Source organism: Prosopis cineraria, unplaced genomic scaffold (genome assembly GCF_029017545.1).
Source record: "Prosopis cineraria cultivar Desert tree isolate PC_DT_omini unplaced genomic scaffold, ASM2901754v1 PC6, whole genome shotgun sequence".
In the NCBI taxonomy this organism is placed as follows: domain Eukaryota; kingdom Viridiplantae; phylum Streptophyta; class Magnoliopsida; order Fabales; family Fabaceae; genus Prosopis; species Prosopis cineraria.
The window spans coordinates 37,062,519-37,134,607 of NW_026555337.1; the positions used below are offsets into that span (position 1 = coordinate 37,062,519).

General features: G+C 31.0%; 3 protein-coding genes across 3 annotated transcripts; 1 reads left to right on the top strand and 2 right to left on the bottom strand.

Moving 5' to 3' along the window:
* The first annotated feature begins 3,813 nt into the window (after positions 1–3,813).
* Positions 3,814–8,977, top strand: LOC129312462 (50S ribosomal protein L1, chloroplastic-like). The gene is made up of 7 exons (XM_054955095.1): positions 3,814–4,221; positions 5,105–5,281; positions 5,379–5,433; positions 6,784–6,911; positions 7,385–7,468; positions 8,242–8,367; positions 8,452–8,977. The coding sequence occupies exons 1-7, from the start codon at positions 4,180–4,182 to the stop codon at positions 8,596–8,598; spliced, it is 759 nt and encodes a 252-aa protein (XP_054811070.1). The 5' UTR covers positions 3,814–4,179; the 3' UTR covers positions 8,599–8,977.
* An 8,491-nt stretch (positions 8,978–17,468) lies between these two features.
* Positions 17,469–38,393, bottom strand: LOC129314313 (structural maintenance of chromosomes protein 5). The gene is given in 31 exon segments (XM_054957717.1): positions 17,469–17,779; positions 18,453–18,556; positions 18,982–19,054; positions 19,138–19,225; positions 19,312–19,360; positions 20,069–20,123; positions 20,202–20,301; positions 20,921–20,998; positions 21,086–21,202; positions 23,863–23,966; positions 24,080–24,152; positions 26,982–27,059; positions 27,220–27,344; positions 28,652–28,715; positions 28,853–28,998; positions 29,100–29,265; positions 29,376–29,474; positions 29,559–29,687; positions 30,286–30,351; positions 30,434–30,578; positions 30,660–30,670; positions 30,672–30,782; positions 31,653–31,808; positions 32,215–32,326; positions 34,453–34,598; positions 34,689–34,793; positions 35,317–35,466; positions 36,501–36,574; positions 37,053–37,206; positions 37,295–37,472; positions 38,105–38,393. Coding segments are annotated over 31 exon segments (3,156 nt in total). The 5' UTR covers positions 38,143–38,393; the 3' UTR covers positions 17,469–17,717.
* A 3,522-nt stretch (positions 38,394–41,915) lies between these two features.
* On the bottom strand, positions 41,916–51,218 carry LOC129314316 (polyamine oxidase 1-like). Its single transcript, XM_054957721.1, has 10 exons — positions 51,086–51,218; positions 50,744–50,993; positions 50,350–50,478; positions 50,209–50,270; positions 49,749–49,903; positions 46,640–46,783; positions 45,315–45,464; positions 43,763–44,017; positions 42,905–42,986; positions 41,916–42,791 (listed from the first exon to the last, which is right to left on the bottom strand). Exons 1-10 carry the CDS (start codon positions 51,135–51,137, stop codon positions 42,580–42,582), a joined length of 1,491 nt encoding a protein of 496 aa, XP_054813696.1. The 5' UTR covers positions 51,138–51,218; the 3' UTR covers positions 41,916–42,579.
* Between the last annotated feature and the right edge of the window lie 20,871 nt (positions 51,219–72,089).

Below are 72,089 nucleotides of genomic sequence, written 5' to 3' on the forward strand. Positions count from 1 at the left end.
AATAAAACACATATATCATATGTGGCTCTAAATATAAATTGATTTTGCAATTGATGATGATAAAGAGAAAAGACAAGAAATAAAAAAAAACTTATTTCAAAATGAAAGTTACTAGAAGTAATAACATTATATTTTATTTGATTGAAATGATGTAATTTTATTGTGTAATCTATAAATGAGGTGGTGTACTCGTCCATGCAAGAATTTCTCTCTTATTAGTTGGATCTAATGAAATTATGGAAGTTGATTAGTATCCATGGCAAGCAGAGATACGGTTCGTGTGTTGTATATGATACATATATGATATGTTGATACTTTTATTTTTTTAAAAAAAATATAGGATGCAATACATCTATGATATGTGTGTTTGTATTTATAAAAAGCTTACAAAACACCCTAAAAATATAATAATATATTTGAATCTAATTATATTTTTAAATATATTTTTTCCACATCATAGAAGATTTTAAAATAAAATAAAAATACAGAATAATTTACAATCTAAAATAAAAGTAATTAAAATTGAATAGTAAAGTATATTAAAAATAAATAAATAAGATATTTTTTGAAGACATAAGAAATTTATTTTATAAGAAATTTGAATATTTAATTTTTAAATTATAAAAAATATTAATACAAAAATATTAATAAAAATTTATTTTTTAAAAAATTCCTTGAAGTTTGCCTTGGAGTATCAATTATGAAGTAACTGACTTGTAATTTAAAAATTTGTATATTGAAAATTTAAAATAGTTTGTAATTAAAAATAATATTCTATACTTTATTGTCTATAGATAGGTGCCGCATGCAGTATTAAAGAAGCTTCAACTAGCATTGATATTAAATATGATAAGTGACATAAATACGTCGAGCAATTTAAAATATCGATTCCTAATAAATTAGTATATTCATTTTTTTAGAATAATGAATTAGTCTATGAGAGAATAATAGAAAAGTGAGGAGGAGGACTAAATAAAAAGAAGAGAGGTTAAGAAAAATATGTATCTTATTTGTTAACCATTCAGAGGTCTAATAAATGAGAAGTGGTTAAAAAGATGAGTAAAATACTTTGGTCTTACCTTTATTTTATCTTAATTAAATATATCTCTATTTTATTTTGAGTAAAATTCTCCAACCTCTCCTCAATTTTACTTTAGTTATAGATACATCCCTTCTACTTTTAAAACATTTATAAACTTTTTCTAGTATAAATATTTACAAAACACAAACATTCCCTCTATTTTTAATATTTTATTTCTATCCACTTAATTGTTAGTTGACTATTAAATTACATCTGTTGAATTAAAATATTCCTTTCTTCAAATATAAATATTATCTAAAAAATTTCAAATTATAAAAAAAGTAATACCTACATTTTTTTTACTTTTCATTTATATTTTAATTTTTATTTATATAAACTTATTTTTTTAGTAACATTTTCTAAAATTTTAATACATAAATTTGAAAAAATAATATTTTAAAGACATAGTTAAGAAACTTAATAAAATAATAATATTTAATATAATAAATTACTCAATATAATCTTTATATTTCTTAATTTTATTAATTTAACAGAAAATTTATAATTATTTATTTAAATATTGACATAATTATTTACATTTTTAAATTGGGGGAGAGAAAGAATATACAACTAAATTATAAGGGTTAAAAAATTTTCAACATAATTATAAATAAAAAAATTAAGCATTTGAATATTCTTAATAGTATTAACAAGTGGAATGAAATGTATGTTTTGAAAATAGAGAGAATATCTCTGTAATTTAAGAAAAATAGAAAGAGGTCACTATATTTTAATTTTTTACTTTTGAAACCTAAATAGTTATAAAATACAAGAATTCTCTCTATTTTTTAAAATTTTAGTCCTTTAATTTCACACAAAAATTTTATTTTAGTCCCTTAATTTTATAAAATATATTTTAAATCTTTTAATCCTAACATGGTTAGCTTCATCACAAAATTTTTTTACATTTAAATTTTGATAAAATATTTTCAAAATTTTGACATATAAAGTTTATTTTTTTTAAAATAACAATAATTGACATAAAAATAATCATTTGATAGTGTTAGGGTTAAAAATTGAAAAAAAACTTTTTAAAATTAAGAGGGAAAATTAAAAATTTATATAAAATTGAAGGGAAAAAAACACTATTAACTTTTTTTTTGGAGAATAATGGTAAGATATCACGTAGATATATTATATTTAGTTATAATTACTATGATATTTGTTATTTTGTTTGGGAAAAAGGATATCTTTTGAATTTGATTAAAATTATCTTAATTTTTTGTTCTATATTTGTCATATTTTAAAGATATCAAACTTATTCTAATATAAACTTTACATTTATATATTAATAATAATAGATAATAGATAATAGATCAATATATTCTTCTTCATTCACAAGAAATAAATATAATTTTTTAAAATAAAAATATATATCTAATCAAGCAGACATGTCTATAACAATGCATTAATGTATAAAGATTAATGTATAAAGAAGAAAAAAATTGAGTTTTGAATAAGCATTTAAAAATAATCTAAAAATATTCATAATAAGAAACTGAAAAAGTAATTCTAATAAAAATATTCATAATGAGTTATTTTTCCTTTGACTTAAGTTGTTTTTTATAGCATTGAAGAGGATATATTTATTTATTTATTTTTCAAATATCCATGCAATATATCCCTTTAATCTCCCTATAAGTTATCTGTAACAAAATCTCGTAAACCAAGGAAGTTAGTTAAATTAGTTCATAGTTCGTTAACAGTATTCATACCAATAAATCATATCAAGTGCTTTATAATAAGATGCCAAAAAAAAAAAAAATTCTAAGAAAAATATTCCCAATAAGTATTTTTAAACTTTGCCTAGTTCCTAAGTTGTTTTTGATAGCATTTAAAAGGGTATATCTAATTTTTAAAACCCCCATTCAATATATTTTCTACATTCTATTTATAAGCTACCTCTGATAAAATCACATAAATCAAGAGGTTAATTAAAAATAACTCATAATTAGTCAATAGTTTTTGGAAAATCATATCAATTGCTTCATATAGATTTTCTAAAATAACTTATAGTAAATAATAATATAAAAATTTTTAAAAGATAATTTATAAATAGAAATGGACATGCTAGTAACTTATAGTATTTCACCTATATAATTAAACTCTTTTAAGAACGAAATGAATTAGTCTACGCAAGAGAAAGAGAATGGCAAGAGAGGAGATAAAAAGAGGGGAGGTTGAGAAAAATATGCATCTTACTTAATTTATTGAATCATTCAAAGGTCAAACAGACAAGAGGCAGTTAGGATTATTTATAAAAACCTATGTATATTTATTTAAAAAGAAAAAAATATAACATAATCCTTAAAACATAATGATAAGAAAATCACATTAAGCCGTTAGGATTTTTTTCTTATTATAAAAAATACATTAAATCTTAATTAACTAAAAATATATTCTAAATATATTTTATTACATTAATATTATAAATATTCATATGTAAATAAAAATATATAATTCTAATGAAATAACCATAAAAATATAAAAGAATCCTAATATTTTCATGAACTCATACTTTTTGAGTTTGTTGAGTCATTTCTGGTTTCATTTTAATTTTTTAGAGTTATTATGCATGATATATTTACTCCGTGAAAAGAGGATGGATGTGATTTTAATTTTAAATTATTGTGGCGATTAAATTTCACCTTTTTTATTTTTGTAAAATTTACTGAGAATATAAATAAATGAAGAACGCAGGACCATAGAAACTAGAACCCACGTCTTATTCTTCTTATCTCTCTTTTATATTGATAGCCAGTGAGCCGAAGCCTCGCTTCCAGAAAAGATCCTCGAATGGCTTCTTGTGCCACGCATTCGTCTCTTATGCTCACTCCTCCCACTTCCTCTGTACATGCCCAAGACCTCACTCCCTCGCTTTCCTCCTTCAATCCTCAACCCTTGTCTAGAAATTTCTCTCTTTTCCATTGCGTTTGAAGTCTAGAGCGAGGATCTCCTGCAAATGGATCGACGTAAAATTGCAGAAGGAAGCTGATTCTAGGGTTTCCCATGTCGTTTTGGCTTCTTTCGCGACGGAGGCCAAGGTTGCTGAGAGTGGTGGCCTGTCCGCCGCGAATGCTGTGACTAAACCCAAGACTATGAAAGGGATGGCTGCATTGCCAACTCACATAAGGCACAAGGTATGCATAAATTATTGGATTTTGCTTTGTATAGGTGTTTTTTTTGTTACTCAGGGATATCAGTTTCAGAATCTAGTGTCTCTTTATGAAGAAAATGCATGCCTAATGCCTTTTCCCCTTTATTATTCAATATGGCTTATTTCGTATTGCTTTCTTCTTTAATATTTGGATCCGAATTCCGTCGATTCATATTTATTCCCTTTTGTGGTAAATTATGATTATTGTTTCGTAATTTAACTGTAAAACTTGCTATCATGGAATCGGGATGAATATGCAATTTCAAAGCATCGTCATCACACATTCAGATAGCCAGTTGGTGCAGTTTAGTGTTGAGGGATCTGAGTAGTTTGTAGGTCTTAAACTTTCACCTCAGTACTGTCATTTATCATCTGCCGAAAGAAAAGTAGTACAGGGTCATGCGGTGCCTTCTTTATAGATTCTTACTTTCAGTTTCATTATTATTTACCCACAGTTTTGGTTTAATCTTATAGAATGTCATACGGCTGGGCTTTACTTATGTGCTATTCTCAATGAATCATGGGGGTTCAGAAGTTATTTATTCTCATGTTCTGTTTCCCCCTTTTAATTAAGGTCTAAGATTTATACCCATCTGTATTATGCAATGGTGATTGTACATGTTCACTTGTCAACTAGAAGTGGAAATAGACACTTGTATATTTTTTGGTGGTTCTTACGTTTATCTCAGAGTCACAGTCAATGCAAATATTTATTTTGATTTTTGTTTTTTTTGAAACTTACATACTTACTTGATTTCCGCTGGTTGCCAAAATGATCTAAATGTCGTTTATGTTCTCTTTTAAGTTCAGGTGTTTGTTGTTTCATTGAGTTTCAAAGGCTAAATGTTTTTTTGTTGTCTCACCAGCTGAGATTGAAGAGGTTCATAGAGATTCAAAGACAGAGGGATATGATGACGGAGTATGGTCTAAAATCAGCTATGTTTATGCTAACACCAGCAGATACAAAATTCTTAGGAAAAATAAAAGCCCATTTTCGTTTCAACATTGACCCTAAATATTATGATCAACAATTAACAGCAACAGTGAGTCTTCTGCTCTTTGCTTGATTTTGTTATTATAAACTTCTTATAAATACAGCAGTAACACATAAATTTTCTGACTTTTATCCGATCTTAATAGGTAAATTTACCCAAGGGAACTGGAAAGTCTGTCAAGGTGGCTGTTCTTGCTCAAGGTACTCATGCTGTGGATCATTTTTTCTTCTGATTAATTCAAATTTCCAATATCAAACAAAGACATATTTTATTTTACAAAGGCTATATAAAAAATAACCGTATTCATTATGTAAACTTATGTGAATGATGTTTTTTTGCCTATGTGGTGGACAATTTGTTGTCTTCTATGCTGTCTTTCCAAAAGGGGGAAAAATTATAAATGAGCATGTATGAAAGCCTCTTGTCACAATGTGCTTAAAGTTCATACTATTCTGGATATTTGGGAATTCTCTAAAACATTAAGCAGATAAAAGATACTGACATACTGCCTGCATATATATATATATATATATATTCGGGATGAAGCCTTTTACTAACTTACATAATTATTGTTAAATAATTACATTCTACTAAGACCTCTCCAATAGTTCGTTTTCTGGGAATTGTGTGCGTGTGCATTTCTAATCTTCTTTTTTTCCGTAGGGAACATTTGTGATACTTGTCTAATTGAAACCGAAGAGGGTTAACTTGCTTAGTTTTATAAGCCCTTGGATTAGTTATTATTATAATTTTGAATTTATGATAATTGTAAGCTAAGGAACTTAACAATAATTTAGATCAAGACCTTCTGATTCATATTTCTGAAACATTAAATAGTTGAATATTTCTACATACTTGTCGGTGATTTCATCCTGAATAGGCATTTTTCTTCTCTGACATTTTTCAGTGTGCATCACAGTACTGACTTGAGGTAACATAAACTGCTTAAATAAATGCGGTCCATTTAACTTATTCAAGAAAAAAATAAAGGTCAATTTGCCTATTTAGATAACGTAGACTGTAATGGGTGGTCATATTCTACCCATTTTCATTTTTTATTCATAGCATTTACCATAATGTTTTTTCTTCATTATGTAGGTTAATTTAAGTTACAGTTTTGTATTAAATCAATATGACTAGGTCTAACTTTTCTAGAAGTCTGGAGTGGGAAAATGAACAAGAAAATGGAAGTTATTGAAAAACAATTTCTTCATATAGATTAAAGTAAGTATTCCTGACCTGCTGTTCAGGATTCATGATTATCCCTGTTAAAACAAACATAGAATAGATTTTAATGCTTCTAATAATTTCTCAAAACATAATTGCAAATAGTGATCTCGATGCTACACATCTATCATGTATGGTATTATGGTAAAATGGGTTGTGTGAGCGTCAATATTAATAATTTGTTGATAAGGCCTGGGTTTTCTGTTTTAGCTATCGAATAAAAATGAAAAGGGAAAAGATCAATTATGCTACCGATCATAATATAATCCTATTATTTCCAACCAGCCTTATTGCCACTCATAATTTAAAGTTTATTGTTCTAGGTTTACAGTTGGATGAAGCAAAAAATGCAGGGGCAGATTTTGTAGGTGGAGAGGACCTTATAGAACAGATAAAAGGAGGATTCATGGAATTTGATAAATTAATTGCTTCTCCAGATATGATGCCTAAGGTGTTGCTTTTTCTTGCCAATGCTAAACTTTTACTTCAATTTTTGTTTTTTAAATTGTTTCCTGTTTATTGTCAGTATTCAAAGAACCCAGGAAATAATGTTGCCTTGAATTTTCAATAAGTAATCTGAATGGTTGCTAGCTGGTTGAATTATTAACAATTTTTGTTGAAATCCACTCATTTGGAGGTTAAAAATTCTTCTTCTGCTTGGTGACATGATATGAGATAAACCCAATTGACTCTTGTTTTCAATATAAAAAAGCTTGTGATGAGATGCTTATCTGCTTCAAACTATATTGTAATAACTAACAAGACCTTAGTATGGGGTTAAAGTTAATTTTGTAATGTAATATAAGCCGTTTTTCATTACATTTATAACATTTCTCCCTAGATTGAATGGTTGGTAATTCTGTATGCATTATTTAGAGGTGGTTTTTTTTTTCCCATTTAAATCTTCAATCATGCTTGTACCAGGTTGCTGATCTAGGGATGATCCTGAGGCCAAGGGACCTGATGCCTACTGTAAGAAATGGTACTGTGACAGCCAATATTCTTCAGGTATTTTTATCCACTTTTCTATGGTTTACAAGCACTTTCTATAAGAAACACATTTTCTATTTGAACTTGAAAAACTATTTGTAGCTTTTCAATTTCTCCCTGACCCCCTTCTTCCCCAAAACCAATGTCTACACAATTAAACATACTTGCCCCATCAAATTATATTTTCTGTCTGTTCTTTTAAATGGAGATGTGGGAGAGAAGTCTGGATTCTCTCTATTCTAGGTGGGAAAATGACTCATTTTGAAGTATTTCTTGCTGTCCAATTGATTAAACAGTCTAGATTTTTGTTGAAAATAAAAAACCATTCTTAACAGATGAGGATGGTACAATTTTAAATTAACTAATGTTGCTTTTGGATTTAGATTTGGATTTGGATCCTAAAAATATATAAATCTAAATCCAAATCCATATTTTATTGTATTATAATTCTCATGTAATTTTAAATCTTCCTTACACTTCCATTATCTGTACTAGTCACTTTAACTCTTGTTCTCTTCCTGTTTTCATTTCCCAAATCCCCTTTTTTCACTGCCTTTGAATTTAAAATTTTTTATATTATCTAAAATTTAAATTCAAAGCCACCAATCCAAACCCTTCCTAAAGGTTAGAATTTGTAGAAATGGTTGGCTTTTCCACTTAAAATGGAGAGTATCCTTGGGCATGGTAGAGAACTTTTGAGGGCTGAGAATTTTCTGCTCGTGACAAAGAAGCAAGTCCCTTTTATTTTCAAATGCATTTACTTAATCAGAGTTCCTTACTCCTTTTTTCAGGCTATAACAGAATTCAAGCTCGGAAGGATCGAATACAAGGCCGATAAAACTGGAACTCTGCATTTGCCTGTCGGAGGTGCTGACTTTTCGGAAGAGGACATATTCATGAAGTTCGCTGCTGCAGTAGTACGTTCTAACCTGAGCTGCTTGTGCCTATGCATTTACTCACAAATGTGGTTTTGAATTTGATTGATTGTCATAATATTTCAGGAATCAATGGAAGCAAACAAACCACCTGGTGTCCAAGGTGTGCACTGGAAAAGTGCACGTCTATGCGCATCACGAAGGGGACATTGTGTTTGGTTAATCATGGAAGAGTTGCTGGATTACAAGCTTCCATCTGATATCAAAAGTTAGGCCACCTGTAAATGCTCGCTTGCTTCGTTTTAATCAGTTCTCTGGGGTGTGGCCTCTGTTCGATCCTGCGCCAAATATCTAATTAGTCAAAAGATGGTTTGAAAAGTGACATAGAGCCCAGGGAAGGACAAGAAGACGACCTTTTGGTGGCTATATCTAGGCTGAAATCTGGCTCCAATAGTGTGCTGACCCCAGAGGAGAATAATCTTGTATTTAGTGAATTTTCTTTTTTATGGCATTTTTATGTTTTTAATCTTTCTATATATAGGTTTTGATCAGATGCTTCAGCTTCTATTTACTAGGCTATCCGAATGACTTATTATTATTATTATTTTCAAATAAAGCCTGAAAGCACAAGCTTGGTTTTTGTTGGTGGCAATTGAACGTTTCTGGATTGAACTATGCAATTTTTCTTCTGTTGAACTGTCGATATAATTTTGCTAATTTGCGGAAAATATGCATTTTTGATATATAACAAGTTTGAAACAGGAAAACAAGAACTGTAAATAATCCTGTTGGTTATATCCTCGAGTATTAACGCTTTGTAGATTAGCGTCCCTTCTCTCTATATGATGTACATGACTTGGATGAGGGATTGGCGGAAACTCCAATGGGAAATGCAATTTTTTAAAAATAAAACTGATATACTGTCTCTGTTTTATAATTTTGCTAAAACTTAATTTTAATCCTCTAATTTTATATAAAATTTTAATTTAATTACTTGATTTTATAAAATATGTTTTTAATTATTTAACTTTGACATCGTTAATTTCAAATGATTATTTTTTACACCACACATTGTTATTTTTAAAAAATTAAACTTAATAAGTTAACATTTGATAATATTTTGTCAATATTTAAAAATTTAATTTAAAATTTTTTTGTGATAAAATTAATAATGTTAAAATTAAAGAACTGAAGATGTACTTTATAAAATTAAATGACTGAAATGAGATATTGTATAAAATTAAAAGATTAAAAGTATACTTTAGCCAATATGACTGAAATGAGATATTGTATAAAATTAAAAGATTAAAAGTATACTTTAGCCAATATGTTAAGAAAAAGTAAAAAGGTGTTTTACAACAATGTAGGCCTTTGAGCCATGTCAACAACAACAACAACAACAACAAGCCTTTATCCCACTAGGTAGGGTCGGCTACATGGATTGCAAGACGCCATTGTGCTCTATCATTTATTAAGCTTTTAGAAATATTATTAATTAAGAGATCACGTTCAACAACTTCCAAGAGTGTTCTCTTAGGCCTTCCTCTACCTCTCTTAATCGGACTCAAAGTTATATGTTCCACTCTTCTCACTGGTGCCTCCCTTGGTCTTCTTTGTACATGCCCAAACCATCTCAACCGATTTTCTACCATTTTTTCCTCAATAGGTGCCACCCTCACTTTTTCACGTATGTGCTCATTTCGAATTTTATCTTTACGTGTATGTCCGCACATCCATCGTAACATTCTCATCTCTGCTACTCCAACTTTATGCTCTTGCTGTCCCGTTAGAGCCCAGCATTCACTACTATATAACATTGCCGGCTGATAGCAGTACGATAAAACTTTCCTTTAAGTTTATTAGGCACCTTACGGTCACAAATAACTCCTTTAGCTTTTCTCCAATTAAACCACCCAGCTTGAATTCTATGTGAAATATCTCCACTGATTTCGCCATCATTTTGAATAATGGCTCCCAAATATCTAAACTTTTCCACTTGAGGTATGATTTGATCTCCCAATTTCACTTCCAAATTATTTTCGAATAGTCCTTTGAGCCATGTCAAAATGAGAGTAATTAAATCTGAGATTCAACATTATAATTAAAAACATCCAAGATTAAAGATCTTTGTTGAAGAGTTCACAAAAATTTCTACTCATAGCAAACTATTAGAGGGTAGGATCTAGAGGAGCTTAACAAATTGTTCTTGATAATCCAAGAAAACATCAAATGCAGACAGGTAAGATTAAAAAGTCTTGGATCCATTACAGTTGACTGCTACTAGAGGAAAGATTGTATCTCTCGGGACTTTTGCCAAATGGAAACTTGGCAAAAGCTGAGTCTTTCACATTTTTCAAGCCAAATCTTTCATCCCTCACAATTAATAAGGGAGTGGAACACAGGAATGCGATCAAATTCAATTCTTGAAGACATTGAGTCTGCCCTATAGAAAAAGGCCATAGACAAATATTAGTGAAATGGTGAACAGTGCCAACAAAATCCTTGAATAACTTATCAGGATGGGAAATGACTACTTTGTGAAATGTTGCTTTCCTCTTTTGGCAGATTAAATTTAACAAAATAATGATTTGCAAAATGGTATCATTTCATCCTTCCTTGTTTAAAGAGGGTAGCGCAGAACACAACCAAGAAATCAAACCAACATGAGAAATATCCAAAGATCTAACGGACAGAGCTCCAAACCAAAGACTTCTAGTAAAAGGATGAGAACGGAAAACATGATCAAGAGATTCATCCCCATAGCAACCTAACACAGAGTCAGATGCAACATTGAGATGATGATTCTGCAGAACATTACCAGCAGGTAAGGCCAAATGAATTAATTTCCAAATGAATAATAAATACTTCAGAGGCAAGTGCAACTTCCGGATAAAAAAGAGACCATAAGGATATGGTAAATGAGTAACTCCAGAAGGTTCTAAACAACTACTGTAACCCAGCTTCACAGTATATAAACCATCAGGACTAGTAGACCATAGTAAGTGATCTGGTTTATCATAGAAGGAGACAGGAGTAGACAAAATTTTATCAACAATATTATGATCTTAGAGTTTCATGACTAGAGTAGTGTTCAACTCTAGAGGGTACCTGCAAGAAGGATTTTGAACAAGAAGGACAGAGACCTTGATGATAACTAAATGAGAAGCATTATCCCTGTGAAGCCATAATTGAAATAGCTGGCTATGTATTGCTATAGGGTTTGACCGATACTGATCCGGGTCATAGCAGAACATGAAAGGTTCTCAATCCTCTTTCATACTGAGATTAACAAGTCGGCAGTCTCTCAAGTTTGGCTATAGACCTTTAACAGAACCACTTTCTTCAGACCAGCACAGCACAGCCTTCCTTTATTTCCTACTGGAGGTGTAGCCATAGCAACACATAACCAGTAATTCCCTTTACAAAATCATTGCGGAAATTCAAAACTTTTGTTAAGCACCAGATAATAATCCCCCCTTAAGCCCTAAAAAGAAATTACTCAGCCATACCTTTTAATCTTCAATACTTGCTAATGTTGAAATATTCAAACAAATACTTTTATTGATAGTAAGAGGGAAAAGTTACAAGAGAGAATTGAAATTCAGAAAGGCAAGTGAATAAGCTTCTTTGAACACCCGTGTCTTTCTAAAGAGATTACAAGCCTTTATATAGGGTTGGCATTCCAACTTTGATTATATGACTATGGTTAATTGTTGATAAAAAGTAACCCTAATTATTACAAGAAAACAAAATTACTTTTGATAAAATGGAAAAGTAAGGAGACAATATAGCTTTAGACTACTTTTTAGCTTTAGGCTTTTTGACTTTGTCATGTACTTTGTCCGCTACTTTTTGTTTCCACCATTGACAATGACTAATTGAAATGTTTTTACTATACCCCACTTACCACTGTAATTGCCTAAAAATGATATCTTCTGCTTGCAATACACCCTTCCAAAACCAGGATCATATGGTTTTTTAATTTACAGCCACTAGCAGCATCAACAAATTTAAACTTCATTGTATTTCCAAATAAAGAATTTTGTTTTGCTTCAAGTACCCTCTAAATCTGTTTGCCAATAAGTGTTAGATCTACTTGATGAGTGGATTTGATTCCTAAACCACCTTGACAAATTGGTAGGAAAAGCAAGTCCTTACTAACTAAATGAATCTTCTTGTGATTACCATTAAATGATTTTAATGCAAGAAAGAACATAAATGTTGGAAGCTAAGAAACAAATTGAATTAAAGTTAGCTGTGAGGCTTGAGACAGAATCTTTCAATGGATTCCAGTAACTGGTCGTAAATAAGAGATTTGTTACAACCAATATCAACCCAAGCGCCAAGATACTTTGCTAGCAATGAAGCAAATTGAATGCCAAGAGTATTAATGAACTCATGCTGCAATACAATAGGGGTATTAGGACTAAAAACAATACTAGAGTTGTCCTTATCAATATCTAAACCCGACTAGCGACAAAATTTCCCAAGGATTTCTGAAACTGTCTGCAGACTTTCCGTTGAACATTTAAAGAACAACACAAAGTCATCAGCATATAAAAGATGAGAGACAGGATAGGGGTTAGTAGAAGAAATCTTGATCCCCTCCAAGCAACCTTGACTTTCCTTAGTGACTAACAAGCTAGAAAGAATATTTGTAGAAAGAATAAATAAAAATGGTGAAAGAGAATCTCCCTGCCTTATGCCATTAGAGGGTAGAATAGGAGGTGTCAACCTGCCATTGAAATTGATATGATATTGAACAGTGTAAGCACATTGCAAGATAAATTTAACCATTTTATCTAGAAAACTCATCTTTTGAAGAATAGCTTCAATAAAAGTCCACGAGATTCTGTCAACAGCCCTTGAAAAGTCAATTTTACTATTCTTGGAAATATGATTTTGGTGTATAAGATCAGCAGCCAACATAATGTTGTTTGAGATGAGACGACCTTTAAGATAAGCACTTTGAAAAGGTGAGATCAGCTTAGGCAGGACTGCTTTGAGATAATTATAGAGAACTTTGGAAAATGATTTTTTAAGAGACATTGCATAAACTTATTGGCCTTAAATCCTTCAAAGACTGAGGATTATTGCCTTATGGGATTAAGGGTAATATAAGTTTTATTCAGGGCTCTAAGAATGTTCCCTAATTGCCAAAAGTAGGAGACCATTGAGAGAATATAATGATGAACAATGTTCCAATTTTTCTAATAGAATAAGGCATGAAATCTAACAGGACTTAGAGTGCTATCCTTAGGAAGTTGAAAGACAGCATCTTTAACCTCAGAATTAGTAAGTGGAGAACGCAAGATATCAACATCTTGATAATTCAATCGGGAATTAAAATCTAATCTAACTCGGAAAGCAAGATTGAAATTGTAACATCCCGAAAATTATAATTGAGATTAGTCAAATTAATTAAAGGCAAGATACTAAATTCAATCCAATTCAGGTAATTCAAGATTATCATATGATTATCTATCTTATGGGACCTTAATTAAGATTTAGGATAAGGTTATATGTGTTGATGGGTAGAGTTGGTAATTAAAGCGAGGCGGGCTTATTTAGGTTAGGTTTAATTTGTGCCAAGCTTATTTGAATCAAACTTAAAATATCATACCATATTGAAAAAGTTTATATAGTCAAGTCCACCCAAATCCTCAAGATTCCAGGCTTATTTGGACGAGCCTAAATATCTGAATTATAAAATATTATTTTATTTTACTTTTTATTTTGTTATCTAATTTCAATTTTTATCTTTAAAAAATTAATATTTTCATTTTTATATTATTTTATTCATAATAAAAAAGGAAATTCTAGTATTTGGGCTAAGCCCATTTGGGTTTGAGCTTGGCCTAGATTTCTTTAGGTTTATTTAGGCTTCTCAAATAAGCTTGAAATAAAAAAAATCGTTTAAACTCTCAAGCCTAGCTTTAAAATTCTTTAGACTTATTCAGGCTGGGTTGTCTAGCTTGACTTAAATTAAAGCCTCTAATAGGCCATTTTAGGCACTATTGGATGGGTAAAAATTAGGCTTTACAGTATATAAACCATCAGGACTAATAGACCTATTGTACCATACATTGAAGTGGATGGCTCATGCATCACCATGGATCGAGCTAATTCTAGAATTTAAAGTTCACAATGAAACAATAAAAAACAAAATTGGGAGACAAGAGAACACCTAAGAGGCAACATTGCTTTGCTAGGGTTAGAGGTTTTCAACCCTTAGAAGCCCTTAAAATCCAAAAAACTCTTGGGTAGGCTCCAAAACTTCCTCCTCTACCTTTCTTCATAGTTTTCTCCATGGTTTTTGAGGTAAGGTCACTAGGGATCTAAAAATAGGGGAGGTTTCTCTTCGTTTTTGGCCTTAATAGGAATGATAATGCCTAACTAAGTATCCTAAACTTTGATTTAAGCCATTAACAGTGATTTAGGGTTTTAAAGTTGAATTTATAACAAACCCTAGTAATGGTTAGCCAAATTAATGATGATTTGAGGATTTAATGCCAATTGCTAGTTTAATAGGAGTTTAAATAAGACAATGGGACTCAAATAAGGGATTGAAGTGGTTCAAGACCTTAATGGGAGTTTTGGATTTAAGCCTTGATTTTGGGAATTAACCTCGATTAATGGTAATTAGCCATTAATGTTGATTAATGTGCTTCTTGTAGATTGTTACTACTTTGCAGTACTTGAGTGTGTTGGAAGCTCAATCGTCAATAAAGAATACTCTTGGTTTGGTAAACCAAGAATTGAGGTAATTAGGAGTAAAATTCTTGTGTATGTTTAATGTTTGCAATATTGAGTTGTGACGTTCTCATTAGATGTTAATATATGTATTAATTTGTATATGTTGGCTAAATTGTGTAGTCTTAAGTATGATCAATGTTATGGCTATGTTGAACATAAGTGTGTATATAAACACGTTATATGAACATGAGTTGAACTGCATGGTCATAGATGGGTAGGAGTTCATTGAAACAAGTATAAAGATTTGTGAAATCCACATGTTATTGCTTCCACCTAGATTTTGAGCATGGTGGTTGGCCATATTGATTACAGTGCTACTATTGTCATCATTTAATTGGAGATGGCATGGGTTGGGCCAATGCTTGGTATCACTGGTTTCCTGCGAGAGTGTGTGGGTCGAGCATTTATGATAACCCTAAGTTTTTAGGAAAAAGAGGGAATCCATAATTTAAGAATGAGTATGAAAATTTTTTGCTAGGTAACCCCTCACAATTAGAGGGCAGGGGCTAATGTGGTCATATGGATTAGTTCTATATGTTTAGTAGCCCATGGATTCCGTAAGAAAACATAAGGAGAGTAATAATGTTGGAGCATGATCATGTGTATTACACATCATTTTACTTGCATGCTTGAGTTTATTAAGATCATGGTTTATGAAATTCCCATTTTACTTGATCACATTTGCCACTCTTGCATGTGTTTGAATTTATGTGCTTTGATTATTGAAATTTTATATCTTACTCCTTATTGTCAAATACTTTCAGAGACGGTCAAGCTAAGGGCAAGAGGAAAGTATCATAAGCTAGAGACACTTAGTTCTCATTGTAATGTCTTTAGTTAAATTTATGTGTACTTTTGTTAACTTGGGGATCTTATTGTGTTGAACTATTTATTGTTGCATTGTAGCTGAATTGTTGACTGAGGCATTATAGGGTTTTGGCCCTATTAGGATTTGAGTTCTAAATTGAGTCTTTGGTATTTACAAGGGCATGTGTAATTGTAGTCACTAAATTTGTTTTGGGGCCTTAGAAACTATTATAGGCATGTTTGATAGGATTCAAAGTCATTCCACTTTGATTTATGCTGTTAAGTGGTGATTTTATGCATGCATGGTGTTTTAAATGCTTGAGACATGTTGAGCTTTAAATGTGTCCTTTGAGTATGTTATTAAGTCTTTGTGGGCCTAATGGCTAAGGAATAAGAGTTTGGACACTTGGAAAATTGGTTGGCATGGGGTGTTCCAAAATTCCCATATGTTATTGGATTTCTGTGAAACTGAAGCTGCTAGTTAGTTTGCATGATTATTTACATGTGAGCATTTAAATCATTTCAATCGAAGGTTTACGTGCATTGGAATTTGAATTTGCAATGCTATCATAACAAGAGCGCTATGGTAGAGGGCATTGTTAGCCACGATGCATGACATAGAGAGTGTCAACCACAACAAATGGTGACATTGGCAGCGATGAATGCTCTTTGTACCAAAAGCTGTGGAACATAAGCTATTGACCGTAGCAGATGGTGTATTTTTTGCCTAAAATGACTCATTTGATCCCATTTCAATTTAACTTCACTTCTAAATCATTTCCATGCTCCCTAAACTCATTTTATTCTAATTTTTAAAGTAATGGTCTTTCAAACTTAGTTTCAAATTTAAATTAATTTCTAGGATCCTAATTTCATAGCTTCCGTACTTGCCTTTTTAGGGTTGAAATAACCAAGGGTGATCCTACTATACCTGCTATACCATGGTATTTTTTATTACCATGGTAATTCTTAATTAAGATTAAGTATATGTTTAAGGTTATCGTTTAGTTGAGGGTGTTACAGAAACATCCATATTGGTTAAGCTAGTATAAATGTTACTAAATTGAGACCTAGTATTGAAGAGAAGTTCTCCTTGATCGTCCATCCAACTACCAAGTATGGAAGAGAAGGCCTTTGATTGTAATGATAAGTACCTGAAGATCTTTTTAAAATTATAGTTAATATTTTTAAACTCGTAAAAAAATATTGACTTTTCAATTTTGTCATTCATTTGTCTAAAAATTATGCGAGACAATATTGAGGGGGAAAAATCTATCTACTATATTTTTGTCTTATGTTTAAAATCAAGTAGGATGGTAAAATTTTACCTTATAATTTAGACCAGATGGAGTAATAAAATAATTAAGGGTTTTAAAAAATTTAAGTATCATTTTTAGAATCATTCAACTTAAATTTTTTAAATTGAAATCCTTACATGACTCCCAAAAATGTGACCAACAAAAATCATGCTATTTGGGCATTTATAGTCTAAAACTAGTTTTTGGCACGAGATATATTGAATTATATTATAAATTAAGATACTATAAGATAAACAAAAGTACATCAATGCAAGAAAAGCATTGCAGAATTCATCACAAACTTGAAATATTCCCCATAACATGTTAGCACTTAGATTACATTTGAAGTTCAATATTTACAAAGGATTGTGCCACTTGATCAAGAACGGAGGCCTCTTGAACAAAGAAAAATACATACAAAATTAAATTAAATATTCCTAATGGATCAATGCACGGTCGTTTGAATACAAAAGATTAAAATATTAAACACAGAAGCCATAACAATGAGAAATACACTTTATTTGACTTCTCTTATTGTTGATTCTCTACCATCAACTCTGCGATTTTCCCCCATCGATCACCTTCACCCCAAACTGATTAACAGAAGATAGAAAAATATCAAGTCAAGCGTATAACAAGAAAAAAAAAAAAATTCATACGCATGCAGATTTTTTTACTTCTAAAAGCATGTTTGGTTTCATGTAAAAAAACCACTAGAACCAAACATCCCTAAATAGTAGCTCATCTACGGATTTGGATGATCTCCTCATCCCCTCTTCTCCTTTTCTTCTCATCACATTCCCACCTTTAGATCAAAAATTAAATGGCTAAGATTTTATATTCTATAAAATTATTTTAATATAACAAAAATAAATAAATTTAAATTGTCAAAAACCGCGGACTAATTGTAGACTATTGTTAAACCATTCAATTTCTAATCATATCTGTCATATATGAGAATGAGATGAAGAGAAGAAAAGGAGAAAAAGGATGAGAAGGTCCATATCTGTCATTTACCATACACGTTTCGTGCTGGAGTCTCACGTTAAGTTCCTTTCAGCTTTAATATCTAAAAATAACACTAGGCATTTTTTCTATTACAATTTCAATTGTGATACTATCGATGAATTTTTTTTTTTTTTGGGGGTAAAGATGGAAATTTAAAATACCTTGGTAGTTACTATCCTACAACATAATTTCTACCACAATAATGTGAAATGTCTAAGAAGTAATTGTCAGAGAACCATCTAGCAGATGTAAATTTACCTTTTGAGACTTGCTCAATCCATGGCCCATTCATTACATTTAATATACTGCACACTTCGCTGTATTCCAGATCTGGTAGCAACTTTGGAGTGAGCAAGAAACATCTGCATCGCATTTATGGTACTCCATTAATTATACCAACACTGAAAGTAATCAGGTGAAGAAAACACAATCAAACTTTTTGTCACAAATATATTTATAAAAGAATAGTGTAACAAGACACGAGAGCTTCTATCCCCTTTTTGAAAGAGTCAAAGATGTGTGAATATATAAAAAAAAAAAGTTCACACATAATGTCTTCTATTGAAAAACGACCGTAGTTGCATTACTTGGACACGTCACAAATGCATCAGAAAAGGAAATTATGTGTAAGCACACAATATTCTTCATATGCAAAAAATTATTAATAACCCTTTTTAAGACATGTACTCTAGAACTTCAGTAACACAAGAAGAATGATGAATGATCTTAGCTTCTCACAGCCTTACAAAATGATTGAGGGAAGGAACTGAAAAGTGTTAAAACTTACTGCGGTGTATTTGGCTGGCTGGCGGCTCTCACCAGCTGTTGGAACATTTTTCTTTCGTTTATTGGGTCCATGCCTGATAAAAATAATTGTTAACAGAGGTCTCTTACATGCAGTAAAAAGTCAATCTACAAAGAAATTACTTCAAACAGTAAATACCCTGATTAATCTCATCAACCACTCTGAATGGGCAGTTGGTAAGATCTTGAAGAGAAACAAGATAAAGAATAGTAGAAACTGATCGCTCCTGAGAAAAGAAAACGTCTCATGGTACATTAAGAGAGCACATGTTTATAAAAGCGTCGATGTAATTAAAGTAAATCGTTGTTATACCCCTCCAGACTGATGATGGGCACTCAGAACTTGAAGCTGTCCTGTTGGTCTGATGATACCATCAAAATAAAAATAGGGTGTAAGAGACAGCAGCACAGGAATAGGGAAATAGGTAACTTTGGCAGCATAAACAAAGAGACAAAGCAATGGACAGGAGCAAAATCCTGTAGCAAATGGATACTCCCCCCCCCTCCGGGGGAAAAAAAAGGATGCGAATGACCAAAAGGTTACATTTGGATTTTATTGTAAAAATCTCAGAAGATAAAGGCAAAAATCAATTACTATAGAATTAATTTCTATATGCAAAGCTTACATCTTAGAAGGAAAAAAGGAAGCGTTCCTGCAGAACTAATGCAAACTATGGGACGAACTAATATCTTCCAATTTTTGTTCCAGCACATAATAAAGGCAAGTTTCAATTATCACACTCAAGCCTGATGGCTTTTATCCCCAAATCCCCATGGATGGTCGAACAGACAACCATCAATCCCAAGTTGAGAGGCTTGTGCAATATTGTGAGTTTGAGTTCAAGAAAAAAAGGAAAAAAAATTATTTGGGCCCGGCAACATATGGCCTACTGGAGTAAACAGGGATTAGTCTTTGACTAGACCTTACTGGTTGTTCATTCACCATAGTTCACCCAAAACCAAAAAAAAAAAAAAAAAAAACAAAAAAACAAAACCCAAAAAAAAAAAAGGACCTAATGACTGGATATGCACTACAAAAGTAAATAAGAAGGGCTCAGCACAGCAGTCACCTGAACTTCACTTTTATGAGTATCCCAAACTGATCAAAGTCCACATCACGCTCATCTGGGAAGAGGATAACCATTGAAGGAAAACTGAACTAAGAAAACTAGTAAGATCTGTTCAGATCAGCTATGTACATACCTAGCGAAACTTCTCCTGCAACAGCCATCTCTTGGAAATTACGGCTGAAAGTTTCATTTATCTGTGCCACGAGGTTCCTCAATGTTGGAAGCCATGTACCCTGCAAATAACAAAACTGTTGGAGCTTCTATCATGGCAATTATATCTAGTCAACACAAACAGGCAAACAGGCATATGAAACCAGATGAGTGAATCTCCAAGTCTATCATTACTTGGGCTTCCACATGGGGTGATTTGCCATCCTTTTATTTTTCCATGTTTGTATAAAGCATAATCGGTATTAAAACAAATCATCATAATGTCAAATAAAGATGCCAATGGAACCAGCAGCATTATTATGGTTTTAACTTTCAGTCTTCACTTTTTATAATGTTAAATCATTGTTAAATCTCCAAATAAATAAAGAAATACAGTCCAGAAGTAAGGTCCATTTGCCATAAGATACAATAAATGTTAATACATGAAAGGAAGAAGTTTAGTTGGCAGCGAATAAGATACCCACCAAAACTAATAAAAATGACCCAAATGGGCTAAAAAGATATAACAAAGTAAGTCAATTTATTGCATATGCTACCTTAAAAAGACAGTGGATGACCACCAATCAAAGGAATAAACAGGAAACCATAGTCTACTGATATACATTCATGAAATCATTGCTAAGGGAAGGAAACTAAGGTAAAAATCTCCAAATGCAAACTCATAAAATCCAAGCTACTCACCTTTAGAGTATCTACTTCAGCCAGACACCTACTTACTTCCTTCTTATCTTCTTCAAGTTTTGTGGCTAAAGCTCCTATCTGCACAGTGATTACAAATACAGACAATCATTTAAAATTGGGGGAGAAGCGGAAGAAGATGGACACAAAAAATGATAGTAATGACACCTGACGTTCACGGTTCTCATATTGTTCCAACACATTATGATTGACAAAAAGTATAGAATTGGCTTGAGAAGTGGTGTCTTGGATAGCAGCTTCCAAATCCTCAATAGTGGTGGGCATCTAAATAAATTATATCAGAGAAATATTAGCGTGCTTGTTGCCCTGAAATTCAGCATTATAAAAGAAACAAATTTCATGATTGAAACCAATGTGACAGGGAAAAATCAAATTTACGATTTGTTGTTCTTCTCATGGAAGATCATAGGCAACGCAATGATACAAGTATCTACTAAATACATTCAGTAGCCACCTTTGAAACAGACAGCTGGAATAGCTAAATACAATCAGAATCGGACACTCCTTAAATAAACCATGAGAAGAACATGAAAGGGAAGCCATAAACACAATCTTGGCTGTAACATATGAACCAGCAAATACATGGCCATTAAGACGCAGGAATTCTGATCTGAACATATACACCAAAGAACCAAATTTTCATCATCATTTCACTTTCCCCATACATAAAAAAGCATTATCTAATTTATTTTTACAATGGTAAAATATCTGCTTCTTACTTTTTCCCAAAAAACAGAGACAATAGCAGTAGAAATGACCTTGGTCCCATTAGAATGTCTTTTTCTCTCAAAATAAAAGTTTTTTTTTTTTTAGATAAGCACCCAACGTTAGCTTCTAAAACAAAAACCTTATATTTTGTACCTTTTCTAAAACTTAAAACTTCTAATTTTTCTCCAAATATGCCATGCATTCATGCCAAAGGAAATTTAGACCATGCAAAGAAATATATAAATATTTCCAAATAGCTTGTTCATTCCAAGCCAAAGCCAAGGAAATTATCTCTGCTTATATTACCTGTCTTTATTCTGCCATGTTTGCAATAGGTTACATTACGATTAAACAAAGTGATTGCCAAACCAAGACCTTCTAGATTGGATTTTGTTTAAATCCTTAAATCTCTCAACCTAATTTTAGATATATTTTCTAGACCATCCAATCAAATCTTTGTATACATGCATAAATATCATTTGTTACAGACAGGAGGGGGGCACCAGCTTGTCATAAATGCATAAATATCATTTTCCAGGATCCCTATCGAAATAATTTTACACTTTCCTGCAGTCCACTTAAAAAAGAAATAAAAATTTGAACACATCAACAATGAACACTCCCTTTCAAGTTGGAATATTCCATGCACAGTCCAGCTGTAATTGCTAACTTTAGATATTAACTGCTGTAAACTTCTGATTTTAGAAATGAGCTATCTTAATTCCTAAATTTTAGATATTAGTTTTTATTTATTTTTAAGTAGGTAGTTCCCTAGTATAACTTCTCTTTGATTAATACAATACAATTGACCTTCTCACATGGTATCATGGTCTTAGTTTATTATAGCACACATCATCTGCAGACTCCATAGCTGCTGCAACTTCTTTTTCTCTCACCAAGCAATAGTCCGGGAATCTGTTTTTTCTTCTACCAGATAGATTTCATCAAATCTTTTTCCTTGACCTTTCTTCTTCTAATTTGAAACCCAAGCCTTGTATGGATTCCAGTTCCATCCAAACCATGTCAACATCCACCAAAATCAGCGACACCTAAGAGACACCCTCGACCAACAATCCAGTCCATCATGATCAGACAAGACATGCAAAAGTTGATAGACACTTTATCAAAGAAAAAACTGAGGATGGTACGCTATGCATGACCTATGTATCCAAAGGAGATCAAGTCACAGATGTAATAACAAAAGCTCCGGCTAGCAAGACATTCAAAAGACATTGACAAGCTGCACATCTTCAATCATGATGATGCAGCAAGAGGGGAAGTGTTTAAAGTTTTACTGTTTTCTAGTTTTCTAAGCGATTTTCCTGTTATTTCTTTCTACTCAAGAGATAAGGAAGGTTGTATCCTATTATCCCTCTAGTTTTTTAAAACTACATATATCCCTCACTTCAAAGGGAGATGGTTTATAGTTGTGGGGGATCATTGACAGAGTTTTTTGTCAAGTTTCACTAAAAAGGTTAAGATATTTGTTTGCCTTCCACGTGACAAAATAAGATATAGGAAAATTCTATTATTCTACATTTCTTCAGGTGATTTTGCCTATCTCAAGTTGAAACCTCGTGAATTCAAATCTCTGATCGACAAAGTGAATGATAATCTCATCCGTGGTATTATATGGCCCTTAAACTATAATGGAAAGGGTGGAAAATGAGGCTTACAAACTGACTTTAACTCCCACGTTCCCTAAAAACTCACCACTCCACGTTTCTAAACTTTGAAATGTGTCAATGACAATAAACCTGATCACCAATTGCCTGGATTTCTCACTGAGGATACAATTTGATGGTTTTTCTGCCACATGTCAAGGCTGTTAGGCATGGTCATTACGGAGAATCAGATAATTTAATTCAGAGGCAGAATTTACCAATTTTTCAGAGTACTTTAGGTGCCCATTCAACTCATCAATAAGTAGTTTATAACCTTCCAACTTGAGGACAAGCTGCAATTGTTTTGGTATGGGAAGCCACAAATTAAACGCAGTGAATAGGCTGAGCAGCAAGACAACCTAATTGCCGCATAAGAATGTTCAATGCTTCAGTAAGAGAGGACCCGTGTAACTTTCCCTAAGTTACAAGCATAATTAAACGTTTAAACTGTTCATGGGCCTTTACTTAACATAGGGCTGCTATGTTAACATGCGTATTTAGCATTAGCATAACACCAACTAAACCATGCTGCAGATGAATCCCTAAACAAACCTCAAGAAATTCCTCCTCAAGATCTGGAGTGATGGGAGCAACTGATTCAGCACGCCTCAAACATTCGGAAAGTTGCTGTCGACAATTTTCAGTCTCCTTCTTACCTGAAAAAGTAACAAAAAGGTGATTGCAAGTCATGTGGTTTAAAAAATGATGTTAAAACAATTAATTTGAAACTTGGGAAAATCTAGAAGTTGAGGAAAAATCAGATATTCACAGGTTTCAAATTGTAATGATGCTTGCAAACCAAGCTTCTCATGCTGCTTCAAACAGGCCTCCAACTCTCTAATCTAAGACAAATGAAAAGGCAAAGATGTTAGATAGAGAAACTTTCTAATACTAACATTAGGGCAGCAAATATCCATAATTTGATATACCAAAATGTGATGGCTTCCTGTACTTATTACTTAAGTTAACCAAAACTTGTAATTTGATAATATAAATTTCAAAAATTGGGGAATTATTTTCATCTTTTCTCCTATTTACGGGGAACATTATCTTATATTGATAACCAATGCCAAATATCCAAGCCTACCATGGCGCACCTAGTATTTCAGATTTGATTTACAAGAATCTCTAGCTTTTTTAGAGTTTATTAGGTTTTCATGTATATAAGGCATTGGGTTTAGACAAACATCCTCCCAAGAAAACAAAATTGCACAAGAAAAAAAAGAGAGAGCTAATAAGCAACAATGTTGTTATGCATATGCAGCAGATACTTCAGCTAGAAAACCATGTGTCGAAGACCACAAAGATGCCGCAAACAAAATTTGTCTGTGGGTTATCTGGTCCAGAGATAATACACCAACCTAAAAATTCCACTATTCCACGTCTTCATCAAGTCCTATAAGCACATACATTCCAAAAAAAGTTGTTTTCATGTCCATATCTGACACACATGCATAAAGTCAAATCAGACATGATGTAATTCTTTAAATTACATCGTAACACTATGGATTTTGCATATCATATGTTAAAGCCCATGCTTCCTAGGTATTGTTTCAAGTTAAACCCAATGAACTTGCATGAGCATTAAAGTTTACTTTACACAATTCTTTTTTTTTTTTTTTTGAGGGGCTAGTTAGGTAAGTGTTGGAATAATCTTTCTGATGGCTATTTTAAAACAAGTTTAGACCAGTAGCAGTTAGTTCAAGTGGTTTGATGTCTATTCCCCTTAAGCAAGGTCCAGAGTTTGAGTCTTGTTATAAAGAAAATCGCCGTTGTGTGTTTCAACCCAACTTGATCTAGATTAGCTGGAATCCAATATGTTTCTGTGAAATTGGTTTGTATACTCCAAAAAAATAAATTTATTCAATAACAAGTTGGCTGAGCTTCTACTAGCTGTACTACCTTTGGGCTTGACCTAACTTAAAACTATAAATAGACAGAGCCTTGCCCAGAATGTCAGTGATCCCATTCAGGTTCCTCTTTCTTTCTTAATCTTTTAAAATGCTATTAGAGCTAGGTTTGAGGGACAAGAAGGGCATCAATAGCTCTACATGTTGGAGGTTAGTGTTCTAGCCAATTTTCCAAGGAAGCTCCAGCCCCTCATTTTTCTGACCTAGCTCCAATATCTTTTTTTCAATCCTTCTCCGATTGACAAATGATTTTTCTGGTCAGTTCCTTTTGTTGTGGATCTTAATATTTTAGCTCTACTCTAATTTTCTTATTTCTTTCATGACCTTAGGCATTTGCTACTTTTCTTAGTTTCCTTTTTTATTTTTAGCACTAGAATTGTCTTTCGTTTGCTGCTTTGTTCTGCAATCTAAGTATTAGAGACCATCTAAGATAGTTGAGGGGACTACTCATGAGAATTAGGCCAAAGACTTCTACAGTTGTGTTTGGTTTGAGGGTAAAGAGCCTGTGAAAAGGAAAAGGAAGAGGGCAAGCCAGATTTGACAGGTTTGGCAGGCAAAAAGTATCTTTCCTGGGAACTCATGCTTCCCTCATAATTTCCTAACCAAATGGTTCATCAGAACCAATATTTCTTGACCATTTTGCCCAGGCCAACAAAAGTTCCTAACCATTTTAATCTTCTTTGGTACCTCTCACCTATCTAGTCTTCATGCAACAGCATCATCTCCAACACAAGCCATTGTCTTCATCCTCTCATGACATTGGCGACAGCAATGTTTTGATCATGTTCTTCATATGTCTAGTTCTTCATCTCTGATGTTCTCCATATCACACATGATTTTTTGTAGATGGGTTGCAAATTCAATTCAATGTTGAACTTAACATTCACATATCTGTTTAACTTGAAGTCAGACTCGATGGATTTTAAAGTCCATAGTGACAGATTCTACAGTCACAGATCTGTTCAACAGAGAAGATAGGTTGCAAATCAATCGTCATCACCAGCAAGTATCCCCTCACCAATAGCAGCATTTGGCAACAGCGACAGCATATGGGTTCAGCATTGATGGCAACTAGGTTCAGCAGAAACAAGTTCAACAGCATCGTTGATTATGCAATGGTGTTTCCTTTTTCAATAAAAGGGAATTTATGTCATTTAATTGATTTTTCCCTTTTCTATCTTCAGACATTTTTAAATTTTCACCCACACCAAACACGCATTCTTCAAACATTTTAAATTTTTCATTCACACCAAGCATGCATTCAAATTAGAACATTTGGTCCCACAGAAGATTGGCTCCAATTTCCCTTCTCTTTCCCATTTCCATACCAAATAGGGCATAAGAGTTGTGCCAACTTCCAACACATTAGATTATGTGACTGAGGAGATTAGTTGGAAGAATATCAAACAGACGAGAAGAGGGTTGAAAATTCTGAGTTGTGGACAGCCATAGAGAGATAATTAGTTGATAAGTTCTTTAATTGATGATTCATGAAGCACGATCTAATGAGTGGTGGTTGTTATAGGTGTTATAATGTGCATTTTTATGTCTTAAGTTTTTATAATATAATTTTACTTTTACAAGTTGAAGTTTGCAAGCATTCAAATAGTGTAGAAGAGTGACAGCTAGCCTAAAGATCTTCTTCCTTGCTTCTAGCTGCATGTCTTCAAAAATTACCTCAAACTACCCAGGCCTTTTGCCTGAAATCTGTAGGAAGAATTGCTTTAAAAGCACAAATAAGCAGCCTAAGTAATTAATTACCTTTGCATCAAATTCAAGAGTAGCCATATGTTTTTCAGCAAAACTCTGTCTATAACCAATTGCCTCGAGAAGTAGGTTCTGTCAAAATCAAATGGAAGAATAAAGAAAGAAAATATTTTAGAGATATTTTAAAAAAGTAATTCAGAACAAGAATACTATCGATTCTAATTGCAATAACTCAGCATAAATCAGCACAAATGATATCGAGAAAGGAACAGAAGACCTTATCCTAAATCACCTTAATTTTGATTGCATTGCGGAATCGCTGAATATTACAATTTCTTGCTTCATCAGTCAGCTTAGCAATAGCCATGTCCACATCACCCTCCTCCTCCATTGTGTGTAATTTCCTCTTCCTTAAATCTAGGATCATAACAGAAGACTCCATCTATTAGATACGTAAAAAAATTTAGCAACAACAACAACAACAACAAGCCTTTATCCCACTAGGTGGGTCGGCTACATGGATTGCAAGACACCATTGTGCTCTATCATTTATTAAGCTTTTAGAAATATTATTAATTAAGAGATCACGTTCAACAACTTCCAAGAGTGTTCTCTTAGGCCTTCCTCTACCTCTCTTAATCGGACTCAAAGTTATATGTTCCACTCTTCTCACTGGTGCCTCCCTTGGTCTTCTTTGTACATGCCCAAACCATCTCAATCGATTTTCTACCATTTTTTCCTCAATAGGTGCCACCCTCACTTTTTCACGTATGTGCTCATTTCGAATTTTATCTTTACGTGTATGTCCGCACATCCATCGTAACATTCTCATCTCTGCTACTCCAACTTATGCTCTTGCTGTCCCGTTAGAGCCCAGCATTCACTACTATATAACATTGCCGGTCTGATAGCAGACGTAAAAAAATTTAGCAAACCAAACAATCAAGAATTCAATTCTGACAAGAGTATCGAGTAGCATGGGATAATGGGTGATGTGGGGTAGTTATAGAAATATTAGGAGTTATTATTATTTTCAAGTAATTTTAGATATTATCTTTTTAACAATATTTTTTAGATTATTTTTCTATTTTGTTGAGTGGTCCTTAGATTTAGGAGTAGTGGGTATTGTAGATTATGTTAGTTGTTTTATTTATTTATTTATTTTTTCTGGTAGTTATGCCCCATTATCTGAGTTATGGATTAATGGGAGTAATTTTAGGAATTATTAATTATTTTTCTGTCTATAAATACTAAGGCACAACATGTAGAAATCATTTGGAAATATAATCATTATTTTATTATATCAGTGGAGATTATCCATTGGCTTTATTAGCTGTATGAGTTTAAGATTCTTGCTCATCTTCTATTAAAGATTTTTCTTTATCTTTATTAATTTACAATGTTAGATTCTGATTTCATATTTTAATAAAGATTTATCTTCCTTATTTCTCCCTACCTATTTTGGATCCTATCAGATTCTCACTGGCCCCATTTCTTAGTAGTTAAATTAAACTTTACTAGAAAGTGTCTCTGATTTTTCTTTTTTTTGACAATAAGAGCCCAAAAGGCTTTTACATTCAGAGCATGCTAATGATATTAATAAAACCAATCATGGATCTTTAACTATCTGAAACTTTTGAGATGATGTGGTCCTTGATAAGATAGACACGGAAAGAAAATATAACACTCTGCTATATTGCAGCAGACCAGACTTAGTCGCTTACCAATAGTGCGCATGATGTCACGGCGCTTTTCCTTCTCTTTAAGCACAGTAGTGTTTATTTCATCCTGGAAAGATATAGTGCATTACATATTTGAGATCGGAGTGTGTCTTGCACACAGATTTTGCTTAACATCAAACATATTCTGTTGCACAAGCACTTAAAAGAAGGAAACCAGTAAAGAATGAATTTTCTCTTGCCTACCCGCTGTCTGCGAAGATTAGCTGATTCATTGCTTAGGTGTCTCTCCTCATCTTGTAACCTTTTAGAAGTCGCTTCTAAGGTTGCTATAGATTCTTCAAGGTCCATTCTGTGAGCTCTAAGCTTCTCAATTTCTCTAGCATCTATATCTGAAAAGAACAAAAGACAGGATGGTAAGGGCCAAAAAACTGGTAACTTAAACAACTCTGCAAAATCAATATATTTTGGAAAGGCAACTAAAAGAACCTACTGTATGAAAGAAGTCTTGAGCGTTGTACTTGTTCAACAATTCCTGATACATGATTTCCATATCTAGATTTAGACCAACGATAGTGATTATCTGGAGTCCAAAAGTCAAAAATGCCCAAATTTTGGACCCTATCCGCCTTCTGATCAGTGTCTCTGGTTCCAATATACTGAAGAGCAAATGAAAAAAAAAAAAAAAGCAATTGTATAACTTGTAGAGTCTGATTCAATAGACCCATAGGTTTATGCTTGTAAGCGATAACCATAAATAAATACGTACTGAATGATCCAGACCAAACTGTCCAATCAAAACCTCCTTAACAGCTGTAGGAGCATCAAAAACTTCATCAAGTCGGGAGTAGATGCCAAGAGCACGCATCTGTTGAAGTAACCAACTATTAGGGAGAAAAACAAAACAAATTTTTTTTGCGGAGCAAAAAGCTTAAGGCTTCAGAAAACATACATCTTCAGAAATTTGAAAAGGCTCTCTCTGACTTCTATCATCGCCAGTATAATTTAATACTGGAACATCAAAGGAGTTCAGATTTTTTACCAAAAGGTCCCGGTCACCAGAATCTTGAGTAATGAAAGACTGGATCAATCAGAATCAAAACCAACAAAACAGATTAGAAATTGCAACAAACTCCCTCAAGAGGCTTTAAGATTCCCATTAGAAAAACATAAAGAAGTAGGGGTAAAAGATTAATTCTGAAGTTTATCTTGCAAGATTGTCCTTAGAAATTGGTCATTAGCCAAGTCATTTCATTCAAGCGATGCCTAGTAATGCCACTACTGAATTCATTTCAAGGTTGCAAGACAGTTGATTTCAGCAACACTGGGATGATTAAAGCTTAAAACCATAATTAATAGCTGTAGCTAGGATAGAGGGAGGCAGTAAGAGTGACAAGTGGGAAACCTTGTAATTCTGAGAAAATGTTTTCTCTTCAAATTAAATCAGAATTGGACACCTATTTCTATTTCTAGATAAGTGTGACTCTTCAAATCCCCACAGTAATGTTCTCCCTGAGCAATTGACTTGGTCAACTAGCTATTACTGGAAGGATGAGGCATAGCCTCCTGACACCAAGACATGTGTTATCAAAGCCATGACAAGAAATGAAAAGCATTAAAATTTTCTTTATATAACAAACATATTACAGAACAGCATTCCAATAAGAAATTAAGAATACCTTCCAGATGTAATAAGGAACATGACCCTCCAGGAAGGCAGCATGAGTCTGCTTTGAGACATTGACCTGAATTTGCAATCAACAATGTAACAAAGACTTGTAAAAGAGCCAATCATTATTATGACCATATGAATTTGATTACACGCACCTCTAGCAATACAGGACCATAAACTTCCTTATTGAATAAATGGCGATTATCTTGCACCCATTTATAAGCTTCCATTACTTTCTCTGCCCCTGAATCTCGTAACGCATGCAAACACTTGGTATTTTTACTGTACATCTCTCTCAGCCTGCAAATTAACATTAAATGGAATAGCCATACATGTGTTTACCACTGTAGGAAGGCAATTCAACTTTGATCCAAATTCTACCTGTCTATGCACTTGCGTTAATGATGACCTTTTCTGATATAAACATTTGTCTGTTTCTGACTTCTCTAGCCTCTTTTGAGATGCAGAATTTTGCAAGTTCAAAATTTCATCTTTCAGTCTTTCCTAAAGGCAAAAATGGATGGATGGAGGATTATAAACACAAATAACAGGGAATTAGCTTCAGGTATTTATCAGAGACAAAAGTGGGTAGCAGTGCATTATGGTAATCAGACCTAGCTAGTAGTACTTAAATGTAGAAAATAAAAGTAGATATTAAAATTAACCCTAGAGAAAATAAGAGTGAAAAATTAAATGCATCAGTATATAAAAAGAAAACCAAAAAAATGTAACATAAATTAAATAGTCATCCATCTATCATTATTAAGATGTATTATAGCAATTTATTCAAGTGCATTAAAAAATGAAAAAATTATTAAGAAGGAAAAGGAATGAAAATGAGAAGAATGGGACATTCTCCTATGGTAAAGGAGCAAAACCATAATGATGTAACAAAGGGGGAAAATTTAAAAAAAAAAAAAAAACACACACACACACACAAGACTAAACACGCTACAAAGCTGTCAAATCCCCAAAAAAATAAGCTACACTGAATCAAACATCAAAAAAGAGAAAATGGCCCCTTTGAAGTTGAGATCCATGAATTTCTCAAAAGTTTTCTTTTCTGATTATTTTCATCTTTCTTTTCCAAAAATTAACAAACCTCCTCCTTCTTTCACAAAAAGGCAAAACTTTAGGAAATTTATGGATCCTTAACTTCAAAGCATCCATACTCTTGCAAAGAAACCCCAAACAATATCATTGTCCACATACAGAAACAAAGAAATCTCAGACATTACAAGCACTATACTCTAACATAATTTATGATGTCAAAACCATGATGCTTGAAGGGGTACTGACTAATCAAGACATAAAATATCTTAAAGGGGCCAACTATTGAGAATAATACAACTAACAGCTAAAAATGCAACTCACAATCTCTTCCTTTGGAGGTTCATAATGAGGCAGATTCTCCAGTTCATGTTCAGCAGCAGCAAGTTCCTCCTTAGCCTTCAAAAATCTTTGCCGACGAGTTTCTTCCTGCCTCCTCAAATCTTCCATTTCATTGTATTTTCCTTGCAATTCCACACCCTATCATTAGTAAACAGCCATTACAACCAACATCAGAATTGAGCTTCATCTGACAGCAAACTAGACAAACCCATAAGTAGAATAAATGGGGAAAAGACAACCTTTTTAACATCCTTCTCATCAGATAATGAGTCCTCTATGGCAAGAGCCCCTTGGCTCAGTGGCACCCCACACTCCCTTGAAAGAAGGAGGTTGTAGTTTCTATAACCATGTGATGAAGGGGTGAGTGTGTGTGTCACTCTCCCTTATAGGGGTAGGTATGTAAGTGCGTTAGGGTGTTTGTGTATTTGATCCATTTCAAAGAAAAACTAATGGGTTCTCTGACAAATGCAGTAAGAACAAAGACACTAAGTGCTGATCTAACTAAAATCATTTGCACAATTCTTAAATGAAAAAGAAAAACTACCAGATGGTTTTCTTTCTCCAGAAGTTCCATTCGCTTCTTGGCGTTATCATTTACAAGGCTGGCAACTTTTTTACATTTTGTGTCCAATGCTGCCTTGTCCTTTTTCTGTTTCCTGCAGTCAATTAATCAATAGATTATTCAACCATAAAAAGGGGTTCTTGGCCACATACTAACATGCTTAGGGCACAACTATACCAAACATCAAAAAGGCATGGCCTATTAAGGTCATCATCAAACTCAGCTTAATATTCCATCAACAATATCATTAGTATAGGTTAGTTGGGTATCAATTTCACCCAATTTGAAGATCTAATTCCTTTTAGTCCCAGGATTAATCTCACTAGAACAACAAACATAAATTTTGTCATATAATTCCTAAAAATTGCATGCAAATTCCATCTCAAATGCATATACTTTGGGTTAAAAGAAAAATAATTTCATCCTTTTACACATACTATTCAGAATCTAGTGGTATAATTTAGGACCTTGTATTTGCCTACAGAATTGAGCAATTCTTCCTAAAAATCACATGCAAATCCCATCTCAAATGCATATACTTTGGGTTAAAAGAAAAATAATTTCATCCTTTTACACATACTATTCAGAATCTAGTGGTATAATTTAGGACCTTGTATTTGCCTACAGAATTGAGCAATTCTTGTCCATCTATTTTCAGGATTCTAGGAGCAGAAAGGAGGCCTAGGAGAAATGTTAAGGGTTTGCTGTTCTGCTGTACCTTTGGGAGGGCCATAACACCAGCATCATGTGATTCTCAGACAAAAGATGATAACATATATGAAAGTGTGTTTGTATGCCCTACATAGTTGAACATCAGGTGTGTACTTTGAGATCGGGAATGTTCATGTATCAAATTATGCCACTGTTTATTTTTTTTTTTAAGTAGATCAGAATGCTCATATGTCCAAGGATACATGATTGCATTTGAGCTATTGTAGCATATGATTCTCTATGGATTTGCTGTACCCCTGGTTTGTTTAAGGGATCTCACGTTCAGATTTGTAGTAGGCTCGGAGAGATCCAAGTTGGCTAGCATTCATGGCATGGTGAATCAAAAAAAATATGGTTCTAACCATAATGGATGGCATGCCAAGGTGATAGAAATGTTTCATGTGAACCTATAGAAGTTCATCTCAGAGTGAGTTATCTTTTAGACCACGTCTCTATGGAAACAAGTTGATGGCTCTGAAATGGGGTTTTGGGAGGACAAGGATAGGAAATGCCCCTTTCTTGAAAAAATTCCCTCACTTCCAGTGGCTTTTTCTCTGCATAATTCACCCATTTATGCTTTCTTTACCATTAAAGATTACAGTTTCTCTTGGAATTTCCATTTTTCCAGAGACCTGGATGCTAGAGAAGCAATGACCTATGGTCCTTGTTTTTCAAAAATTCTGTTTGCTTCTCCTCTAGTTAAGATAGGAGAGCTCTTGTTTCTTCTGGTGGTTTTCCCTCACAAATCCCACTTTCATTTCCTTACACATTATCCTATCAGGTAGGGGAAAGATTTCTTCCAGAGAGCCAATATAAAACTCTAGAGCTCATTCACAGGTAGAATCAATTAACTAGATCAACATAAATGACATATCCCAAGATATCAAACCCAATAAAACAGTCTTCTAGTGGTTTTAAACCAAAAAGTTATCCCCAACTACTCCAAAATACACTTCATACCTGTATCATACTTATCCCACTACTTATCTCCCTTCTTTTCCCCCTTCAGTTATAAACCTGCGCGTAATCCCTCTGAACAGCAACCTCTCTCTTTTCTATACCATTCTCCTTCATAGTGCGTCAGCTGTAGGTCTTAGGAAAAGTACCAAACCTCTCTTGAGAAAGAACTACATCGCTTTCTAACATGATACAAGGCATGCTTTTCTAGAAAAGAACTTCATTTTTAAACAGCTAGATGTATTCACATTTTTGCAACCAGGAAACTAGGAACTGACATTTTGTTGGGTTAAACATCAATACCCCATCATACACTTACACTAAGATATTGAACACTCATTCAGCAACCAATCTTAACAGAGGATATAAAAGTTAAATATTTAAGCATAACTATGATTGGTAGGCAATCATAGTTATGCTTAAATATTTAACTTTTATATCCTCTGTTAAGATTGGTTGCTGAATGAGTGTTCAATATCTTAGTGTAAGTGTATGATAAAGGCTTGTTGTTGTTGTTGTAATAACTATGATTGGTAGGCAAGGTCACCATACTCAACAGGTTCTTTAAGATCATTCAACATCTTTGCAGCTTCCTCCATCTTCCTCTTAGCATCATTTTCCCGTTCTTTGACTTCCAAGTATTCAGCCTTCTTCATATCATATCTAAGCCACGGCAGTTTCTTTTTCATTGACTCAGCCTGCATAAAGAAAATAAAAGCATCAGATATTAAAACAAATTATAAAAATAATAGAATGCAGGCGGAAAGAGGAGCAAACCAAGAGAATACCTTTTTAAGTAGGTCATCCCTTTGACGGACACGCTCAACATCCTTCTCAAGTTCAGCATTAAGGTCCTTCAGCTGTTTCAAAGTTTCTTCATTTTTCTTCACAGTCTGAAACAACATAGGGGTTAGTTGATAAAATTCCAGATAGGATTCTCTTAAAGACTTATTCAAGAAAGAAGCATCAAAAGATAAATTAAGTTTGATTTTATTATTGTTATTATTTGATTTGAATTTGGAATATTTTAAAATAGATTTCAGGAGACTTTATTTAAATATTTAGTCTTCAGATTTTATTCAGTATTTTATTCAGATATAGATTTTAGAATATCTTATTCAGTGTTTATTTAATTATCTAGATTTCATTTAGTATTTTGTATTGTATTTAGCCTTATAAATTTGACTAGCAACTCATATCTAGAATGTGATCAACAAAATAATCTTTTTGACCTTTTGAAAATTCTCCTGAGCGTGACTATTGGGAGAAAGATAAAATGAGATTTGTGTTCTATACCAACTTAATAGATTTATTTCTTTTTGTTACCCTTGAGCATCTATCATAAGTGCTCTTAAGTTTACATGCAACATTTAGTTTCAGGTTTATGTGACAGCATTTGGAAAAGTGTATAGTTACCAGTTCAATTTGCTTTAATGCACGGCTTTTTTCAACAAGAGTACAGTGAAGGATTGGAAGTTGGGGATCACCAGTAGCCTTTTCAGTCTCTTCCAGAAGTTGCACAGGAGTTAATTTAGCAAATTCACAGACCCTGTCCTGGGGTAAAAACTATAAAGTACAAGGATACAAAACATGGAAAAAAAAAAATCGGTCAAACAAAGAAGCCAATATCAAAATCAATTAGCAGAATATTTGAAACAACAAGCTATGGTACTAAATAAATTATAACCCCCCCCCAAAAAAAAAAAACAGAGAGCATAAAATTGTGAGAATTTGATGCATTCTAGTTCAAGAACATATAAGCTGAAAGATCAAATCATTTCATCATTTTGGTCTAGTTTTGATTATGGTATTGATTGTTTCAGCCCATAACCTCACTGGATCAATGTAGGATTACTAACTTAAGTGTTTGCTAATATAGAATTTTCATTTTCAATCCTAAGTTTAATTTAGGAAATTTCACATGTGACGTCTTGGTTGTGAATGGGTTGAGTAATAGTAGTGATGTAAACCAGCAATGGGAAGAGGGAGAGAGAAGAGAAAGGAGGGAGAAACGAGAGAAATAGGGAGAGGGAGACATAAGGTAATACTCAACTATTCATTCAATCTGCCAAAAAGTGCCACAATGAGAAGCCAAAGGGCTATTTATAGAGCCCTAATGAAAAGATAAAATCATAATCTAAATCTTAATTTATTGAAAAGATAATCCTACTTTTAAAAGATAATTTATATAATCTTGCAGATAAACCTGGACATCTCATCTTTATTTGAAATATTCTAAAGATAAACTAAACTTCTTTGAAATAAAGATAATGATGAAACAAGAACAATATAACTTAAATCCTAGCACTTGGAAATCATAAATCAGCAACTTAAGAGTGACATATAAACAAAAGACTCAGGAGATGGCAAGAAATAATTCTTCACTCCTACACCCACATCTACAGAATAGCCAGACACCTAAACAAGCCAAATATCAAATGCAACATTACTAGGCAACAGTCCCAACTTGAACAGCAAGATCATTCCATTAGCATCAGCAATGCAACATATTTCAACACCAGCATAGAATAGAAGAGGATTGTATTTTAAAATTAAAAATACGTCAATAAAATGCCTTGATTGCTGGTCTTAATACGTACTTGAGTCAAATTATTAACTTGGATGTTAAACCGTTGAATGACTTCCATCACATCCTTTTTGGGCACTACTTTTCCTGAAAGTAACACATTAATAAAGCATATAAATATTTCGCCACACTGTTTATGTTTCTTGCAAGTATTTATCAGCACTGCTTTTACCAGAACACACATTTCTTTCTCCATTTTGCTTTTATGATAAACCAATATTCAGCTTAGAAAATAAGATAAAGAAAGTCTAAAATTTTTCTTACGCAGGATTTGTAAAAATATTAGATAAATAAATAAACAAAAAGTACATATTGACACCACTTAAATAAATTGGTAGTTAGTAGGTACTAATTAAATAACCTCTTTCTCGGTTTCTCAAAACTAATATTTGTAGCTACCACTTTCTCAAATCAGTACCTAGGAACAGCTTCAAACTCAAAATCCACAACCAACCATTTTTGACATTTCAATCAAGTTAACCCCAATCAAGACAATTAGCTACTCATGTCAACAGAATTATAGCATCCAAGGAAATTAGTAACAGACATAAAAAATAAAACCTACCATTGAATAACCACTCAGACTTGTTGTTAGTATTTATTTTCCGAATAACAGTAATATGCTCATCTTTACCATCCCCTCTCAAAGTAATCTTAATGCAACCTGATTCTTCTCCCCGCTTCACGTATGATCCAATACTTGTTGCTCGCCCCAGCAGCTGGAAAGAAGAAAAAGTCCCAATCTTAATGTGCTTTGAGAATAAAATATTGAGATTCAAAGTTATGTCTTGGCCTGTATGAACCAACCTGAGGCTCACCCCCAAGGCCAAGCGCAATGGCACACACAAGAGAGCTCTTCCCAGCACCATTGGGTCCAATAACAAGATTCAGACGAGGACCAGGTTTACATTTTAAGTAGTCAAAGGTCATAAACTTAAGAAGCTCAATCTCGATAATGCTTCCAGGCATATAATCATCTTCTCCCCTGAAAGAAAGAATAAAACCGTCCACTGAACAATCATCTTACAGACCTATAATCATATCCATTTAGCAACAAGGTATTCTATGATTGTGATTATCAAACAAAAAATCTCAATTTAGTTGATCAGATTTCTTAAGTAAATGTGTGCAGTACTAGCATGAAATATAGATCATAGCTCCATTAAAATAATAATAATAATAATAATAATAATATATTATTATTATTATTATTATTATTATTAACGAATAATGATGACGCTAGTGAATTCAAACCTAGCATTCCTTGAGTACCATAAGGAAGGAAAACCATTTAATCGAGAAAACCAGGAATGAACTTTAGAGAAGAAGGACGGGGGTTGCCCCAACCAAACACCCCCCCCAAAAAAGGAAAAAGAAAAAATACAAAAGAAAATGACAGAGAGAGAGAGAGAGAGAGACCCGGGAAGCAACAGCAGCACTGGTAACTAGTGGCAGGTTAACATTCCCAACTAAAAAACAACAGGCAAATTCAAGTTTCCAACTTTCATGGTTCTAGTTCTCTTATTCCTGAACATCTTCGCCAATCAACAAAAAAACTGAAGAACAATATCAGTGGCACAGCCCTAAAGCCTGAAATCAGGTATAATGTTGACAAACCTGGCAATTTTGGGGCGCTTACGACGAGGTTCAGACATTGCAAAAAGGGAACCTGGGGATTCGACACTCTCTTCGACTACGAAGCTTCAATATACCTATGCTTCAGTTTTTGCTTTTCTCAGAAACCTTCATGCGTTCATGAATCAGTGAACCAGAACCATGACTAGGGTTTTCCTGAAGACTGGAAAAAGCGAAGAACATGCGAATGGAGAATTGGCGCCAAATTGGAATGAATTCGGACTCTCTGTCAGTTGGGGATGGCAGGGTCGGATCTTCTCTAAGATACATGTCGGCCTTTTGGTCTGTCGGATCTCCAGCTGATTAGCTGAATATAAATCCCAAATCATTAATCATTAATTAATGAGTTAGGTCTAATTTTATTTCTGTAATTATTTTTAAGAGTATTGGGTATTTTATATTTTTAAGTGAGGTAATTTTTTTTAAAGTATTTTTTTTATATTCAAAAATATATTTTTATTAAAAGACCATTAATTTTGCCGTTATTAATATGGCCGTAGAGCCCACACACAATAATAAATAAGACTTTAACTATATTTTTTGTGCTAATTTACCTCTAAATTCTTTTCTAAGGAACACTAAGCATCCGAAATTTTTTTTTTAGGAATATTGATAGAATATTAAATATTTTCATAATTAATAGTTTAAATATTATTATTATCTTTCAATTATTAGCAACTCAAACTAACATTTTATAAATTTATAGATGACTTCTTATTTTTTATATATCGATATTCAATCTTCTTTTTCAGATAGTGCCCAAATCATTCGGCTTTTTGTACATGTCAAAAGTTATTTGTATTTTTAATATTGGTTAAGTTTTTTAAATTTTTAGGTTATTTTCTATGACTTTTTTGACAACTAACAATCTTCCTCTAAAATATTACACTACCCAAATTTCATAATCTCTATATGCTGCAGTGCTAAGAGTAAAATTAGAAACATGACAAATCAGAACAAATAATATGTCAATAAAAATATTTATTTAAAATATATCACCTATTCCATTAATGTACTATCAAAAAAATTACTTAACAAAAGAAAAATGAGGAGATGAGAAGAAAAAAAAATCCTTTCATTAATTTGAAGATACATTTCCTTTGTTTTTAACACAAAATTGCAAGATATCAAAAGTATTAAAATATTAAATTAGATGGTGTAATTTTTTAAATAATAATATTTGAATTATTCAATATTAAAATACTTAATATTTTACAATATTTATTAAATTTTATTTTAACATGACTTTAGGGTACCCAACGTTTCTAAAAAAAGAGTTAAGGGACAAGTTAGCATCTAGTGATTCAATCAAAATCTTATATATCATTGTGCATAGGCTCTCCATGCATGCCACGTCAGCTAATGACTCAGTCAAAATCTCATACGTTACTGTGAGCATCCATCATGTCTCCATTATCTTACTTACTCTTAATTTTATAGATAAAACTTGGGTCTCAATTTGCTTTAATCCATATTTTTGGTTCTCTGCTTCTCTGGCCCAAAAAGAAAAAGACTCAACATTGTTTGTTGCCCATTAACTTGCATTGTAAATTTGTAATATATAAAAAAGTTTTTTTTACAACAAATTATAAGTTCAACTATGCTGACTTGTGCACCTATTCACATGGTTTAATACAATAGATAATTTATTTTTATAATATAAATTATATATTTATAATTATTTTTTATTCTATTATTTGGCATCTTAAGAAACTTGAGATATTACTATCATTCACTTAAACTAATATGTACCCTCAAGACTTAAATTTGAGACTTCTGAATAAGTTGATTTAACTCTCCTGAACAACTGAATCAAACACTACTCAATATATCTTTATTATCTTTATAATCATTTGATCCTCATACTTTATCTTCATTTTTTTCCTTCTAAATTTCGTCTTTGCAATTTATTTATTTTCCAAAATGATACCTATTTTTTTTGGTTTATTTCGACTTTAACCAATGATCATTGGATTCTTAATGTGGCATTCATAAACCAAGTCATGGTATTCAACAGAACCTGATTCAGTTTATGAAGCTCTGAAACGCAACCACCTCACTAAAGAAGAGCCATGGGAGGCCAAGCTTGAAGGGCAAAGTATCATACCGATGGATCAATTATAGAATACAAAGCAAGGCTTGTAACAAAGAAAATTCAGAAAGAACTTGGAACAGATTATAGTTAAACCTTTAGCCCTGTGGCAATAATACTTACAAGAAGATGATTACATGAGACAACCTAAAGGCTTTACTGACAAAGTAAAAAAAAAAAAAAAAAACTTCGTCATATGGGCAAACTCTCAACGGCTTTCTATGGGTTGAAACAGTCCGTTTGGTATGAGAGGCTGGGAATTACTCTTTTATCCTCTGGATTTGGCAACTCAATGGGTGTGTGACAATCCTCTTTTTATTCTTAAAACCATGTTACTATCTATTTAGTAGATGACATCTCGGTAACTGATGGTAGCCAGTTTTTGCTGCAAATTTTCATTCATAGATTGAACCTGTTGTTTGCCTTCAAAGATTTGGGTCAAGGACACTATTTTCTTGGGCTGGAAATATATAGAGACAGATCTAGTTTCTTCGTTAATCAAGGTAGACATGTGTTGGGTGTTCTGAAAGATTTCATTTGGAGAATGCAAGCCCTTATGCTACTACACCTATGGTAGCTGGAATGTCATTTTCTGCTTGTGAAGGAGAGAGTGTGAAGGTGGTGTTTAGAAGAGCTATTGCTTATTGGTGCACTTCAGTACATTAACTAACACTAGACCAGATATTGTTTATGCTGTAAATAGCTTGAGTCAGTTCTTAAATTCCTCCATCGTAACTACAAGGAGTCAAGAGAGTCATCTCAGTTTGCACATAAAACTAGGTTTAGATCTTCAATTTACAGGCTATTTTGATCCAGATTGGACAGCTAGTGTTGATTATAGACTTCCAATTGCTGGATATTTTGTGTTTTAGGTAATAATTTAATTCCCTGGTTATTTGGGAAACAAAATGTGTGGCGTGACAACATAAGTGCAATCAAATAGTCAAATCTTGTTTTCCATGCTAGAACCAAATATATTGAGATTGGCAAGCATTTTATAAGGGACAAAGACATCAACAATCAAATTTTGGGCTCTTATGTTTCATCAGAACAAGAAGCAGTAGATTGTTTAACAAAAGCCTTGCCTCATACTAGATTATCGGTGCTGTTTGGCTAATTTGGAGCGATATCTTCACCCTCAGGGTTGAGGGGACGTGTTACAGCAGCATAGTAATTTATATTTTCCTGCACTCTGTTTATTTACTGATTGTATTATTGTTATTATTCTGGTTTTGACTTTTCCTTGTGTTCTTACATTGTTGATGTGTAAAGGGCCACAGGCCGGCTTGTATTATTACTCTCATTTTTATGTGGTTTCCTTGACTGTTTGAGGCAAAACAACCTGAAAACTACTTTAACCTCTTGTTGCAAGAACTCAAGCAATTGAACCACCAGCCACTTAAATCAACTGACTAGGAGGTTGGTGTAGCTTAACCACAGTTCTTGAGTTCAAGCCATGTACATGCAAAATTTTCTCTGGGAGGTATGTCCCCTCCAAAGAGATGCTTGCAAGCTGCCAACCAAATTAGTTGGAGTCAAAAACGTAAGATCGTGGAGCGAAAGAAAAAAAAGAAAAAAAGAAAAGGGCTCAAGCACTTGACCTCTGCCTTCTCCTTCCTACTGAAGGGTAAGTAACTGCCAATAGCACTGAATATTTGAAATAGAAAAATAAAGTGAGATGAAAGAATGACACCAGCATAATTAGATACAAATACAATAATGATTGGCATAACACTACACACAACCAAATCAGCCCCTAAAATTAGAACTAGGCACATGATTTCCGAAACCAATCAGCGAGAGGGTTCTTTAACTGGAAATCATCAACTGTCAATAAAACTACAATCTAAGCAAACATAATCCTCTGGCTACAAAGAACAAAGCTTTGATAACTATGACTAAAACAATGAATTGCCCTCCAGAAAAAAAAAATATATATATATATAAATAACCAAGTCAGCTCCATTAGCAGAAACCAGTAACGATTAGAGATCCAAGTAGATTTTTCCCACTTCTTCATCACCTCACCATTATAACTTCTTGAGGAAAGAAATTCAAATAATTTCAGCCTAAGCATAATATGCCAACTCAGTCAATTATAAAGATACACATAAACATATCAAACAGATTATGTGTATCTTTGTGATTAGACTCAGTGGATCAATCTTTTATGGAAAGAAGCTACCCAAGAATTTCCTTTTTTGATGCAAACACCAGTGGCACCAAGTTAAAGGCTTGATTGAAGAGATGACCCAGGACCAAGGCCTGTCAGGCCTAGATGATGATTCTGGTAAGTCATGATGTATGTTTCATCCTTACCACGTTCATAGGTTTTGTGATTATGATGTCTACCGTAACCATATTGTCATAATATGGCCTCTGCGATCCCAAGCTTGCTGCTGAGGTATAATTGTGTGGGAATGTCCCATTTGTGGAGGTTGGACACTGTGTCTGGTTGTGACAAGGTTAGTGAACCAGTCAATGCTAGCAAGGGTTCTAGTAATAAAGTTTTGCTCTCACTTTTTCTTTCCTTCTCTTTCTTCATTTCTTCTAGTAACATTTTGCTGGTGTCAATACCTGATAAAGATTCAGAGGCAAAAAAGCTCACATTCACAATTCAGATCTTGAGGTCTTACAATAATTACTGCTTAATTTGGCAGAGCAAGTTTAACATGAAATTAATGCCTTACCTGAGAGGTATCCACCATGGACGTAGCCATTAAATCTTTCACTTGTGTGCTCTCCAGTAAAGAAAATACGACCAACTGGGGCCTGAACCATCCCCGAACGAACAAATAAACAAGTGGGAAAAAGAAAGTCTGTTTTTATGCGTGTTTACTTTAGAGAACACAAACCACTAGTGCACAAAACGATATATAATGAGACCAGTATAAACACCAAGCTACACAGAGACTAGAAAACCACAAATGATATCCTAATAACTTGAATTTGAATCTCAAATGCAATGGTCCTCACTGTATCCGATCATAACACTCAGATGCAGGATTTAAGACATCTATTAGGTTCTCATATAAAAAATGGCACGCAGATATTACTTATTACTCAATGCTGTATGAATGATTCTACTAAAGAAGGTCTTTCACAACTCTTTTTCATGCAAGACCTTATAGCAAACATTTTAAGGATTTTTACCTAAATTTTATCTCATGTTCCTACAAAATCAGAAGTCCACTGCCTCATTTTCCTTTTCTTTTTACAGGCTATTTTGTTGACCAACACTTTTTACAGGCTATTTAGAAATGAAAGAAATGGAAAAAAAAAGGTTTATTTACTATAGTGTGGACAAATTCATGACCTGTCATTTTGGGCATTTATTCACTTCTTTTACAAGGAAGATCAGACAAGTTACTTTGTACAAAAACCAGGATGACTAGAGATATCATTAATTATAATAGCCAGCTGTTAAGCTCCAAGTCGAATTATGTTTGTCTTCACATGCAACTTGAGAACAGAACATAAAAGATATAGCATGCAATGATAATGTAAGAAAAAAACACATCCAAATATATTCAACGCGAAAAACAAACCTGAATATTATGCACAACTTGCGGGTTAGAGATAATGGGATAGTTGCTATAGCTGCCACGCTGGAATCTATTATTCCACCAGCGGGGAACAAGTATATCAGTGGCATCTGGTATGTTGGGTCCAAACATATCCTTAAGAACCGCCATAGCTTCTTTTAGGGTCTCTCTATCAGATTGAGCTTCTACGCGTTTCGATTCCTCATTGGTCAATGTCACAACCAAGATGTGGGAGCCAGGGTAAGCATTCTCCATGTGCTGGTGACAAAGCAGCAAATCAGCAGATGAGAGAGAAGATTTTGTTGTGCAAGTATCGTGAATAGATAATTCTATCTCAAGGCCCATTTCCAAAATATTTTGATTCCAAATCCAAATATTTACAGTAATGATAGATGATAGATGCTCGCATATGAAGTCAATGCATATTGGGGGAAAAATGAAAACAAATATTCAGGATTGTACTGAAATAATACGATAGCCAAGTAATGTTAATATTTTGTTATCAAATAAATCAATTTTCTCCTATTAAACTACCATTTCTTGCTTTGAAATATGGACATTTAACTTAGTATTATAAACAAATAAAAAATAATAATAGCTGGAGAAAGTAAGTAAGAAGTTCCCATCACGAAACCAATACGGACAAATCCAATAGAATACCAACATCACATACATCATAGGGGAATAATGAGCCATAAAATAATAAAAAAGGGGGAAAATCAATATATGTCGTTATCCCTACAAGGATAACTCCCTTACGTTCATAATATAGGGCAGTTTCTATAAGTTTTGCTTTTAGGGCACGGTATAAACTATAGTGTTTATAATTTGTTTTTTAAATTATGCATTTCCTTCATCTATTGTTACTATGTAATTAATGACGGATATTTTAAAGAAGTCAAGTACACAAATGTAACATTTATTTCAATCAAAAGTAAAATCGAAAAGATATAAACTTACTAAGAATAAGAATATTAAGGTTTCGGTTAACTTTGTGCACACGCACGCACGCACATACATATATTGTGAGTGAAGGCACTAATTAATATTATCCTCACACACGATAAATCAAAGTAGTTGCTGCTAAGAATGTTTAAAACCGTGTGCTCTTCTACAAAAGTAGCCTGGCTCATCTTAAGTAAAGACTGATTAGAACTAAAGTTAAATCTCGATATGAAAACAAAAGGATATTTGAATCGATTAGCCTTTTGGCCTTATTATGTTGAATTATTGGACAAGAGAAATAAAAAAACTAGTGAGAGATAGATATAAGCAATGAAATAAATTTGAAATTCCATTTTTAACCACTCGAGTCTCCAGGAATGGAACACCTTAAAAGCACAACACAGTCGTGGAGCATAATAATGAATGGGCAAACTAGAAATTATGCAACAACTTCGATTTCTCATAATTATGTGATAAATTGATTTCTGAAAATCTACTCTTCATAAATTCGAGAAACAAAGTAGACACAGAATGCAAACAAAATAGTGTACAATACAGCAGGGAAGGAAATTAAATAACTGGCAACAGTAAAGGAGAATTTCTTGCAAACCTGCCAAAATGTGTAATAGCCTCTCCGCTCATGAGCATAGATGAAGAATTCCTTTTCGGGTCCACTTGGCCAGAACTTACACGGAAACTTCAGAAAGATTTTAGTGTAGACCATCACATCACATTCCCCTATGGCTTCCACTTTCCACCTCTGTTTCATTGTGTATATTAAACGTAGTCGCGTTAAAAATACGATGTACAGCAAAACGAAACATATCAGACAGACACGTACATGAAATTCTTAACTGCTTGAAAAAAATAATCTGTGATATTATTTTGAAATTGCAAAAAGTTATTACCATCAACTCATATTTTCTTAAATTTACCAAAAAAAAAATACTATTATTGTTACTATTATCAAATCAAGTTTTCATTATACGTATTTGCATCTACAACTAATAAAACTAAAATCTCTCAAAAGGTCATTTGAATGAAGTTACATAGTATCTTTCTAAATTTTGCGAGAATTAAGGTAATTTCTCGTTAATTAAGAATTGAGAATTGAACAGAGAGAGATTATTTTCTGCACACACGTCCATGTGGTGATCTAGTATTTGCCCACAGCTAAGAGGGTTAGCATGGGTCCTTCGTTAACGAGACTGTGGATTATCCGATACCGTGGATCAAGCAGTCCCTGGTTTTTGAAAAGGAGGACTCCTCGAAATTAGATTTTCTTGCGTCATCAATCAGAGAGCTCTATTCAATACTTTACCTAGCTATGCCTATGTTTTGACTTATTAATACGAGACCTAGCAATCCCTATGTTTTGACTTTGTCATCACAGTACATGGCTTGAAGGTTAAAAAAAAAAAAATACAGTATGTGACTAATCCTATTGAAGAAGGTGGACCACACCCTAAACATCAGTATGGAAACAACGGAAACTCCTAGCAGGGACTCGCAAAATCGAAAGCAAATCCTAAAGATTCCGCCGTGTTGGTTCCAAGTAAATGTGTTCCTGTCAGATGAAAATTGAATTTAATATCTTGCCTGTAAATCTGATTGCACTAGCAGTGGGTTTAAAGTTTTACTACTAGTATTTAACTTATATTTTGTATTTAATAGCTGAATTACTATCCGAATTTCGTTTGTTTATGATAGTCTTCAGCCAAAAGAACAAGAGTTTATAGGATTGCCTAGATTCTCTTTTTTATGCTCCCCATTGCCCTAAAAAGGACAGCGTGTTGACCAGCAGATTCAGGAACGACAACTGGGTTCCCGACATCAATTAAAAGAGCTATATGTAGTTCATAATGTAGGGGATCCTGGGGATGGGAGATAGAGAGTAAGGGAGGAAAAGTGGCTCTTCTAAAAGTGAAGACGTACAGGTAAAGGAGGGTGAAAGGCGATAAGCTCGCTTTGGAGGACGCCAATACTAACAGATAGAATCACGTAGTCAGCCTCGAAAACGCAACCATCTTCCGTTATTAGGGTAACGCCCCTTCTCGAGTGCTGCAATTCCCGGACGACCTGCACAAATCCATGCAAAAGATTCAGCCAGATGTCAGCCTGAAATCATCAAATTAATGTGTCAGAAATGAAGGTTCTTCTGCTTTTGTTTGTTATGTAAAATTATTATTAACTTTAATTAATTCTAAATTTTTACGAAAATATAAAATACTATTAACAAAGCTCAATATTTGCATTTTTTTTCACCAACCTAATATTTGCATTGAAAATTAATACTCCCTCCAAGATATTATAAAATATTTTTTTATAAAATTATAGATACCGATAAAATCAATTAAATACAATTTGAAATCTTAATTTTTAAAATACAAATATTCTTTTATTTCATGAGTGTTCAAAAAAATGAGAGAAAGTAAGAGATAATATTTAAAAATTTAATAAGTAAAACATATTAAAATTAATTTTGGAATAAACTTCATTAATAAATCAATATTTTTTCAAAACATTATGAAATATTGAATCACTTTTAAAAAAAACACCATACTCCCTCTGGAAAGAGAAAAGAATTTTTTTAATCTCATTTATAACTCATATCATTAAATTTTTATCATAAATTTCTTTTTAGCCTCATTGAATGTTAGAAAGAAAAAATATATTGTTAAAGTATGTATATTTAATAAAAATAAAAAAATTTTAAATAAAGTTAATAAAATTTAAATTTTTTAATAAAATATATTAAAAATAACTTACAATAAGAAGAGCATAAAATAATAGGGTGAGAAAGAAGCACCACCAAGCTAAAATAATATTCAGTACTTAGTGCCAAAGTAAACGAACTGCGAAGGGATAAAATTGCACGTGAACAGTCAAAGCGAAAAGAATCCGTGCACCGTAGAATTTGGAATAAAGATATAAATCCAGGAAAGAGATTCTTTTTCTCAGAAGTCAGGACAGTATCGATTTCACAGAGCAAGCCAGCTGCCTGAATTTACCCCATTATAAAGATGAAAGGTAATTCCCCCAAAATCACGAAATGCATAGTTTTTTTCTTTTCTTTTCTTTTTTTTTTGGGTGCAGCTCGAAAAGCATATTTGAAAAACAAGATTCATCCGTTTCTAGTCTCTGAGCAATTGGGGCAGGCCTAATCCAAGGAGACACGCTAATGAGGTCAATAAAAGGTGAAAATACATATCGAGCAGACTCCAGCTTTTAAACTATTATTCGGACAAGAAGATGTGTGTTTTCAGTTGTCTGTGTGTAAAAACCTCGGCATTATTGTTGCTGTGTCAATTCAAATAGTGTGCACGGCCATCCAAAACAGGACTTTGGGGCCCACGACTTTATGAATGGAGTAAAATCGTTGAAAAGGTATAAATTTAGATAAAAAAAATAATTGTGGGTCGTTTTTTTTCCACCGCAGTGTGTTCTTCAAAAGGTTTCGTCGTTTGGCAAATCGCTACAAGCATGTAACCATCCAATTCAAAACAAATGAAGTATGGGTCAACGGCAATCTGAAATCCACCTGCTTGGTGTCTGGCTTCAAGGAACCAGTGATTACTCAAATGATGAAGAAAACGAATTCCAAAAGAAAAAGAGCTCTTGAAAACAGTCCTACTTACTGTCTACAGTCGCCTGAGCCGTGGTCATACCCCTGAGTGACATGGACTTTACCTCAAAATTACATCCGGTAAAGCTCCATTTCCACTTCTCAAGTTTCAAACCCCCACCCCTAAATATTTTATATTATTCTTTCAATATGGTAAGTAACCAAAATAAAAATACAGAATTAAAAGAAAAAATAAGTATATAAAAAAGGGAAATTAAGTAATATTCATGGTATAGCTTCATTTACAATAAATTAAAATCAGTCAATATTATATTTTAGTGACATGTTTATTTGTTTGAGTCAAATTCCTTCTCCCTCTGATAGTTGAAATTGTCTCACTGGCACTGCATTTCCTAGAATTATTTTGAATCAACATAATTTTTTATAATTGTAAATCTGTGGGCCAACAGTAATTTTATATGTCGGCAAAAAAAAAGAACAGTAATTTTATATTCTTGTCCAAAAAACTTATTGTGCTGACACATTAATTATTAATTAATCCTATGTGTAATTCTGAATGGTAAAAATCCAAGAGTAAAATCATTCGTTAAGGAAATAAACTGTGATTTATCTCAAAAATAAAATAGTCAAGAGCTTCAAGAAAAAGTGTGAGAGTGACAGAGATCTCTCAAATATAATAACAAGCAAGCATCGATTGAAAAGTCATTATCCGCAAACTCCAAAAGTGGGTCAATCGAGCTTCAGTAACACAAGGGGAAAAAAATTTGAAAGCAAGGGGCCATGCAAACAAAGACAAAATTTTAAATTTTTCTTTTCATCTGTTTATTTATTCTGCTCTCAACAAATGACGTATACCAATCAGACAAGGCACTTTTTTATATGAATATATCATATCATTCATAAACCAGGTTCCCAAACAAATAAAATTAAAGGTACTTTAATATAATATAATTTCTTTATATAGCGTTGTTTGAACTTTGGATTTGAAGAATTTGATCAGCTTATCAGAGAAAACAAAAATGAGCAGGTTCATCAGGGAAAAAAGAGGATAGCAGCATTCAGAGGAGAAATATGGGGGGCGGGGCCCGCAATTCCTTTCCTCCCCAACATTCTGGGGAAAATGGAGAAATAACGTACTAACAGACGGATATATAAGACGAGGAGGCTTGCATTGCATTCCAAAATTTACCTTTATCAACAATTAAAATAGAGTAAATTTCACCATTTTCTAAAGTTAACTGAATTATCTTATATTGGATTTTTAAAAACTTGAATTGTACACATTCCATAAATTTAATGTTTTATAAAACAATTAACTTTATTATATAATGTTATAATATATTTTATCAAACAGAAAATAAAAAAATACGGGTCACGAATAGCTTATTTTAAAAGCATTATATTTATTTATCCAAATTTTAACCTTAATTAAATTAGCGAAAGGACTAAGTTAAGTACCTTGTTAAGCTTGAGACGACTGTCCAAGATGACACCCTCTGAAGTGAAGAGAAAATCTTCAGCCATTCTATACAGCAGATGCTCATACCCTCGTTCATCCGCAACTAAAAATTCTCTCTCCCCAAAGTCTACATATGTAGATATTGGCTCCACCTCTGCACCCAAATTCCCAGTCTATTATTCATCTAATTTTAGTAAAAGAAGGGGGGGGAAAGAAACAGAGAAAACGAAGCAGCAGGGTCACCGAGAACTTATTTTATGGTGGAAAAATATAAATGAGTAAAACAAATTCATTAAAAATATTAAAAGCATACGCTGAGCTGGAAAAGATTTGAGGATTGAATCATTTGACACAGTTACCCCACAAATTTCAATTTATTTTTCTCTTATTCGTCTTATGTGGAAGAGAAAGAAACAGTAAAAACTAAAAACTCAATGTTGAAGTAAGCGGTGAACTGACCTGCCATTTCGAAATCATGTAGGATAAAATCAATGGCCAGCTCTATTGGCGTCTTTGGCGACCTGAAATGAAACGTTGAAGAACGGAACTCAGATTAAGAATAATTAGTTAACCAATTATCAAATAGCCACTTCAACTTACGAAGGAGGTTCTGTTATTTTGTTGACGTCGCCACCGTGATCGGCATCCTGGTTCTTCAGCTTTTGAATTGCCGACTCCACCGCCTTTTTGTAAGAGTCGGCAGCGATTCCACTCGGAAAGATTTTCCCGCTGCAACTCGTTGCACAAATTCAGTTGCGTTCATTAACAGAGTGATTTGAAATTGCAGACCAAAACCACAACAGAGAGCAGTAAAATAGCAAAAAAGAACGGAAACGACTATAAAACTCAAATGCGCCACTGTATCGGAAATTATCGGAACAAGCGCCTCGCCACCACGGCGCGTAAAAGACAAAAACCGGCACTAGATTGCTCCGGCAAAGTAATGCGCTAATAGAACAGGCGCAAATAGCAACGGTAGGCCGTTTTCGCAAACCTGCGATCATAGATATTGTAGCGCGCATTGCTGTAATCAGAGAGGCAGGTTCGGAGGCCAGATTTGGCGGCTAGTTCCCAAACAGGATTGGACTCTTTACCACCAACTCCGGCAATCCAACCAGCTCCAAGTTCCGCCGACACACCTCCGAAATTTTCCTTCCTGATCCTACCGCCGATACGGTCGGAAGCCTCCAGAATCACCATGTCCTCTATTCCGTTCTCAGCCAACACTTTCGCGGCAGAGATACCTTTCGTACAGAGAAACTAAAATAAGAACAAAATGAACCACAATAACCGCATGGTGAGATATGGAAGGATTGATCGGCAGCGAAGCTCTCACCGGAAATACCAGCTCCGACGATGATGACGGAGGAGCGAGAGGGTGAGTCCATGTATCTGTGTGCGGAAACAAGAGAGAGACTGCATACGAATGCAGGAAGAGGGGAAATGAGATTAGTTGGAGAGGAGCAAAAATAGCGCGAGTCGGGTTTTATAGTGTTTTTTTCTCTCCTTTTTTCCTTTTTTCTGTTTTGTCATTTCCAGTTTGAGATGGAAGAAATGAGAACAGACGACCTTCGCTGACGTTTTCGTTCCGGCACACTTTTACTTTTTCCCCAGCTGCACAAATTTGACATATCTTGACCTACTGAAATTCTCCCCAGCATATTTGATAGAATTAATTGTTTTTAAATTAATATTAATATTAACATTATCGTTATAACAAGATACCTCATCCATTCTTTTTCAATCACAATATAATGAGGTCTTCTAAAAATATCACTTAATCTAAAACATAAAATATTAGATAAGTTATATATATATATATTCTTAATTTAATTATACATTTATTTTATTATAATTCAGTCAAGTAATATATAAGGATGTTTTAAATAAGTTAAATGTATATTTATTTCATCCAAGAGTGTCATTAGAAATATGTAAGAAAATTTAAAAAATATATTTTAAATTGAATTTTAAAAAATAAAAATTAATTAATTATATTATGTTCAAGAAGTGAAGATGAAGAGTTGGATAGTTTATTTATTAAGAGTATTTCAAAAAAAACTCATCAGTCATCAAACAGTCAATTAATTATATATTGAAAAACCGTCTAATTTAAAAAAAAAAGGCTTTATATTTTTTTTAAGAAATGAAGTAATATTTATCATATTTTATTTATAAGTTATTTCAACATCTCTTATTAAAATTAAAAAAAAATCAAAACTCATTCAATGTTTTTTGAAATTTAATAAGTTTTCAAGTTTGTTTATATTAAATATTACCTTCGCTTAAAAACATAAGATATTTTTAATCAAATGGATGTCCCATATAAAGTAGTTAATTATTTTTAAATTAACACAATATTTTTATATTTATGCTTATTTAATAGAGTATTTTGATTATTATAAATATAAAATGATTCATTTATTAAGGTCAATTTTAGAAAAAAAAAACATTAATTACAACTTAAAATATTAAAATGTTATGCATTTTTTTAACATCTAATCCCCAACATTTTAGAGGAGGGAGTATACATATTTTAATAACTTATTTTCTATCACCAACATTTAATGAGATAAAAGGAGAAACTCCTAATAAATTTTGTTTGAAAATAAAAGAAACTTCTAACCTTATCAGAAAAAGGGAAATGTATAAATTTGGCTATTAACTATTTTTTCATAAATACTGGGTAGCCTATACTATAAAATGGTGCAATATAAATTCTCAACTTTAAAAAATGAAGCCTCCAACGACCAATATTAATTTCACTCGACGGACATTAGCTTCTCATGTAGGGCACACAAAATTTTAACTGAAAAATAACACATGACACTCTACCTCAGTAAATAATTTTTATTTAGGATAAAAGTACAAATTTAGTCATGAATTATTTTTCAAAGAGTATTGGATAGCCTTTACTATCGAGTGGTACAAAGAAAATTATCAACTATAAAAAATGAACCATCCAGTACCTTCTCATCAATTTTAATCAAACGTTGTTTATTTTCACAACTTATGGGATTTATAAATTTTTAATCTCTCCAATCTTCTTACTTTCATTCTTAGTCTCAGCTTGAAAAGAAGAGGTTCAACAAGTTCTTATCTGAAGACATTCATGAGGATGACTCCAACAAAGGAGAAGAAGAATAGGAAGAAGATAAGGTTTCATTTAAATCTCTATAGCAATTCAAGCGAAGTAAAAGTTTCAATTGTAATGCTACCACACGTGGGATAAGCTTGATTCAAGCTTAATTTAGCCATAAATTATTTTTGTACCTATAATAGCATTACAAATTTAGCCACAAATTATTTTTATAGAAAATCAAGTGATTGAATCAAGCTTTTCTTGCTCGTAGTAACATCGCAATTCAAACGGTTGTTTCACTTGAATTGCCACAAAGATTTAAACGAGATCTTGTCTTTTTCTTCTTCTACTTCTACTTTGTTGGCATCATTCTCGTAAATATCTTTAAATAAAAACTTTTTGAGCCTCTTCTTTTCAAGTTGAAACTAAGAATAAAAGGAAGAAAATCAAAGAAATTGATGCATTGTAGATCCCATAAGTCTCAAAATAAATAATGTTTGATCAAAATTAATGTAAAAGTGCTCCTTGAAAAATAGTATGTGGTTAAATTTGCACCTTTAGCCTATGCTGAGATAGAGTGTCACATGTAATTTTTCAGTCAAATTTTTGTGGGCCCCACATAGGAAGCTAACATTCGTTGAGCGAAATTTATGGTAGGTATTGGATGCTCTACTTTTGAAAGTTAAGAATTTATTTCACATCGCCTCATAACATAGGATATTCAATGCTCCTGAAAAAATAATTGATGACCAAATTTGCACCATTACTAATTTTTATATTTTACTAGAATGATACTCATGAACGATTAAGGTTCAAGTGCACTATTGACCATTATAGAAATAATCATCCAATTAACAATTCATGACTAACCAATATAACTCTATTGTTTGCATAAAGTTAAAATATAATTTGAACTTTAAACTATTGATTTAGAAATATTTGAGACTTGATAGTTGGTTTTTTTGTTGTTGAACTATTTTCCTTTAATTTTTAACAACAATGCAATGTTGTCTCTACTACTAACGTAAGTTAATTTTAACCATTAGTTGATAAAAAAATGAGAAAAAGAACCAAAAACATTATAAAAATGACTCAAAAATTACACAGAAGGACCCCAAAATTGACCAAAAAATTTAAAAAAAATTATCAAGGAAATTTTCTATAATTTTTGAGTCTTTTTTTTAATTTTCTCATTAACTAATAGCCAAGGTTAACTTTTGTTAACGGTAAGAGCAATATTATACTATTTTTAAAAGTTAAAAGGAAACATTATACTAAATAAATTTAATATCTCTTTGATCTAATAATTTAGAAGTCAAATTACTATTTAACCCCTACATATAAGACATAAATCTTAATAGAAATAATAGTTAGCCCGTGCATTTGTACAAAATTAAAACCTCGCATGCCGTGTCATATGTTGTTCTTGTAAATAACTTTGTTTCATGAACTTTTTTAAATTTATGTCATACATATAATTTATTTAAAATATAAGGTTAAAATACAAAAATGCCCTTCAAGTGGTCGGCCAAAAGTAATTAAGAGCCTAAAGCAAAAAAAAAGGGTAAAAATACCCATAATATTACTAAAGTTGATACAAAAGTGACCAAACCATCAACTCGCCCTAACGCCATTAATTTTCGGTGTTAAATGCTGATTGTGTTGCTGACTTTAATTGCCACATGTTAGTATTTGCTAATGTGGAATAAAAAAGGAGCAAAAATATCTATGAAATTGTCGGTCAAGAGCACCTAGTAGCTTAAAATGAGAAAAAAGGGTAAAAATACCTATAGCATTATCAAAGTTTGTACAAAATTAACCAATCCACCGAATTTCTTAAATGTTAACCGTTTAGCTAACACCTAAATAAAAATTGATCAGTTTTTCATTGACGTGGATAAAAAATATTCTCAAGTGTAATTCTATAGAGATTGATTGGTCATCATATAAGTATCCATAACATTGCTTTAATAGGTGCAATAGTGACAAATCCGTCAAAATTAATGCCACATGAACAATCAAAAATTGAGAACAAAGATAATGTAGCTCACTGCAAAGAACATAATCACTTCCTAAAGGAGGTAATCTCTGCTTTTAACACCTTCGTGACTACACACACCTCCTACACCACCCACCTTGAGAACACTAGCATAATCTTAAACAATTTCATTCATGATTAGGTTTAAAATCCTCAAATGGCTTCCACCAATGCTGCAAAAAAGTGAGAGAGTTAACTTGTTGTTGGGTCAAAACAATATTTTCCTACATGATATTCATATGATGACTAATCACCTCTATAGAATTTCACCTAAAAATATTTTTTTGTTGTATGTCAGCAAAAAATGATCAACTTTTACTTAGATGTTAAATAAACGATTAACATTTAAGGGATTTAATAGATTGATCACTTTTGCACCAGTTCTAATAATGCTATGGGTACTTTTACCCTTTTTCTCATTTTATACTATTGGATGCTTTTGGCCAACAATTTTGTGATATTTTTTCCCCATTTTCAATCCATATTAGCAAAGACTGACACATAGCAGGTATAGTTAGCATTTAACACCGAAAACTAACGGCATTATGGCAAGTTAACAGTTTGGTTACTTTTACACTAATTTTGGTAACATTATAGATATTTTTATCTTTTTTCTCATTTTAAGCTATTGAATACTCTTAATGACTACTTAGTAGGTATTTTTACACCTTAACCCTAAAATATAATTCATTTAATTATACTGCATGATATAATTGGTGAAGGGTCTGGTATTAAATTTTTTATATATATTGGGTGGTCTGTGTAAGATTAAAAATAAGTAATTTTTAGATAATTTAGAGATTTTGTAAATATATATTCATTTTGTAGAAATTTTATAAGAAACATACATTATTTTATATTTATTTACAATAATAAAAAAGCACTTTACTGATTAGCTATTTTTAAATTTTATAACATCTTTCTTAGTTTATGTTATATAAAAATAATTTATTTGATTATTTTTAACTTTTATGTTATCTTCATCTATTTCACATTTTTAAAACACTCACACTTATTTATCACATGATATTATTTTCAGAAGTTATTCAAAATATCTTTTTAAAATAATCAAAACCTATTTTTTATTTTGATTATTTTTAAAAATTTAAATAAACATGGTAAAAGCTCACAAAATAGTTACTTAGTTAATAGTTAATGATTATAATAACTTGATTGTGAGCTCATACTTTATGCAGAAAGCGAACGGTATCACATAATGATTTATAAATAGTTTGCCTTTCTTATAGAATTTATATTATCGTATTACCCCCTTTATAATACAAGGCATTTTATGAAATTTTAAGGGCAAATGATATTTTCCCCCTAAAATTCCCTAAATGGGATATCAAAATTGCTTACCTCCTATCGTTTTGCTTTATTTAATGATTGGCATTAAAAAAAATGGTAAAGTTAAACAAAAATTAGGATCCTAGAGCATGTTTGATTTTTATTTTTATAAACTGTTTCCTATTTTTGAAAATAAAGAAATTTAAAAGTTGTTTGAACAAGTATTTTGAATTTAAATATTTTTAAAACTACTTTTATCTTTTTAGTTTTTTAAAAATAAAATATCTTAAAGTTGTTTCTATGCTTGTTTTTTAGGGTGTACTTGGTTTTAAGGGAGGGGAGAGGAGGGATTTTAATGGAGAAAAGGGAAGGGTTTGATATTACGTTGTTTGGTTCAAGAGGAGATGGGAGGAAAAATAATTATATATGGACAATTTACCCTCATTTTATTAGTTTTGAGATTTGAGATATTGGAGAAGTGTATCTCTATTTTTTAAACTTATCACAAAGGGCATATTGGTCATGGTATGAAAATTTTTACCCCTCCTCTCCTACCAATTTTTCTAACCAAATAACCTCCTTTCCTCTCCAACCAAACATTCTCTTAAACACACTACGTTGTTTGATTATTGTAACCTACTTTTAATTATAGCCAACAACTATCATGGGTTACAATTATTAACCACAAAGGACTAACATTCTCGGTCAATTTTAAAATTTTAAAATTATTTTTAAATTAATATAATCATACATATTTTTGATGTTTTGAAAAATAATTTTTAAAAATTAGTTTAGAAACACTACTACAAAAATCTGGATATAAGATATCAACACAAATAGCAGTTAAAAAAATATGTCATATATAAGTAAGGCAGGTAATGATTAAAAAATAAATGATAGGTATTTAAAACACCCATAATTTATTTTAAGATAATATATTATGAGTTCTTGGGTTTTAATTTCTATGACTTAAAAAATTAAAAAATTTTAAACTTGATATAACAGGTGTTTTAAATACATGCTGTATAAAAGTAAAACAATAAATGACGGGTGTTTCATAAAATAAAATATAACGCTTTAGATTATGGGTATTAATAAAATAAAAAAATTAAACTTTAAATGACAAGTGTTTTAACTTTGTTTTAGTTTCATTTTCATTATTGTGCCCGATACTCTATCTTCTTCACTTGCACATAAAATTGAAAAAACTCCCACAAAGTGCCCCAATTGTTGTCGTCGACCATCATACATTGCTTTGACGTGAAGCCACCACCACTTACATTGTCTTGGGTTCGTTCTCTTTGGGTTTCAATCTTTTAGTTTAAGGTGTGTTTTCTTCCTTTTCTTTCAATATCCATTGATTTCTTGGTTGTAGAAATGATTTATTCATTATTTTGAATAGTTTTATTGATTGATTTTACTTGTTTAACGTTCTACTCATTTGCTTTTTGATTTTGGAATTGTAAGCTATTAAAAATTGATAATGGTTGATGTGTTCTTGACTTGAGAATGCTAACTGATGATATGAATAGCCTTAGGATGATTATGAGGATGAAAATGAGTGATCAAAATGAATATTCATGATGATTGTATTTTTCTATGAATTCTGAATGAGTTTTTTTTTAATAATTTTTAGGTTAAATTATATGCTTGATTTGATCGGAGTAGTTTTATCATTAAAAACTATATATTGAAATGCACTAGTATGCTAATTTTATTACAAGTGGAGTTGATTTAAGTGATTGAAATTATTGCATAGTTTCTTTGAAAATCATAATTATTTTGTTGATATTTTGCCATTTGCTAATGAATGATTTTTGCTTCTCTTAGGATTACTAATAAAAAATTTGTTGCCCTTTTTGATTTACAACTAAGGTTCATCTTCATTAGTCCCCACGAGGCTGGTACACATGCTTTAATTAAAAAAAAAATAAGATTTTAGATCAAACAAAGCAATTAAGTGAAAATTTCAAAGCAAAAGCTTGAAAGGGGATATTATTTTTAATACTATACTTCCAAGAATAACATACTTCTTACTTATTTTAATAAATTTTTATTTTAAGTTTAGTCAATTAATTATAATTTTGTAACAATTGTTAATACTATTAGGAGAGTGGAACATGTACCTAATCCAATGGTTTCTAATCGTTTGAGGTGGTTTGAACATATACAAAGAAGACCATAGGAAGCACCTATGAGACAAGTGGAATAGATGACTTTGAACCTTGTCAAAAAGGGTAGAGAAAGACTAAATAGAATACTTTTGGAGGTTGTTGAGCGAGATTTTTTAATTAACAATATTTCTAAAAACTTAATAAATGATGGAGCACAATGATGTTATATAATCCATGTAGACAACCCCACCTAGTGGGATAAGGCTTGTTGTTGTTGTTGTTGATACTATTAGGAACCATTAGATGTTGATCGCCACCTACCCATTTGGTAACATCCTAAAGATATATTATCTCGATTTTCTTAGAAGGCAACCAGGGAATCAACAAATTTTATTAAAATTGATTAACATGTAAGTGCATAAAGGATTTCATATATTTATTTGTTTATTCAAATTCCATATTGACATATTTTTAACTGTTTTATTAGAGCGATTGTGTTATACCACACAAATATGAAACAATCAATTCCAAAATTATTTACAAATTTTCATGTGGCCTATACTTGGAATACAATAAAGGTAATTAGAATCATTATTGAATTTAAATATAATATTCACAACTTTTTAATACATTAATACACATTGATTGGTTCTTTGATTTATAGTACCCTAGACAAATGAAAAATAGTTTGGATTGTGGCTTCTGTATAATAAGGTTTATAAAGGACATCGTTATTCATAATGAGAACATAATTCCTAAGACAATTTGTTAATAATTTTTACTTTATAATTGCTAATATATTTAATGTGTTAAAATTAATTTATAGTAGATCGTTTATATATTGTGCTGTAAGGATTCTTACATTGAAGAATTCAGGAATGCACAAATAAATAAAGTGATTAAAGAGTGGTGTCAATACATGTTTCAAGCATAAACCTCACACAAAGAAGAAAATCAATGGAGTTAGATGAAGTATTTATGATTAGTGTTTATAGTTTTACTAGCTAATTTACTTTGGAAATTAGTTTCTTTTAAAAAATCATATTCATTTGTTTATTTAATAGATTAGAGTAATGGATGAGATTTTGATTCTTTTTGCAATTGATTTCAATACAATTCTATTGATATCCATATTTGTAAATGTTGAAATGACTATCTGTTGAGAATCTTTTGAGTATTTGTTGCAGGGGATTAATACAAATAATAGCTCCCTTATTCAAAAAATCATATAATAAATGATGATTATTTAAATAAATGTCATTTATTTAAAAATAAATGATGGGCAAATCATAAAATAAATGAGCAGACAAAAAAATCATAAAATAAATTGCAGTTATTAAAATAATCATCATATATTTAAGAATAAATTTATAGTGAAATACATGACGGGAAATACCTATCATTTATTCTCTACAATATTATAAGAAAAATAAAAAAATATATTTTAAATGATGTTCATGTAACTATCATTTATTGTGAAGCTTTAAATGATATACAAATAAATAAAAGTTAATAACCATTATTTATGGGCAAAAATAATAATCATTTATAACAAATTTTATAGTAGTAAAAATATTTCTTAAGAAAAATAAATCAAACAAGATCTTATTTAATATTCATCCAATCATTATTTATAATGAGAACATAATTCCTGAAATGATATGTCAACAATTTTTACTTTATAATTACTAATAAATTTAATGTATTAAAATTAATTTATAGTGGATCATTTATATATTGTGCTATTAGGATTCTTACATTGAAGAATTTGAAAATGCACAAATAAATAAAGCAATTAAAGAGTGGTGTCAATATATGTTTCAAGCATGGACCTCACACAAAGAAGAAAATTAATGGAGTTAGATGAAGTATCTATGATTAATGTTTATAGTTTTACTAGCTAATTTATTTTAGAAATTAGTTTCCTTTAAAAAAATCATATTCATTTGTTTACTTGATAGATTAGAGCAATGGATGAGATTTTGATTCTTTTTGCAATTGATTCCAATACAATTCTATTGATATCCATATTCGTAAATGTTAAATTGACTATCTGTTGAGAACCTTTTGAGTATTTGTTGTAAGGGATTGATATAAATATTAGCTCCCTTATTGAAAAAATCATATAATAAATGATGATTATTTAAATAAATTTCATTTATTTAAAAATAAATGATGGGCAAATCATAAAATAAATGAGCAAACAAAAAAATCATAAAATAAATTACAGTTATTAAAATAATCATCATATATTTAAGAATAAATTTATAGTGATAATACATGACATGTATTTGAAATACTCATAATTTATTCTCTACAATATTATAAGAAAAATGAAAAAAAATATTTTAAATAACAGTCATATAACTATCATTTATTATGAGATTTTAAATGATAGATAAATAAATAAAAATTAATAACCATTATTTTTAGACAAAAATAATAATCATTTATAACAAATTTTATAGTAGCAAAAATATTTCTTAAGAAAAATAAATCAAACAAGATCTTAAGGTTTTTTATTTGTAAGTCTGCGCCAAGTAAAAATATCTTATACTTTAAAGGAAGATAATATATTAGATATATATATATATATATATAAATATAAGTACACGTCATTGATATTTCTTGTTTAATTAATATCCAAGCAATAATTGTCAATGATATTTCTTATTTAATATTCATGCAATAACTTTCAATTCAACCATACACTACAAAGCTTGAAAATGTCAAGCATTTTTTGTAATTGTGATCATACAGTGTTCAGATAAGCCGTACATATATCCATTTATTTAATAGTTGCAATTGACTTGTTTACTTCAGGGGAAAAAACTGTATTATTTAAATCTTTTATTTTTTTAAAAAAAGGTAGAATATAATATATATTGAAAAAAACAAAATTAGTACTGAACCTAAAATAACTCTGCTAGAATAAAAGATTTACACGTATAATAAACAATATTTTGTTTTCGTAGAGAATATCTTCTTATACGACAATCTTATCTGCTCAATCATTTTCGTAAATCTAAAGTGATTCGATTCACATGGTCAAGATTCACACAGCTAGAGAAGCTTCATCTAAAAGATTTGACAATAATTAGCCCTAACTTTTAATTATAAAAAAGTCATAATTAATTTAACTAGACACAGTTCTCATGGGTTAGTTTAATTTATTTTTTTCTTGAAAAAAAATTAACTCATAAAAAAAATTCAACGAAATATTTCTCAATCAGTTCGTAGCTGATTGATTTTTGTTGTTGTAATTTCTGGATAATCTAAGCACTTTTTAAATAAATATAGCATTTTTAATGTCGAAAACAAAAATATCATTTTAATTTAATTTAATTTCATATTTAAGAATAAATTTTAAAATATATAATAAATACCAAAAAAGTAAAATTTCCAAATTATAAGAAAAGTTGGAGGCACAAATTCCTTGAAAGCTGAACTTTTTAGTAAATGAAACAATTGAAATTTATATATTTCTTAGTAACCCTCCATTTGAAAGGAGAAGAAAATAAGGAAAATAGAAAAATAGATTAAGAAAATGACATTTTTCTTCTTTAACATAAATTTTTTTCATTAAGTTTTTCCCTTCAGTAAAAGAGAAATGAAGAAAAAGTAAGGGTCAAGATGTCTTTTTCCTCTTAATTTGCTTTTCCCCTATTTGCTTTTTATTCCAAACAAATTTTAACTCTAATTTTTCGTCTTTACCCACCACCAAGTAAGTAATCTCATCGTATATTGTTAATGATCTAACTAATTAAAGAGTTTGTTGATAATTTATAATAATATATATATACATATACACACATTGATCAATTGTTATAATGATTTTTTTTATGCTGGTAAAATGATTCTTATACCACAATTTTATCTGCTCAATCATTTTCATATGTCTAAAATGATTTGAGTTCACATGGTCAAGATTCACACAATTAGATAAGTTTGATAATAATTTGAACTAATTTCTAATAATAAAAAAGTCATAATTTATGGAAAAATTTCACTCAGGGCTTCAAAAATACAAAAATACAAAAATTTACATTTAGGGCTTGATAGAATTTAAAAACGCATTTTATGCTCGAGGCCCCTTCAACCTTTCTTGCAAATTTTGTTATGGATTAAAAGATGTATTTGCCCTTATCTCAATAAATTGTCTATGTACACATAACACAATATTCATGAATGTTCAATATAATGTTAATGAATGCACAACATATTTAGTAAATATTAACTTGAAGTATGTTATTTTAATAAAAGTATATTGTTTATTATGAACTTTTGTCGTACAAATGTTGCAGGCCTGCTTATATTCATTGTATTGAAAATTGATAGATATCGTATTATGTATTCATTAATATTGTGTTAAAAATTCATGAACACTGTACTATATATATACAAACATTTTCTTTAAACAATCACAAATGTGTACTTTCATTCATAACAAAATTTGCACAAAGCTACAATGTGTTTTTAGATTTTATTGGACCCTAAATGCAAATTTTGTATTTTAGGGCTCTAAGTGAAATTCTCCCCTGATTTATCATCAACATCTTACAAATTTGGAAAACTCAACCAATCTTTAACTTTTTTTAAAAAGCAAAACATATATCTTAAAAATTTTGGGAAAAAAATAATCATTTGAAAAGGAAAACATAAGTCTAATAAAGTTAAATTAAATTACTAAACTGATAAACATTCAAAATAAAAAAATGCATTTTTTATATACAAATTACATTGGCTGAATCAATATCAATATATATATATATATATATAATAAATTTTATAATGAGTCACAATGATCAATACACAATAAAAAAAGCTATCTAGTCTTCTCCAAGACCAGTAAAAAGTCAATATTAATATAAACTTGATATGAAGGGGCACCACCTAGGGGTGTTCATTCCGGACCCGTCCCGATTGATCCGGTATCGTCCCGATCATATCGGGACGGGTCTTGTCTCGGCCCGAAAATAATCGGGACGGGACTTTACGGGATGGGACAGGAAAGGAGTGCGGGACGGGACGGGACACGGGATTACCATCGGAACGTCCCGTCCCGTCCCGAATATTATATATATTATTTTTTATTTTAAATATATTAATTATATTAACATAATCTATACTTATATTAATTATATCAATTATAATTTTAATACTTGTAATTCTTATTTAAAACTAAAGTTTTTTTATATTGATAATTTTAATGGCATGGAGTAAACATGGTGATATCTTTCTTTATAATATATTAATTATATTAATATAATTTATTCTTATATCTATCTATTTAATAAATTTTCTTTATAACATATTTCTTACTTATTTTTAGAAGAGTAATTGGCTTAATACATCTTCACTAAAGTAGAAAAATAATTATTTAATGTTGTGTTTGATTTGCCTGTTGTTGCTAATCTTATAGCATAAAGATCACTTACATTTTTTATTATAATATGTAGTTGTGATTAATATAATTCAATAATTGATTTTAAATTATTGTTATTTATGTACTTGCGTTATTTTGATTTTAAATTTAATAAATTATATAATTTAAAATTTTAAAAAACGTTATTATTCAGATTTTTTTTTCACATTATTCCATTTATCGGGACGGCGGGACGTCCCGATCTTGTCCCGGTCCCTTCCCGACTCTTAACGGGACGGGACGACTTTCGGAAAGGGACGGGACACGGGACCAAAATTCAGTCCCGATATTTTTTTTGGGACGGGACACGGGACGGGGGTGTCCCGGTCCCGTCCCGTCCCGTGAACACCCCTAGCACCACCATTCTAAACTTACGTAAATTGCAATTCATTTTTTGACCATGAAAAAATTTATTAATTTTTTATCTATATTTTACCATATTTTGATGTATCAAGGTCTTCTTTAAAATTAGTAATGCACCTATCGTTAATGTTTTTACTTGTGATATGATATAACTACGGTACGAAATTGTCATTGTAAATCAAAAACAATAAATAATCAGAAAATGACCTTTTGGAACTAGGTGGTTAAAATAATTAAGAATTCTAATTAATTTAACCCAGCGCCCATGGTATGTGACCAGATACACATGCATGACAAGTAACTAATATTATATATAATCTCATCGCAAGATCTATTGCCATTTTTCTTTTATTTAATAAAATAAAGGTATTATTTAAATTTTTTTAACACTCTACTTGTTAATTGGATTAATTTTCTAAGTAAAAAAAGCCCTAATTCGTTTACTTTCAACTATATCATAATGTTATTTTTATTTTGTCGGTTAGCATAAATTCAAGTATTTCCAAGTTGTAAATAAAAAATAGTGCTTCTAACATGATTTAATAATGTTTTCATTTTAACTTAGATTGTGGCACCAAAAAAAAAACCTTAGATAGTTTTGAGACTACGGGCATGTTTGGATTTTAGTTGGATGTAATTGATTATAAAAAAATTAATTAATATAATTAATTTTAAATATAATTGATTATGTTATGTGGTATATAATTGATTTGTAACATTGATTAATAAGATTGATTTTAATCAAAATTGAAAAGTAGAATTGAAAAAAATGAAAAGCAGAATTGAAAATCAAGTAAAACCATGGTTTTATAAAAATATATCAAAACACCCTTGTGATATGGTAAAATCAATTATGAATCTAATACCGTATTTTTCAAAAAATATCCAAACCCCTCTATATATGTCAAGATTAATGATGAACCCAAAACTACAGTTTTTTTAAAAATATTCAAACACCTCTATATATGTCAAAATTAATTATGAAATCAAAATCACAATGACCTCATAATTGATTTTGAAAATCATGTTTTTGAGTTTATAATTAATTTTGACATATATAAAGGTGTTTGAATATTTTTAAAAAACATAATTTTTGGTTCATAATTAATTTTTTCATGTATAATATATGTTTGGATAATTTTAAAAAACATGATTTTAAATTCATAATTAATTTTTACATGTAACGAAAGCGTTTGAATGTTTTACAAAATTATAGTTTTAGCCTTTAGAATTGATTAAACAGGCACTAGTTCTTTTTGTTCTTTAACGCGCCAAAAACACTAATAACCTAAAAACAAAACAAAGAATTGAAATAAAACTAAAAAAGAAAAAGAGAAATATAAATAAAATGAATAATTATAGGATATTCAATATTGATAGACATAGAATTTAACACAAATTATATTATTCATGACTATTGTAACTTATTAGTTTTTAATACTTGTAGTTAATCCTTAGGATTATCTAGACACAACAGTGGTTTTCTCTAACAATCAAATTTTTTTAAAAAAATATAACTTTAGATCTCTATATTTTTTTAATATTTTAGGTCTTTACAATTTTATTTTTTATTATTTTATATCCCTCAATGAACAAAGTGTATAGACTTTAGAGGGACTTAGAATAATAAAAAATAAAAATATAATGATTTAAAATATTAAAAAAGTACAAGAACCAATAACAAAACATAAGCAAATGCAGGGATTCAAGGTTAAGTTTTTCCAATTTTTTATTAAAAGTATGCTAATTTTATTTTATTTTTTTGAAAATTGAAGTTCAAATAATAAAAGAAAACACATAGAAGAGATAAAAATAGAAGCAATAATAAAATCCCCTTAAAGCTAACTCAGAGAATGAGAATAGTGTATGATATGAGTAGTAGCTAGTCGAGGTTTAAATTTTTCTAATATCAAATTTAAAATACGATAAAAATAGAAAAATAATTGTATGAAATCCAAAATAAACCTTGTTAGTGACTTACATGCAATACCATTTGCTAAATGTTTTATATTTTTTTCGCAAGTTCCAATATCACAAATATTGGATCCTGACTAATTCGATTGGAAGGTTGCAAGTGTTAAAATTGTGTGTGTGTGAATTCCAATATCACCTATTTTTGATCCAGACTAATTCAGTTAATAGTTCGTGGCCAACCATTTGAAGGAAATGTTAAATGTTTTATATTTTTTGCATGAGTTACAGTATTACATGGTTTTGATCTAGACTAATCTAATTAGTAGTTTGCAGTCAATTCTTTAAAGAATATACATCCCACTAAAAATTTAATCACAGTTACATACATAGGACTGAAACTGAACTTTTGATTGAGTTGAATCGAATTTTTTACCCGTTGATCCAAACATCCAATAATAAATGGTTTTTATGTGTAGTAAATTAAATTAATTATGAGTACTTGGTAATAATCTAAAAGAGAACGTGGAAAGCATTGAAAAGTAGAGAAACGGAATGCGAACGCTTGCGAGTTGTCACAGTTAAGAGTTGAGTGGGGGACGGTGAGTTATTATTATTATTATTATTATTATTATTCAAATGAAGTAGAGCCTTAGAGATATAGCCAAAAAAAAAAGAAGTTATAAATGATATCCAGGCCTATATTTTTGACTAAGCAATATTTTTAGAAGATTTCTTATCTCCCTCAATCTCAAATTATAATTTATAAAATACTTTTAGAAAAATTTTAACATCTCAACATATAAAATATTTAATGAAAATAAGGTTTCATTAATGATTTTTTTTAATATTATCATTTTCATATATTCACTTTCTTCAATATTTCACTTTTCAATATTCTTTCATTGATAGAGTATTAAATGAAGGAGTATATTTTATCTTAAAAAAATTATAAAGTATATTTAATAAACTTTATTGATATGTGAGATTTTTTTTCTAAAAATTTTTATAATTTTTTATAATCTAAAAATTTATAAATAAAATTATTGATATTTTTAGAGAATATTTAATGTCTCAAAATATAAGATATTTTAATAAAAATAAGGTTTCGTTAATAATATTTTTTTAATATTACCCTTCTCATATATTATCTCTCTTTAATATTTCACTCTTCAATATATTCTTTTATTGATAGAGCATTAAATGAAGGATTATATTTTTATCTAAAAAAAATAAATTATAAAATATATTTAATGAATTTGTGAGATATTTTTTTTATAATTTTAAACAAAAGGAGTAGTTAAGAAGGATGTTAGTTAGGGGACACGTGTGGGACAAACGGCACAAACGTGTGGGTTCGTGTAATTTGGAAATTTGAAGGGAATCGGAATCCCTTGGCTGTCTTGTGCTGTCTAAATCCATTGCTCTGAATAGATTATGGGTTTGTTGCTTGCGGCGATGACGGCAAAATTACCGCTCTTGTTATTTATAATTATAAGTACTGCATATAATTGATTAATTGAATAATAGAATTAATATATTTATATTTCTATATTATGAATAAAGCATATATCATGCATGTATAGAATAAAAAAATTCTAACTCATGGTGGTTGATTGATATTTTATCGGTAAAATGTTTGGAATTCTAAGTCTTCTGTAAATTAAAAAAATGTTATGAGTAATGTTGTCGGAACTCGGAACTTAGTTGAGCATAAAAATTAGGATATTTGTTCCTTGTAGTCAGATGGTAATTTGATCGACTTCAATTAAAATAATAAAATTTAAGGATTATATATAAAATATAAAATATTTTAGATAATACATAGAGAGAATGATTGTTAGTCTTAAAGGAATGGATTAATGACAATTAAGTTTTCGATAAAAAATTATACTAAATGAATTATAAATATCAATTCAAACAGTTACAAACATAAATTTTTGTTATAATTTAATAGTTATATTTAATATTTAAATATTTATTTACAATTAAAACTCATAAATTTATAATAATTTGAATTGTTAATTTTAATATTTTTTTTAAAAATTTGTTAGGGACTTCATTATCAATAATTTAATATTTTAAAATCTAACTATCATTTTTCTTAATATATAACCATATTCTTATCATATACGTCAGATTAATAGTGAATTGCACCAATATTATACTTCATTTGTTTAAAAATATAAAATATTTTTAATAGAATGTTTTCAAACTAACACTATCTTTTATACTTACTCTTATTTAATAGAATTATTAATTTTAAAATAAATATAAAGTGGTTTATTTATTATGAAAATTTTTGGTAAAAGTACATTAACTACATATAAACAAGTATAAAAAATTATTATTGTTTATCACATATAACCAATATCAACAAGTATGCCAGATATCTCTCGCGCATATATATATATATATATATATATGTATGTATGCATACATACATACATACATAGACACACACACATATATATTAAATATTAAAGAAAAATCAACATAAGACAGATAAAATTATAAAATAATATAATTTTGAGTTATTAACATTTTTTTTAAAAAAAATTGAAAAACGATTCTTGACCAGACCGTTTTGACAACACAGGTCACAGGTAACAATAGTTTTTTTTTTGGCTGAATTAGGATCTAACCTATTTTGAATTAATTCGTCGGGGTAACAAATACGAGATGATGATTTGTTAAAATCATTTTAAATAACCAATACTAAAAATAATACTACAATTTTGTTATAAGGCAACACAAGTATACTCCGCCGACAAGCAAAATTTAATCTTTTTCTGAGCATTGATTATCTAATGTTGATTTAATTATTTATTTTTTAGAGTACATGACAAATTCGAACAGCGTGCATATGGTTGTGTTCATGTGCACCTAATCCGTGTGGATAACCCAGCATGAATTGCACAACACGTACATACAAATACGCCAATTCTCACACACGTGGCAGGTGATGGCATGTCTCTTAAAATTTGTAGCTGACAAAAATCCACACATTTTATAATAATGTTAAACATGGGGGGAAAACGTGGTCAATTTGTCAAGGGAAAATATTGCATGAGGATGCCCTATAGTTTTTTAATAATAAAAAAGGACCCTGCAATTTTAAAATATCACGAGGCACCCCAGGACCAAATTGAAAATAAGATTCAGGGGAAAAAAGACCTGATTATTCCTGCTAAGTGAATGGAAAACACAGTTGAATGAATATCCACTTGTTACTAGCATATATTTATTTGTCAATACTTGAATAATTGATTGTTTATGCAAAACCAATATTTATACATTCCATAAGTTTTAATTGTATATTCTCTCAGTTAAAAAATGTAAGGCATTTTTAACTGAATTTCACTTCTAATAAAGTAGTTATTTACTTTTCAATTAATTCTATCTTTTCATATTTACCCTTATTAAACACCCTACAATAAATATAAAGTCATTATTAATAGGGACACTTTTGAAAAAAAAGGTAATGATGACATTTCAAAAAATTAAAAATGTCTTACATTTTTTGAACATCCAACTTTTAAAAAAATGTCTTACATTTTTAAATAGAAGGAGTAATTGCTAGTCATGGATAAACAAACAACTATTCAAATATTTAGAAGCAACTATATGTAAGCAACAAGCACATATTCGTTAATGAATGGTTTAAAATAATTATATAAGTTTGTTTTTGAATAAACAAGCAACTATTTAGGTATTAACAAGTAACAAGGAGACATTTGTTCAACTGTGCTTTCTGTTCAAGCAACAAGGGCAATCAGGTCTTTTTTCCCCTAAATCTTATTTCCAGTTTGGTCTTAGAGGTGCAATTATTTTCAGTGATATTCTAGAATTATAAGGTCTTTCTTTGCTATTAAAAAGCTACAAGGGTCCATAAGTGATAGTTTCCCTCTGATTAAAGATAAGACTTTGTGAATGACTTAATCATAACAACTATTCAAATTGTTTGTTTCCAATATTAATATAAAATATAAATCGTCATAACAACTTGCATAAAAAAATTTTAATATATAAAAAATATGTCTAACTTAAAAAAATAATTTTAATTTAAATGCAAATATATAAACATTCTCATATTAGTATATTACTATAATAGAATTAAAACAATCACATATTTTTCTCGTGCTATTGGCATGTTTAATTTCTGTTTTCAAAAAATATATAAAAATATAAAAGTAATTATTTTGGATTTAATTTTTTTTAAATTATTCTCATTTTTTTATTTATAAAAATAAAAAATAAATCATTTTGGTGTTATTTGTTTAGATCATAATACAACTGATTATTAGAAGAGAAAAATAAATCTTGTTAGAAACTACTACCGTCATATATTATCATGAGCCACCATCATTGACCAACCATAATTATTGACCCATTTTTTAGCTTAAAAATTATGTTTAAATCAATATAATCAACTTAATTATTTTGTTATATTCTGAAAAAACAATACTAAAGACTGTATTGCGAAGTGATGTTTAAAAATAAAAAAAATGATACACAATCAATGCAAATAGGCCCTAGTTTCCTTACTTTCACTTGTTCAAAAAAAAGATATTACGCCTTACAAAACAAATTTAATTATTCCACTTATTATTTAATTTCCATGCAACAAAAATAATAAAAATTGGTTAATTAGTTAATTATAAATTAAAGATTGATAGTAGCTAGATCCTAATCATAAATATTAGAAACAAATTGTTTTGTAGTCTAGTAGAAGAAATTTTAGGGTCTTTTTCATATCGTTAATTGTGAAAGATATGTAGACTCATTCACAAACAACACAAAGACATCTTCAGTTACTCGTGTTGTTCCCTTTGGCATACGATTTTGTACTTTGACAAGATATGTCTATGATCAATCTCCTTTATTTTGTTTTTAGTCTCACTCCGTATATTTGCTAAAACAAATGCATATGATGTGTCGGGAAAAATAATATAAATAATAAATAATCTAGTACACTGATAAAATACCAACTTCATGCACATTCAAATTCTTTTGTGTAACTTATTAAATGATCCAAAGTTATTGTGTGTTGTATAATCATGAAATTTAAAGGACTTGAAATAATAAAAAAGATATAAAGACTTAAACCAAAACACATTACCAATATATATATATACTCACTCACACACACATGCTTCCTTTTCTTCTAATTATAGAGTAAACTTAATCAACTTCGCTATTACTTAAAAATGGTATTTATGCCTTTCAACTTATTAAAAAATACATAAATTTTTAATTTTACTTTTATTTACAATTAATTCTATAATAAATTGTTGTTTAAGAATTTAACGTTCTCACAAATAATTTGTTGCGATTACCAATAAAAAAACCTAATTCTCATAAACATATATAATTAAACCCTTAATAAATAAACAATGGGTAAAATTAACCAGAAAAAAAAATGAACGACTCTGATTTTACCTTATATTAAAGATTAAGAAGGGTTTTGAAAGCTTGCTCTATAATTAGAACTGAAAAGAATATATAAACAAGCCAATCCAACATGCCTATAAGCCTATAGCTTTAAGAAATTACACTCAGATAATTATACAATGGATTTAATTCTTGATCTGAATTTGGCAAGGTTTTAGGAACTTGAACTTGATAATATTTGTTCACTCAGATGAATGGGTCATTTGGATGAGAAATGTTAAAAATTGATAGCAGACTCAATGCCAGATGATTTTACAATGAAACTCACACTATTTGAATGGTTTTGTACTTCAAAGCAAATCGGAGACACACAGTTTTTCAACCTTCTTCGCTTCAGATCGACTCTGTGGTGGATTCACAATGTTATCATGAATTTTTAACATTCTATGTACAATCCTAAGAGTCAATTGCATTCAGTAGATATTTTTTGAGACTGATTTTATTAACAAGTGCAGAAGCAATATAATGTTGTTGCTGTGGATATTTCGAATCTCCTATCTGATTTCTTGCTCTTGGACACTATGTTGGAATATTTCTAAATATTTGTGAATTTGTGTGAGATTAGTCTTTATGATCTTGTGTGGAGTATAATAGGTGAACTACACAAGTAAGTCTAATGGGTAGAAGCCCAATCTACAACTCTATAGCAATCAATTATTCTCTTTC

Coding starts and splice junctions, on each gene's coding strand:
- LOC129312462 (XM_054955095.1), top strand. CDS start 4,180: ATGAAAGGGATGGCTGCATTGCCAACTCACATAAGGCACAAG. Junction 5,282..5,378: donor ATCAACAATTAACAGCAACA/GTGAGTCTTCTG, acceptor CGATCTTAATAG/GTAAATTTACCCAAGGGAAC. Junction 8,368..8,451: donor TGAAGTTCGCTGCTGCAGTA/GTACGTTCTAAC, acceptor ATAATATTTCAG/GAATCAATGGAAGCAAACAA.
- LOC129314316 (XM_054957721.1), bottom strand. CDS start 51,137: ATGGACTCACCCTCTCGCTCCTCCGTCATCATCGTCGGAGCTGGTATT. Junction 50,479..50,743: donor TACAATATCTATGATCGCAG/GTTTGCGAAAAC, acceptor AACGAGTTGCAG/CGGGAAAATCTTTCCGAGTG. Junction 42,987..43,762: donor AAGTTGTGCATAATATTCAG/GTTTGTTTTTCG, acceptor GGGATGGTTCAG/GCCCCAGTTGGTCGTATTTT.